A 69,639-nucleotide genomic window follows, 5' to 3' on the forward strand; every position below is an offset into this window, starting at 1 on the left:
GATGGCATAGAACAGTGGGCATGAGTTCCGTGGATCTGTTCCGTGGAGGCTGGTTTTCCCATGGATTGGGGAGGCGGGTAGTTTCATACACTTCCTGGGTCCTACGTGTACACAGATGAAGCTTTGCTGAGTTGCGTAGCCCAGTTCCTGGTGGGCCATGGCCAACTGCCGGTCCACAACCTGTGAGTTGGGGACTCCTGGTGTAGAGGATTATAGAAACAGCCTTGCAGAAAAATTGTGGCAACTGTTAAGAAAACACGGATTAACCCCAGGAAAACAGGTAAGGGTGAGAAAGAATCTCAAGGCTGCCCTGCCTTGATGCTCTTTGGTGCCAAAGGGAGTGAAGGGATGATGCTTTCGAGATTCTGCTACTATAACCCATATCAGTAAAGTCAAACTCTAATATTTCTTGTGTTATTGGCTTCCCGGCCTGGTCAACCTTGAAAGACTGACAGATGGAGAAGCCCCAAAGAGTCTGTGTTTCCAAAGGGACAGTTGTCCTGGTGGTAGAGAATTAGTCTGTGAGGCCGGTTGATTTGGGGGGGTGGATCTTCCAAGGCCCTTGAAGGAAGTCCTGTCATCAGAGAGGAGAAAATGGGTTCCTGAGAGAAGGAATTGGCTGAGGAGGACTCAGCTATCTATCTCTGACTTGGGTTCTTCTGAGGTCACATGGCGAGGGCTGGATTAGAACACCAAACAGAAGAGCTGAGGCCTATGGCAGAGCTGGGAGCAGTCTCTTAATTAGTCATTTTGGTCTCTTATGCAAAGGGAAACAATCGGAAGTGGTGACTTTGGTTGGCTTTCATCATGTCTTCTGTGTAACAAGGAGCATTTCTGTTCCTTTCCACCAGATCATCAATCATGGCCATCAGTTTGGCCACCTGAGCCTCTCGTTCTTCCTCTTCGGCCTCGTTGTTGAAAGCCAATATCCGGTTCCCACATTCAGCAATGTATCCCTTCAGGTCTTCACCTAGGGAAGGTATAAATTTTTCTAGAGATTGACCTTTTTTGCAGGTGAACAAGAGGATTGTGTAATTCTTGGCTTTAAGGCCAAAAACCTCTTTGATGAGCTGAGTCACCTCCATCTCCTTCCAGATGAAATAACTCAGAGGCATTACCTGTAGAATGACATGGGGACCTGGGGAGCTAAGCTTCACGCACTTGCTCACTTCTGCATCAGTGACCTTCTGTGGACGTGTGGTATGGAAAAATCCAGGCGTATCAACAACCACAACCTTCCTGCCATTCAGCTGTGCTTCCTCCTTTTGGCATACTTCTGTTGCTGATGAAGATGATGTACCAAACTTAAAGACTTTGCTCCCCAGAATTGTGTTTCCTGTTGCACTTATCCCACTTCCGCTTCTGCCCACCAGGACGATCCTCCGTTCAGGCCCTGCAACCCAAAGGGGAGAGGAGAGAAGAAAGGGACACGGTCAGCAGCGTAAACCCGTAGTTGCCTGTCCTTCCACCCAGGACAGTAACCTCCACCCCCCCAAACCCCCAGGGCCCAAGACTTTACCTGGGATGCTTCCATGTATTTCCAGACCAGTCGCACCGCACAAAACCCGGGATTTCTGCATGAAAAGAGAAACAGAATCAGCCAAAGGAGAGGCTGCCTTGCAGGGAGGATGCCAAAAACTCCCTTTCCCCGGAAGACACAGGGAGGTATTTGGGGGGAGGGATAAAAAAAGGGCTGCCACCCCCTCCTCACTGCCCTCAAGGCTGACCCATCTGATCCTTCCCCGTGTGCCACCCCCCTTTTTATGCAGCCCTTCAATTCTTGGGAGTATCAGGAATGGTGGGGGTTGATGTCCAAAGTTGCTGGCAGCTCCCCACAGCCATCTCCATGCTCAAAGGGCCCCTGTTGTCTGCCCCTTTAGCTGCTCCTAATACAGCTCCAGATTGTCTTCCTCTAGGTACCCCACTTTCCCCCCTTCTCCGACCACCCTCTCCTTGGCCTCCCAACAAGTCCTCCAAGGTGGTCTACTCTGAATTCAATCCGTTATGGGGGTTGGGAGGCTCCTTTGGGGGGGCTCTTTCTTGAATCCCCTTCAATCCTGGGAGAGCAGTCTCTGCTGAGGATGATGATTTGCATCTGTGCCCTCCCCCACCCCCACCCAATTCTGTCCCTTGGGAACCTCCCCTGCCCCATGGCTCTCCTCCCTGAGTGCAGAGTGGGGGACTTTGGGGGTCTTCTCACCCAACCCCCTGCTCAAGCAGGAGACCCTATATCATTTCAGACAAGTGGCTGTCCAGTCTTTCCTTAAAAATCTCCAGAGATGGAGACCCCACAACTGGTATCAGGCTATTCTATGCTCTCCTCCTCCTCCCCCCAGCTCAAGTTACCTCAGCAGGCCTCCCTGTGGGACAGATGCAAGTGATCGCCTTGCTCCATTGACCGAGCCCTTCTGGAGTCACAGCTGCACATCGGAATTGGTACTGAAGATTTAGGTTGACATCTTCCAGGGTGAATTGATCCTTAGGGCCTTCGGTATTGAGACTTTTCCAAATACCTCCTGCAATCCGATATTCCACCAGGTACCTGGAGACCGAAGGCTTCCTGATGGCTACCGGATCAATACTAATCTGGAAACTATTTGGGTGCACTTGCTCAACCTTAGGAGGGGGAGGACTTCTAAGAGCAGCTTTCAGCACCTGACGTTCCTTGAGGACCTCCATGGTCATGGTTAAACTTTTAGTGTCCAGCATCTCTAATGAGTCAAAGAAATTCTTCATGCTCTCAGTGTTCATTTTCCAGAACATTTCAGAAGCAGCATTACGGATTCCTCCATGTTCACGGGGAGCAAAGAGGGCTGAATGGTTGAATCTGAAGTGCAGAGGGGTTCCCGACTCATCTTGAGCACACGGGAGGTCAGCCTCCTTGAGGGCCTCCAGGACAGGTGGAATCCCCCCATCTGAAAAGGTGAACAGGAGTTGCACATTATCCTTCACGTCTTTTCCCAACATGGAGAGCATGGAATCAAAGATGCATTTCTGGGCATGAGTTGAATGGGCAAGGAAAGCCTGGGCCACGAAGCAGATGGCATCCACGTGGTCAATTCCCCCTTGGGTGGAAAAAAACTCCAGGAGCTTCTTCTCAACCAGTTTGTCTTGCTCTGTGTCTCTTGGGCCTCCAAATCCTGGAGTGTCAATGATTGTGAGAGAATAGGGAATTCGGAAGCCCTTCTGATGGTTCACCACATAGGCTGTGACTTCAGACGTCCTGCTTCCAGCTTCGCTTCTCTGGGTGGTTTCATGAATGAGTTTGAATCTGAAATTATTTTCCCACTGGACACCCAGAATATAATTGATCATCCCGTTGATCAAAAGGGTTTTCCCACTCCCTGTTGCTCCCATCACCAGGATCACCTTATTGGGCACTTCCAGGTTCTCCTTTCCAAGCTGGTACAACAGAGAGGAAGTGGAGACATCTGAGGAGACTTTCTCCAAAGGAAGGGTGAACAGTAATGGTTGTCTGTCCTCCACCAGGGAGCTTTCCTGAAGGAACTGGTGAGCTACATTTTCTGCATCTTCTTCCTCCAGTGATGTGGAGACCTCCACCTCCTCACTGGGGACACCCAGAGCTCCATTATCACACAGAGCTGACACCCGTATTCTATACACCGTCTGTGGCTTCAGACCTTTGATGGAATAAAATTCTGTTTTTCTCCCACTACTTTTTTCAGTCCATTGGTCCTTCCCAGCTGCAGCCTCCACCATTCTGTACTCCACCTTGTACTCCTTGACCACAACTCCTGGGGCAACAATGCTGGGACCCATCCAGGCCACAGAGATGACAGAAGATGCCACAGTGACCATTCTTAATTTCTCAGGAGGGCTGGTGGGAAGGGTCTTTATGGGTGGGCTCAGGACACTGGAATTGCTACGGCCTACCTTGCAACAAGCAGCATACCGGAATAGGCACTCTGTGTTTGGAGGCAGATCTTTCAGCAGGAACATCTCCCTGGCATCCTCTCTCCTCACAGTCTTCCATTTTTCTTCCCCTGCAACCTTGTACTCTACCAGATAGCTGGAGATTGTACCCTTTCCATATTCTGCTGGCTGAAACTTCAGTTGAATGCTGTTATGACTCAGTTCACTGACCAGGAAAGGGAGAGGTTTTGAGGGCAACTCAAAGTTCTTGCTGACCAGCTCTCCATCTTCATAAAGGTATATTGAGGCTCCTGGGGTGTCCACATCTGGAAGTGAGGCCACAATAAAGCTAACCTTCTCATTTGGTTGATTGATACTGAAAAAGTCTCTGATGGATTTGGCAACTTGGCGAGCATTGCGAATCCTCTCCTTGTCCTCAAACCAGGCCAGGCCTTTCTTGACCTCGGGAGTGGACTTTGTGGACTTAGTCGATTCTTGTGAGAATTGCTCCTGAAGCCAATCCTGTAAACTCAAGAGAAATGGCTCCTCTTCATGTAAAGAAGTAAATACAAAGGAGACCACATATTCATTCTGGGGGTCAAGAACTATTTTTTCCAGCTTCTTCTGAGATGAGATCACTTCCATATTATTTAGAATAGTCAGACAAGAGTTGACATGGTTAATTTCTCTTTCCTTGGTGTCCAGAAATTCACAGAGTCTTTGGCTGTTGAAGGGTGACCGTTTGACAGACGTCAAGAGGTCCACTAGGGTCCCTTCCTCCTGCCCTCCTCCCCGGATGGAAGGAAACATTCTGGCCAGCTGTTTCTGGAAAGTCCGCCTGTGTTGCTTGCACAGATCGTTGAACTGCTGGATCTTCCTCTTGATCTCAGGGAAGGTCTCAGCAATGGGATTCTTGGCTAGATCGTTGCTTTGCATCTGGATTTCATTGAGTTCCTCCAAAATCTTTTCAGCATCAAAGATCAACTTTATGCTGATCTCACGGACCATCTTAGCTGCTCTGGAGTCCAGCTTGCTCAGTGGGTAGAGCCAGACCCGCACTGGCACAGCCTTCTCTCCATCTTTCCCTAACATTTTTGGTAGAGTTGTGTAAACCTGCATGGCATCTTGGAAAGTCACTGGATTTTTGTCCAAATAAAAGTCTCCATGGAACTTGCAATTGAACTTGAGAACATTCTCTTTCTCCTCCTCATTTAGCTTCATATCTGCTTTTCCCGTGATGGATATCAGCTTCTTGATTGTAACCTGGAGACTTCCTTGAATATCTTTCACAGTCTCCGTTGAAGAAACTTCTCGGTCAAAGACAAAAAAGGCCTGGGCTCCATAGAGGATGGCAGTGACCACATGGGTGGCTGTGCCTTGCTCAAAGACGGCTGGGTAAGTGACATTCTGGATTCCCAGGTGGCTCATAGTCAGCTGTTCATACTTGGTGGTGGCTTTGTAGTGAACAGTGACTCTGGCCTGTTGCTTGGACTTCTTGGTGTCCTGAAGATACTCTGCTGACCCGCTCACATCAATCAGCCCCCCGAGGAAACTGGCCTTAATGGGTTCTGGGATGTCCAGGGCAGAGGCCTTATCATCTATGCTGTCAGATGCAATGATTACAGTGGCTGTCTTGGGCTGAGCCTTGATGGTCAGGTCCTTCTGAAGAGAGCTGTAGTCCCAAAGGGTGACTCCTGCAAGGAACAGAAGAAAATAGGAGGATGAATTGAAACCAGACCTTGAAAATACCAGTTATTGGATGGAGAAGCTCCAGAGAGGTGGGGCAATAGAGACATCTTCCCCCTGGAGGCTTCCCCCGTTTATGTCCAATCATCACCAGAGAAACATGGCAACATTTCAAAGGCTTTTGACTGAGTAGAGAGGGATGGGAATTGTTATGCATCTATTGATTTCAAGAAAGATCCAGAACTCCCTGGGGAAACTATGTTTTCATGAAGCATTCAGAGTCACCTGCTCCACAACTTCAGAAGTTTATCCCTGAGTTCACCATTCTATGGGGGACCCTAGACTTCTTTTATTAGCTCTTTCCCAAACTATTTCTGTGCTTCGGGGGGGGGGGGAACCATTCTATGTTGGGTAATCAATGCCAGTCCGGCTGCATCCTTGGTGAAGGGTTGGATATTCATTCCCAGCTAGGAGGTCCTATTTAGCTAGCTGCTACTAGCAGGCTATGCACCCAGGAGCTCAACTCTGTCCCTGGGTTGAGGCTGCACATTGATGGCAGTGCCTGTTTCTCTCCCTCCCTCCGTCCTTCCAGAGACCCATCAGCCTCTCCTCCAGCTCCTACCTGGGATGAGCGCATCCTTGCGGCAGTCGTACAACGTCCCCAGCTGGAAAGGGCGGCCCAGAGCGGCTATCTCTATGGTGTCCTCTTCCAGGGCCATGCTCATCTCCTTCAATTGCCGATGCTTCTGCTGCCCTACAAGAGAGGAGAAACATCTGGAGGAGGCAAAAACTGACAGTTGACTCTGTGATGCAGGATGTGGGCACAAGCCACATTCCCCCCACTGATCGTGGTCAACTCTCTGGGTAGGCTGAGAGAGGAACACTCCACAGAGACCCTTGGGGTAGGAGCAGCAGTCCCAGAGCACAACTGGTGGCAGTGCAGAAGTCTTTGAGTGGCCAAAATCCCCAACTCCTCAGGTAAAGATCATTTTAATTACATCCTTTTAATAGTATCCTTGTGAACATTGGGCGCCATCTAACAAAATGGTACAGTACAGATGCTACCTTGCTCAATAGTAGCAACTGTGAAAGGGATCTTGGAGTCGTAGTGGACAACCATTTAAATATGAGCCATATATATGTCTAGTTTAATGAAAAGAAGGACTAGGGGAGACATGATAGCAGTGTTCCAATATTTCAGGGGTTGACACAAAGAAGAGGGAGTCAAACTATTCTCCAAGGCACCTGGAGGGTAGAACAAGAAGCAATGGGTGGAAACTAATCAAGGAGAGAAGCGACTTATAACTGAGGAGAAATTTCCTGACATTTAGAACGATGAATCAGTGGAACAACTTGACTCCAGAAATTGTGAATGCCCCAACACTGGAAGTTTTTACAAAGAGATTGGATAACTATTTGTTAAAACTGGTGTAGGGTTTCCTGCCTTAGCAGGGGGTTGGACTTGAAGACCTCCAAGGTCCTTTACAGTTATTTTCTATTCTGTTCTGTTCTGCTCGTCTCTGTTCTCTTCTACTCTACTCTATTCTACTCTACACTCTACTCTAAACTCTACTCTATAAACTCTGTTCTGTTCTGTTCTACTCTAAACTCTACTCTATATGCTATACTAAACTTCTGTTCTGTTCTATTTGATTCTACTACAACATATCCTACCCTACCCTACTCCAGAAAGTCCTATTGGGGATTCGACCGGACGTTCTCCAGCTGGACAGATGTGGGGGGTGTGAGTTCTCAAGACCCTCACGTGAACCCTGTCTGACAAACCAATTCAGATCTTTTTTAGATCAGAACCACCCTGGAGTGGGGGGAAGAAGGGGCAGTGTCTCATCAGACCCAGGGGGCGGAAACAGGTCCCTCGCAGGTCGGAGATTTGCCCTCTGAATCGGAGTGGGGTGGCAGCATGGCAAGATGGCTGCAGAAGAAGCTGGCTCCCAGCCAAAGCAACTGAACAGGAGGGTGTGGAAGAGTTGAAAGACCAGTAAGAAAATTCATCTAATCCACAGTCATAAATCAAAACTTGGAAAAGGCAAAGAATCTTGAGATGGTCAGATTGGGATTTTTGCAAAAAGAAAGAAAGAAAAGGAAAATGGAGGGTTGAAACACTACCCCCCCCCCACAAAAGCCGTTTGTTTGAAACAATTTGGATAGAAAGGGAGAAAGCAGCGAAGTGACAAACCCACCCAAACACTCTCCAAATTTGGTTTTCAACTTGAAAAGATTGTGTTTTCAAAGGAGTCTAGAAGCGTGAAGATTTGCTTCATCCGAGTGTCTTTTAACTAACGTATCTTAAGCAACCCCAATTAATGAATGGTGGAATGCAACAAGGGAGAAACATCAAGAAAAAAGCACTATCTCCTCACTGACAACTGATAACCTAGTCTTGCCTGTGTGGGAAATTCTAATTAACCAACTGCCATAAATCAGAACTTGGAAAAGCAGGAGGTGAAGAGGAAACATACCCTAGTTTGGCTGTATGCAAGCTTGTTCCAATTAAAATATTTTGAGCAGCTATAACTAACGAGAGGTGAAAAGTAGCAAAGGAAAAAAATAATAACAAAATCAAGAACTGGGTAATACGAAGTCTCCCCCCCCCCTTTTTTTCTGCAAAAGATTAAGATGGCTCCAGCTTCTCGCATAAATCATTAAAATCAAGCCTAAATAGAATTCTGAACCCAGAGAAGCAGAAATTTAAAGAAGAAGGCAAAGAAGAATGGGGGAAAGATAATGAATGATCATGGATAGATTGAATTAACCAGTAGAACAGCTTGCCACCAGAAGTTGTGGATACGTCATCACTGGAGGTTTTAGTCTCTTCCTTAAAACATCCAGTGATGGAACACACACAGCTTCCAGTGGCAAGCTGTTCCACTGGTTAATTGTCCTCACTATTAGGAATTGTCCTCACTGTTTCTCTCCTTGATAATTTTCCATCCATTGTTTCTTCTCCTGCCTTCTGGTGCTTTGGATCCATCCATCCATCCATCCATCCATCCATCCATCCATCCATCCATCCATCCATCTATCTATCTATCTATCTATCTATCTATCTATTTATCTATCTATCTATCATCTAAATGGGATTCTAATAGATTTTGCTGAAGTGGCTGGATTAAAAATAAACCAAGAAAAGGCCAAAATGCTGGTAAAGAATCTTACAAATAAACAGAAAAATAAATTGACTGAGAAGAAGATAATTATTTTAAATTAATATAACAAATAAAGTCAGACCTGGAGAAATGGAAAAATCTACAGTTTTCAATGGTTGGAAGAATAGCTACAATAAAAATGAATATTTTGCCAAAGTTATTATTTTTGTTCCAAACAATTCCGACAAAACTAGAAAAAAAGTTCTTTGAGGATCTAAAGAAATTGATTCTAAAGTTTCTTTGGCAAGGGGGAAAAAAGCATGAATAAAATTGAAAATGCTACAGGAAACTAAAAATGAGCAGGGATGTGATTTACCTGATTGGGAGCAGTATTCCCACGCCTCAGTGCGTATATAGGTGAAAGAATGGGTTAACTTGAGGAAGAAAAGAATATTGACTTTAGAAGGACATGGTTTACAATTGGGGTGGCATTTATGTGGTATGGGAAAAATAAAATACACAGGTATTTCCAAAGACACTATATCAGAAATACTCTGCTTTTAGCATGGGAAAGAATTAAGGAGAAAGATTGCATGAAAATAACTGTCTGGTTATCCACGATGGAAGCACTAATCCAAATGTTCTTGAATTGGAAAAAAATGGCAAGATATAAAGATATCCTAAATGAAGAAGGGAATTAAAATCGAAACAAGAACTGAAAAATCAAGGAATTGATTTGCCTTGGTGGCCACTTATGCAAATACAATCAAGATACAAGAAAGACCCCAAAACCTCATTTAAAAGAATAAAAAACCCTTCAGCCTCCTGGTGAAAACAAGCAATCAAATGAGCCGCTTGATGGGCTCCATCGCACTCTGTGTTCCCCAGTCCTGTGGGCAGAATGGGGTCTTCAGGGCCTTGCGGAAGAGGGTCAAAGTGGGGGCCAGTCTAATCTCCATGGGGTTGTTGTTCCACAAGGAGGGAGCCACCACAGAGAAGGCCCTTCTTCTGGGCCCCACCAGATGGACCTCTTTAGGGGACAGGACCCACAACATCAGGTGGCAAGCCATTCCACTGGTTAATTGATCTCACTGTTCGGAAGTTTCTCCTTAATGATCCCAAATTCTTTCTCCCCTTGATGAATTTCCACCCACTGTTGGAAACCAACCAAGGAGAAAAGCAAACTAGAACCAGGGAGAAAATCCCCCCCCCCTTATCTCACGCGAAGAGGGCAAAGCGGGGTCTCTCCAGGGAGACAAAAATTTGGAATTGTGGGAGGGGGGAGATGGAATTGGAGAAGATAATTGGGGTGAGGGTGTCAGAAAAAGATGTTCCTTCCCTGCTCTCGATTCCTGGTCTCACCTTATTTGGCTGCCAGAAGAGAATTCAGCAGCCTTCAGAAAAGGAGCAACTCCCCCTCCCCAAATTACCTACAAAACACCCCCCCGCAAGAACAAGTGCTTCTGTGCCACACTTGTTGCTAAGCCATCTGTTCCCCCCTCCCAATCTGAAGTTGACTTTCCTAACAAGGAAGACGGGATCCTAAACATCTCAGGATCCCCTTCCCAATGTTAGGATCTCAGCTACTAATTTCCCCCCATTGGCCTCCCTCCCCTCCCCCACTGACTTCCCTATCATTAGGATCTCCTCCGCTGTCCCATCCCTCCGTTGGCTTTTCCCAGAGACCACCAGCCTCTTGCTCTCTGCTGCTCCCTGACCCACTTCCCACCACAGGCCCAGGAGGAGCTCTGCCCTCGCCCCACTCCACCCTGAGGCCCTGTGAAATGCCCACTTGGGGGCCCTGGTGGTCCTTGGGGGTCCCCCCTGGTTGGAGGGATCTGGAATACCGGACGGCAGGTGGATCTGCCAGTCTCATCATCTCTTCTGGGTTAACTATCCTAAAAAAAGTTCCTTGAAATGGGGACAACTTTTCCTCCCCATCCTTTGAGGTCTTCTTCAGGGTCTGCTCCAGCCTGCGAGGCTGTGGGAAAGGATGGAGGAAGCAGAGGGTCTTCCTTAAAGCAGGAGACCCTGGGAAACCCCTTACCTGCCCCACCCTCTGAGCCTGACAAGTGGGATCAGCTGCAGCCCACTTCCTCCAAAGGCTGGACCTCCGCTCTGCCCGTCCAGTCCCGGGTTCAAGGCTCAGCCTGGGAATTGTAAGGAGACCCTCATCTTCTGCTTTGTCTTCAGGCATCCAGAAAATGAAAGAGAGAAAATAAAAAATAGAGAATAGATTAAAATAATGATTAACACCTGGGCATATCACAATCCTATAAAAGTGATATGGAAAGGACAGAAGAAATAAAGAGATGGATAATGAACCAAAATATATTGAAAGATAAAGAATACATAACAATGGTAGAAAAAGAAATGAAACTCTTCTATGAAATAAATAAAAGAAGAAGAAACAACATTACAGAATTTGTGGGATACAACAAAGACATACATTCGAGGACTGACAATAAGCTTATTTGGTAAGAAAAAACAAGAAACAAAAACAAGAACTATTAGAGGAAGAACTTAAAAAATTAGAAGCAGATCTGCAAAAAGATCCACAAAAAAAAATCAAAATAAAGGAAAAGAAGGATTTGATAAAACATAAACTTAATTTGATGACACATGAAGAAATGGTTCAGAAAATTAAAAAAGCTAAACAATTTTTGGTTGAAAATGCAAAGAAGCCGGGGAGATGGTTAGCCCACAAACTAAAAAAAAGAAAAAGAGAAGAGAATAATACATCCATTACAAGATGAAAAGGGAAACATACAACACCAGAGGAAAGAAAAAATATATAATACAACGTTTCTTTGAAAAATTATACAGTCACAAAAACAATACCTAAATAAGATGAATTTTTTAAAAATGGGGAGATGAAGAGAAATGTTCAATGGAAAAATGACAATGATGGAATTATCAGAGGCAGTGAAGAGACACAAAAATAACAAGACTCCGGGCCCAGATGGAAAATACCTGTTGAACTCCACAGGAACATACAGGAACCCATAGAAACAGTCATGCTGGATTTGTACAATGAAGCCCTTACAGAGGCTAAATTACCGAAAACATGGATGGAAGCATACATAACTCTTATACCCAAAGAAGATCCAGACTATCAACAAATAAAAAATTACAGACCGATTTCATTATTGAATACAGACTACAAAATATTTTACATCCATAATTGTGGAATGGTTAAAAAAAAACGAAATGAAACTATTCACACAGGCCAAAATGGATTTCTACCAAAACAACAATTGAAAAATAATATGAGAATAATTATAAACACACTAGAATATTATTAAGCACATCCCAGGAAGCAAGTTGCACTGATTTTTTGGGATGCCCAAAAGGCCTTTGACAACATGAAATGGGAATTCATTACTACACAATTAAAAAACATGCAATTCGGAGGGAAATTTGTGAAGATGGTAGAAACAATATGTTCGATTCCAATGGCAAAAGTACTAATAAATGGAGATTGTAGGAAATCTAAAAATTTTCCTATTGGTCCTGTGGGCATGTCTTGGTGGAGGTCATGTGACTGGGTGGGTGTGGCTATATAGTCATGTGACTGGAGGTGTCAAAAGAGAGAAACTCACTTTAACAATGTCCTGCTGGATCAGGGGGTTGGACTAGATGACCTCCAGGTCCCTTCCAGCCATGGATTGCTGTGCTTTTGCAAGCTGCTTCTACTGCCATGTTTGTGGTTCTTTCTCCCTCCCTTTGTCCCTCCCTCCCTCCCTCCTTCCTTCCTTCCTTCCTTCCTTCCTTTCTTTCTTTCACAGCAACCCCCCCCCCATTTTTGGCTTAGCAGGCCTCAGTGAAGCCCAATTGCTTAAAAAATGTGCCCCAATTGCTTAAAAAACGTTTTTTTAAAAGTTCCTACTATCGCGCAGCACAGCTGATCATCAGAACTTTTTTTTTTACTTTGTTAAGCCTTTTTTTTACTACCAGTTTGGGCAAAGCGGCCTGATCCGGTAGCATTTCACCTTAGACTAAGGTGACCAGATTTTAAAATTGATAAAGCAGGACACCATTAACCGGGGGTGTGGCAGTGTTCTTGATTAAAATTTTTGCTGCCCAGCGCTGTGGCTGAGGTGAAGCCGCCAAAGTCCCCGATGGCACCCCCGCTGGCACCCCCGCTGGTGCCCCCACCTGTGGCAGTGGCGGTGCCAGCTTCCCCTCCGCTCTGGGCACCTGAGCTGGGCACCGCATTACCCCTGCTACCGCCTCCTCCTCCGCTGTGCTTTTGAGAAGCCATGGGGCCCTTTTTTTCCTCCTCCCGCCCCCTTCCTACTGACTCCCGCGGCCTCATGGCTCCTCAAAAGCACGGCAGAGGAGGAGGGGGCAGGGGTAATGTGGTGCCCAGCTCAGGTGCTCAGAGCGGAGGGGGAAGTGCCATTACCAGGGGGGGGGCCCGGTGGGAGCTTGGCGGCTTCACCTCAGCCGCAGCATCAGCAGCAAATGTGGTGGTTCTGTTGGAGGAGGAGGAGGAGGCGGCAGCAGTTAGTCTAGTGGCGGCGGGGGCTTTGGGCGTTCACTTCAGCTGCAACCCCAGGCGGAAGCGGCTAGGACTGGCCTCCCACAAAGGACCTCCCCGGACTTGCTTTGCTGAACACGGAGCGACTGGCAATAGTTTGAGCGGGTGCGGCTGGCGCAAACTACCGTCAGTCGCCCCGCGCTCATCAAAACAAGTCCGGGGAGATTCTTTGCGGGCGGCCAGTTCTAGCCGCCTGAAAGGACCTCCCCAGCTTCCAGAGACTCTGACAGTAGAAATCACTGCGCAGCAGTTGCAAACTGCTGTGGGGTGTTTTCTTGCCACGTGCACAGCCGGGTGAAAAATCGGGACTTTTTTGAAATGCCGCGAGACACGGGACAAATTATTAATAATCGGGACTGTCCTGCCAAAAGCGGGACGTCTGGTCACTTTACTTTAGGCTCTGCCACCCACCCAGACAGCATGGACCCCTCACCCAGGTTTCAAAGGAAGCAGCTCCTTGACCTGCTTTGCACCGGAGAAGCCCACCCTTCGCCCACTTCCAATCCGCTGCCAACTGGGGGTCTTGGCGCTTCTGGGGGCCTCACCTGGTTGGAGGGATGAGGAACCTCCTAGTGGACCATGGATCTACTGCTCTCCTTTGCTTCCTCTCTCCTGCTGGATCTCCTCGTCCTCGGAACCCCTGGTGGACTTTATGATGGGAATCCAGAGTTTGAAAAAACCCTTTGAAGCAGTCAGAGTTTCCTGCCACAAGATTGCATCTCATCTGTTCCCCCCATTTTCCCCATCCTTTGAGGCCTTCTTCTTGCTGATGCTTCTGCTGCCCTACAAGAGAGGAGAAACATCTGGAGGAGGCAAAAACTGACGGTTGACCCTGTGAGGGGATGCAGGATGTGGGCACAAGCCACATTCCCCCCACTGATGGTGGTCCACGTTCTGGGTTGTCTGAGCAAGGCACACTCCACAGAGACCCTTGGGGTAGGAGCAGCAGTCCCAGAGCACAGCTGGTGGCAGTGCAGAAGTCTTTGAGGGGGCAAAATTTGCAACTCCTTGGGCAGCTCCATTAATTACGTCCCTTTAATAGTGTCCTTCCTTTAGGTTGCAATGATCACAGTTCCCCTCCTCATCAGGAGAGGGTGGTGCAGGGTTGAGACTCTGTTTTCCCCATAAGGGAAAAAGGCTGATTATTGGTTTGGGGGTTGGGGGCTCTTGGGGATGTATGGAGGGGTGTATCCAGAGATCTGATTTCTTTCCTCTGAAAATAAGGGTCCCTGGTGAGTAGCATCTCCAAGATTACTTTTGGGGAGGGGGAGAAAAGCCCATTTGAAATCCCCAAAACAGAAAGGTCCCCACATTACCAAAAAGATGTTGAATTTTGGGAAAAAGTGCAAAGAAGAGCAACTAGGAAGACTAAAAGCCTGGAGACAGAAAAATGAAAAACAGCTGAAAAAGCTAACGGAATCCTTTTAACATCCATAAGCGTCTTGGATGAGAAGCAAATCTTCTTCCAAGGAAAACCAGAAAGTCCAGTTGCCTCTTGAAAAAAGCACCTTTGGGATGAAGAGCAACTAAGCTCGGTAAAGACCTGGAGAACAAAACATCTGGAGAACGGTTGCAGGATTTGGGCTTGGCTAGTCGAGATAAAAGGAGGACCAGGGAGGACATGACAGCTGGATTCCAGTATCGGAGGGAGGGCCTTCCCCATGGAAGGGGTGGGGGGATGTTTTCCACCTATTCTCCAAAGCACCAGAAGGCAGGACAAGAAACAATGGGTTGAAATTTATCAAGGAGAGAAACAGTAAGAACAATTAACCAGTGGAACACCTTGCCACCAGAAGTTGTGGGTGCCCCATTCTTAAAACGGGAGGTTTTTAAAGAAGAGATTCTGAAGCTAATTGTCTGGGATGGAAATGGGGTCCTCTGCTTGAGCAGGGGGTTCGATTAGAAGTCCCTTCCAGCTCTATTCTGATTGATTGATTGAGTGATTGATTGAGTGATTGAGAAGAAGGACACAACATGGACATGACTTCCCACTTCCTCCCCCCTCCTCCTCCTGGAAGGAGCTCCTTGACTTTGGGGCTTCAGCCAAGCTCCCCCTGCACTCTGCCCACAAGAGGATTTCAGCGAAAGAGGAAGGAAAACAAAGTGGTTTCTCTCCAGCTCCTCCCATTCTCCCCCTCCCCCACAGCACAAAGAGCAAAATCTGATCCTCCGGCAGGATCCAAGTTGGAATCTTACTTGAAAAAATCAGAGTTTGGAGGGGGGATCGAGAGTCATAATGTTGTGGGTGCTTTGGAAGAAGGTGTCGCTTCCCCCCCCCCCCATATTCCCTTACCTTATTTGGCTGCATGCGCAGAATTCAGCAGTCTTCCAAAAACTAGCAAGCCCTTTCCCCAAATTTCCTGGAATGTCCCCCCACTTCCATGTCAGATCTGTAGCTAAATTCCTTGCTTTTCTGTCCTGTGGAAACCACCCAACATTGAGGGACTCTGGTGTCCTATCCACCCCTGAGCATATCTGAGAGTGGAGGGACCACTTGCTCTTGTGTAAAAACACCGAGTAGCTCAGTCCAAGGCACACCTGCTTTCCACCAGATACCCAGGAACAGCCCTGCCCTCACCCCACTCCACTCCGCTGGCCCAGCAAGTGCCAACTCCGGGGTCACGATGCTTCTGGAGGTCCTACCTGGTTGGAATCAGGAATCCATGGTGGCAGGTGGCTCTCCTGCTCTCTGTGGCTGCTCCCCTGTTCAATCTGTCCGTCCTTTGAACTGCTGACAGGGTTTATGATGGGAGCAGAGGGCAGAGATTGTAAAACCCTTGCAAGCCATCAATAAATGTGACTGCATCTCACAGCAGCCAAAAAAGCTAACATAATCCTCAGTTGTGTAAACAGAGACATTGGCTCAAAATCACATAAAGCCTTAATACAGCTTTGTAAACCCTTAGTAAGGTTGAACCTGGAATACAGCACCCAGTTTTGGTCACCACATTACAGAAAAGAGGTTGAGACTTTGGGAAAAGTGCAGAGAAGAGCAACTAAGGTGATTAAAGGCCTGGAGGACTGAAATGTATAAAGAATGGTTGCAGAATTTGGTTAAGGTTAGTCTAGGGAAAAGGAGGACTAGGGGTGACATGACAGCCATCTTACAGTGCTTGAGGGGCTGCCCCAAAGAAGAGGGGGTCCACTTATTTTGAAAGCACCAGAAGACAGGACAAGAAACAACAGATGTAAACTAACTAAGGAGAGAAGCAACCTGGAATGAAGGGGAAACTTCCTATCAGTGAGAAATTTGTAATTTAATAAACTTACATGCCACCCAATCCCGTAGGACTCCAGGCGGCTTACAAATACGAGAATAAAACAAAAAAATAAAAAAATAGGGAAAAGACAAGGACAGGTTTAAAAGGAACACAACATACACTCAACTTAGATGGGGGCTGCATCTTATACATGGGTCAACAGCCCCAGGCCTGCCGGAACAGCCAGGTTTTGGTGGCTTTTTGGAACGCCGAAAGAGTAGGAAGGGTCCGGATCTCTGCGGGTAGATCGTTCCACAGGGCCGGAGCAGCTACAGAGAAGGCCCTCCCCTGAGGTGCCGCCAGCCGGCATTGTCTGGTCGACCCCACCCGGAGGAGGCCCAGCCTGTGAGTCCTTATGGGCCGTTGGGAGGTATATGGCAGGAGGCGGTCTCGCAGATATCCAGGTCCTAGGCCATGTAGGGCTTTAAAGGTAATAACCAGCACCTTGAAGCGCGTCCGGAGACCAATAGGGAGCCAGTGCAGCTTGCGGAGGATAGGTGTAACATGGGTGTATCTAGGTACACCCAATATCGCTCGCGCGGCTGCATTCTGGACCAACTGTAGTCTCCGAACACTCTTCAGGGGCAGCCTCATGTAGAGCACGTTACAGTAGTCGAGCCTTGAGGTGACGAGGGCATGAGTGACCATTCGAAGTGCCTCCCAGTCCAGGGAGGGCCGCAACTGGTGCACCAGGCAAACCTGGGCAAAAGCCCCCCTGGTCACAGCCAACAAATGGTGTTCTAATGTCAGCTGCGAATCCAGGAGGAGACCCAAGTTACGGACCCTCTCTGAGGGGTGTAGACTTTCACCCCCCAGGCTGATGGATGGCAAATCTGGACCATCCTTATGGGGCAACATCAGTAGCCACTCGGTCTTGTCTGGATTGAGTGCCAGCTTGTTTACTCCCATCCAGACTCTAACAGTCTCCAGGCACTGGCACATCACTTCCACCGCATCGCTGAGTTGGCACAGGGCAGACAGATACAACTGGGTATCGTCCGAATATTGATGGTATTTAATCCCGTGCCGGCGAATGATCTTCCCCAGCAGCTTCATGTAGATGTTAAATAGGAGGGGGAACAGGGCTGAGCCCGGCGGCACCCCGTATTTAAGAGGCCTAGGGGTCGACCTCTGTCCTCCAACCAACACCGGCTGCAACCTGTCTGAGAGGTAAGAGGAGAACCACCGTAAAACGGTGCCTCCCACTCACCTCCCCCAGTTGTCGCAGAAGGATACCATGGTCGATGGTATCGAAGGCCGCTGAGAGGTCAAGAAGCACCAGGATAGAGGAATGTTCTCTATCCCTGGCCCGCCAGAGATCATCGGTCAGCGCGACCAAAGTAGTTTTGGTGGAGCAACCAGGCCTGAAACACGACTGAAAGGAATCTAGATAATCTGCTTCATCCAAGGTCCGTCGGAGTTGAAAGGCCACCACCTTCTCAACAACTTTCCCGACAAAGGGGAGGTTGGAGACTGGATGGTAGTTTTTAAGAATAGCTGGATCCAGAGAAGGTTTCTTAAGGAGGGGTCTTACCACCGCATCCTTTAAAGGCTGCGGGAAAGATCCCTCCTGTAGAGAGGTGTTAACAATCCTCTGGAGCCAGCCTCATGTAACCTCCCAACTGGCCGAAACCAGTCAGGAGGGACACGGGTCCAGTAAGCAGGTGGAGACATTACCGCTCCCATGGCCTTGTCCACTTTCTCAGGAGTGACAAGCTGGAACTCGTTCCAAGAAATCCGATCAAGGCCCACCCTCGGCATCTCGTCTGGTACTGTCCAAGTGAAGTCCAGGTCCATCCAAATCTGAGCGATTTTGTCTGACAGAAACTGAACAAATTCCTCAGCTCTTCCCTGCAGGGGTTCCCCCGCCTCCTCACTTTTCAGGAGGGAGCGAGTTATCCTAAACAGGGCGGCCGGGCAAGATTCTGTGGACGCAATAAGAGCAAAAAAATGAGCACATTTTGCCACCCGTATCGCCACTAAGTAACTCCTAATAAAGGCTCTTAGCTGTGTTCAGTCAGATTCGGAGTTACTGGCCCTCCAACGTCGCTCTAGGCATCTCTTCTGGTGCTTCATCTCCCGGAGTTCCTCGGTAAACCAAGGGGCCCTCCTGGATCCACTGCCACGGATAGGCCGCAAAGGCGCAATCCGGTCAAGTGCCCCAGCCGCCGCTATATTCCAAGCAGCGGCCAAGGACTCTGTCGGATTGTGGGCAAGGGAGTTGGGTATCTCTCCAAGCTCCGTCTGAAATCCCAATGGGTCCATCAGGCACCTGGGGCGGAACCATTTAATCGGCTCCACCTTCCTGCAGTGGAGGAGTAGTTCCTGAAAATCCACCCTCAGTAGGAAGTGATCTGACCATGTCAGGGGTGAGATCTCAATGCCCTTCAATTCCAGATCACGTCTCCACTGCCCCGAGAGAAACACAAGGTCAAGTGTGTGTCCCGCTGTATGAGTCGGACCCTGAATTACTTGTGTCAAGTCCATGGTTGTCATGGAAGCCATGAACTCCTGTGCCCCATCAGACCATTCGCCAAGAGATGGCAGGTTGAAATCCCCCAATACTATCAGTTTGGGGAATTCAACCGCCAGTCCAACTACTTACTCTAGGATCGCAGGCAGGGCTGTTGTAACACAGCTGGGAGGTAGGTACGTTAGAAACAAGCCCACTTGACCCCCTAGGTCCAGCTTCACCAGAAGGGACTCGCACCCGACAATCTCCGAGGCAGGAATCCCACGAGGAACTAATGATTTTCGGATGATAGCAGCCACTCCCCCACCCCTTTTTTGGTGTCGTGGTTGGTGGAGCACCTGAAACCCTTCTGGGCACATTTCTGAGAGGGGGACTCCTCCCTCATGGCCCAGCCAGGTTTCAGTAATACATGCCAGGTCTGCCCCCTCGTCTAATATTAAGTCCCGGACGAGGGGAGCTTTATGAATCACAGACCTGGCATTTAGCAACAGCACCCTGAGACCAGGGCCCTGACATCTCTTGCCACTTGGTCCTTGAGATGAGCTATCAGGGCTGGAACGAGGGATCGCTGTGACGTAGCAAACCCTCCTTCCCTGGTAATGGCCAGCCCTGAAACTCCCGTTGTACCTGCCCCTCCCAAATGTAACCGGGATGCTCCAGCCTGTCCCAACCCACGTAGACCCCTCCTACCCTCCCATGGCCCCCGCTCTCCTCTCAGGCCATTCACCCCATGCACTCTGGGACGAGAGGCTGCTCCGGGCCCCCATCCACCTCTGCTTCTGCACTAAGTGGAGTGGGCTCCAGGCCGCACTCCCGATCCCCTCATATATACCAAGCAGTTATTCTCAACATGTACACACCACAATAACCTTAAAAACATATAGGTACAATAAAAACAGGGTATAAAAGTTAAAATTAATAAAAAGTGGGATCATTCACTAGCATACATACACAAACACTCCACATACAAAGACAATAAGCGCAGATCTTAGTAGATTGTGCAGATAATTCTTAAAAGTCCAGAATGGTTGAGAACCAGCAGTGGGCTATAAGTGGTATGCAGGAGAATGTCTGTCTTTCCCCTCTCCTGTACGCCTGAAAGAGGTCCAAAAGTCCGGGGGTGGCTGAAGCAGGTCGGAGAAAAGGTGGGAGGATGCATCAGTTGATAAAACGTTAAGGCCCCATCCGTGTTTCTGCCATCCTCTGTCACTCCTTCCGCAGAACACATGCACCACAAATAAATACACCACGGGGCAAACTGTGGGTATTCCCAACATGTCAAAAGGCCTCCTCGCACACTGTGAGTGCCCCCATTTGACCACAGTCCCTGGCGCCATCACAAGATGAATTAGATGGGTTAGATGGGTGCTATTCGAGTTGGTAGTCCAGGGGCCGTGGTGGGTGGCAATGATGAAAACAAATGGGGCTAAGGTGGGGAGTCCAAGAGCCCCGAGATTGCAGTTGGAGGAGGTCAGGTATTCAAAGACCAAGATAGCAGGAGACCAGATGCTAAGCAGGGGAAACAAGAGGAGACTCCGCAGCAGTGAGGGCAGGCGGAGGGAAAGGCTCGCCAAAAAAAACACCAATCACGTAGAAAGCGGCGGAGAGAGGAGGCAGCATTGGTGAGGAGGCCGAGCCAGCTGGAGAGGGGAAAGGGGGCATCCAGGGAGGGCAATTAACCAGTGGAACAGCTTGCCACCAGAGGCTGTGGGCACTCCATCACTGGAGATTTTGAAGAACAGCTGGACAATCATTTGTCTGAAATGGAATAGGGTCTTCTACTTGAGCAGGGGTTGGACTAGATTTCCTCCAAGGTACCTTCTAACTCTATGATTCTGTAATTCTGTAAGGGTCTCCTACTCAAGCAGGGGGTTGGATTAGATGACCTTCAAGGTCCCTTGCAGCTCTATTCAGATTTATTGATTGTAGAAGAAATGGCATAGGGTTTCCTGCTTTGGTGGGAGGTTGGACTAGATGACCTACAAGGTCCCTTCCAATTCTGTTAATCTGTTAAGTTCCCTCAGTTCTGAAGAAAAAGCCCAACCATGGAAGAACTTAGAACTGAAGAAGTGGACTCGGCTTAGACCAAAGAGGAAATTGGCACAGATGGTGGAATCCTGGAGGTATCCGGATTCTGGCGGCTATTAATAAGGGGGCTGTTTCTACTCCCGTCCCGAAAATTTTAGGCAGCTGCCTTTCAACTCTGGCTGTTGGACATGGAAGGGCGGGAGCCCTGCAAATTGTCTTGCAAAGATCAGAGGAAGTGAGGCGCTTATTGTGGCTGGGCAGAGGGTCCTTTCCTCAATCACGTGGTTTCCAGGCAGCGCAGGCGCCCTGAGCACTTTCACTTTAGTAATAGCACTTAGACTTATCTACTGCTTCACAGTGCTTCATAGCCCCCTCCAAGCAGTTTTACAGAGTTGGCCTATTGCCCCCAACAATCTGGGTCCTCGTTTTACAGACTTCAGAAGGATGGAAGGCTGAGTCAACCTTGAGCCTGGTGAGATTCGAACTGCCGAACTGCTGGCAGTCGTCAGTCCGCAGAAGTAGCCTAAGCTGCAGTATTGCATTCTAACCACCATGCCGTGGCGGCTCTTTGCCGCTGCTTAGCAGCAGGATATTTAATTTCGTAGCTGGAACGGCAAAATGTCCAATAGGACGCACAGTTGCAGTTGATTGGAGAGTGCTGACTCGGGCATGAGGCGACCTACACTGTGATTGGTTGCTGCCTTTTTTCCCGCCTTTTTCTTCTGTGTCTTCATTTTACCTCAGGATGTTCCTGGGTTCCTGACTCTCTCATGTTCTTTCTTTCGGGGTGACGACAAGCTAAGCTTGAATGTTAAATGAGTGTGTGTGTGTGTGTGTGTGTGCGCGTGCGTGCGTGCGTGAGCGCGAGCGCCCACACATGCGTGTGCGTGTGTGTTTATGTGTACAGATCAGTGATGGCTAACCTTTTTCTACTCGTGTGCTGAAATCAGTCTTCGCTTACTGTCAGCACTCCTTCATTGGATAATCAGGAAAGAAAACCACAAGACTCCATTGATAGAAATCAAGTGTACTTTTATTAATTATATTAATTATAAATGAACAGAAGCGTAGCAAAGCGAAGACTGATTATTTAGGCGCGAAAGCAAATGATATATAGAATAACCCATTCCCCACCCCTTGGCATCCCAGTTACAGTCCAATCATAATTCTCCCAAGTGTTAGGTGCGAGATAACTTCGAAAGGCATCACCCAGATGGAATGTTGGTGCCGTTGGCCTTGGCGGGAAACCTCCTCCGCATGCGCAGTAAGACGAGCAGCAGAAACTCCAGAATCTTCCTCCAGCACAGGTAGTAGTCCCCTCCCAAATACCATGCCCCCCCTCTCCGTTTCAATGGCAGCCGAAGCAGCAGCAAACAGAGGCCGCCACTTTCCATATTCAGCTGGCTGAAACTTCAGCTGAATGCTCTCGTGTCTCAGATCACTGACCAGGAAAGGGAGAGATTTTGAGGTCATCTCAGAGTTCTTGCTGACCAGCTCTCCATCTTCATAAAGGTATACTGAGGCTCCTGGGTTCTCCGCATCTGGCAGTGAGGTCACAACAAAGCAGGCCTTCTCCTTGGATTGGTTGACGCTGAAAAAGTCTCGGATGGATTTGGCAGCTTGGCAAGCATTGTGGGTCCTCTCCTTATCCTCAAACCAAGCCAGGCCTTTTTTAACCCCAGGAGGGGATCTTGTTGACTTGGTGATCCTGGCAAGAATAGCTCCTGAAGCCAACTCTGAAAGCTCAACTGAAATGGCTCCTCTTCATGTAAAGAAGTGAATATGAAAGAGACCATGTATGCTTTCTGGCCATCAAGTACGATTTCCTCCAACTTGTTTTGAGATGAGATAACTTGTCGAAATAAGATTTACAAAATTAATTTCTCTTTTCTTGGTGTCTAGAAATTCATGGAGTCTTTAGCTGTTGAAGGGTGACTGTTTGACAGACAATAACAGATCCATCAGAGTCCCTTCCTCTTGCCCTCCTCTCCAGATGGAAGGCAACACTCTGGCCAGCTGTTTCTGGAAAGTCCGCCTGTGTTGCTTGCACAGATCTTTGAACTGCATGATCTTCCTTTGGATCTCAGGGAAGGTCTCAGCGATGAGATCATTGGCTAGATCATTGCTTTGCATCTGGATTTCATTGAGTTCCTCCAAGATCTTTTCAGCATCAAAGATCAACTTTAGGCTGATCTCACGGACCATCTTAGCTGCTCTGGAGTCCAGCTTGCTCAGTGGGTAGAGCCAGACCCTCACTGGCACAGCCTTCTCTCCATCTTTCCCTAACATTTTTGGTAGAGTTGTGTAAACCTGGATTTTTGTCCAAAGAAAAGTCTCCATGGAACTTGCACTTGAACTTGAGAACATTCTCTTTCTCCTCCTCATTTAGCTTCATAACTGCTTGTCCTGTGATTGATATTTCCTTCTTGATTGTAACCTGGAGACTTTCTTGTATATTTTTCACCGTCTCTATTGAAGAAACTTCTCGGTCAAAGACAAAAAAGGCCTGGGCTCCATAGAGGATGGCGGTGACCACATGGGTGGCTGTGCCCTTCTCAAAGACGGCTGGGTAAGAGACATTCTGGATTCCTAGCTGGCTCATTGTCAGCTGTTCATACTTGGTGGTGGTTTTGTACTGAAGGGTGACTCTGGCCTGTTGCTTGGACTTCTTGGTGTCATGAAGATACTTGGCTGACCCTCCCACTTCAACCAGCCCTCCCAGGAAACCTCCCTTGAGGGAGGCTGAGATGTCCAGGGCAGAGGCCTTGTCATCTATGCTGTCAGATGCAATGATTTCAGATTCAGTCTTGGGCTGAGGCTTGATGGTCAGGTCCTTCTGAAGAGAACTGTAGTCCCAAAGGTGACTCCTGCATGGGGCACAATAAAATAGGAGGATGAATTGAAACTAGACCTCCAAAAGATCAGTTATTGGATTGAGAAGGTCGAGAGATACTATATAAATTCTATAAAGTATGGAATAAAATGTATAAGTGGCTAGAAATCAGAAGCCAAAACAGAAAATAGTGAATATAAATATATAGGTATTTCATTTCATTTCATTTCATTTATTAAAATTTATAGGCCGCCCTTTTCCCTGAGGGGACTCAGGGCAGCTTACAATCACAAGGGAAGGGGGTGCAGTATCAAAAGACAAAACAAAATGTGAACAAAGAAAAAATAATAAAACACAACTTTCATTCAGCAATCAACACTCGGGCGGGTAACTTGGAAACCTATCCCCAGGCCTGCTGGGAGAGCCAGATCTTGAGGGCTGCGCAGAAGGTCTGGAGGGTGGTGAGGGTACGAATCTCAACGGGGAGATCGTTCCACAGGGTCGGAACTGCAACAGAAAAGGCTCTCCTCCGTGTAGTCGCCAGTCGACATTGACTGGCAGATGGAATTCGGAGGAGGCCCAGTCTGTGCGATCTAATTGGTCGAAGGGAGGTAATCGGCAGGAGGCGGTCTCTCAAGGTATAGATATAGGTATAGATATAGTTGAGAATTTATAATTGTTTGGTCAGAGGTCTTCTACTCCAACCTCCTGTTGAACAGAAGATCTTCAAGGGACTTTGATGATGCTGTCAGAAATTGCACTAACTTTCATGACAGAAGTTGAGATGGTGCCACCATGGAGCAATTGAACCTCTCTCCCTCTTGTAGGCATCTCAGTTACTTCATTGTCTTTGGCCCAGCCTCTCCTTCCAGCATTAAACATGGATTTCACACCAGAACACTGAGAAGGTCTCAGACTTCCATTTTCTTTGGACATTCTGTGGTTTGAGAAGCTCCACACAATCTCCACACAATCAATACATTTTTAATGTAACTTTATTAGTAAATGGTGGGAATGCAGTGAACATAATATATCACTTAAAGCCTGGACATCTTTGTTGTAATGTGGTGACCAAAACTGGATGCAGGAATCCAGGTGTGTTCCTACATTTTGTTTCTTTCTGATTTTAGGAACAAGAATCAGAGGGCTGGAAGGGACCTCAAGAAGTCTAGTCCAACCTTATGCTTCTACATTATTTGGTTCTATCTTTTCATCTGAATAGAGATGAAGGAATGGTGAAGATCTAATTGTCTTCTCTGTTGGCCTTGCTGGGATGGCTGAGTCTTCAGAGGATGTCTTGACTCTTGATTGGCATTGAACAGCTGTTTTTTTCTTCTTCACTTCCTCTTTCCGCAGTGAACGGCAAATTAAAAATATTAAAAAAGCAATCAACTGTGTCTTTTGATACATCGTCTCTCTCGCTTTCTTCCTGCTTCATTTGATAGGTGGTCCCTTCTTCCCTCAGCCCAGGTGTTTCCTCCATTTTCAAACCATGAGGAGGGGTCCCAATGAGAATTGCTTGCTTGTTCCCTCCTTGAGCCCCCTCCCATCAATTTCCTTCCTGGATGGTACCCATCCTGCCCCAATGGCATTGCCCAGATTGCTCCTCTCTTTACAAGACAAATGTAGATAGATTACTTTATCACATTTTTGATAGTGTAACTTTATTAGGTGGGTATGCAGAGAACATAATATATCACATTTTTTTGATGGGGAACTTTATTAGTAAATGCTGGGTATGCAGTGAACATAATATATAAGAGCCAAGGTGGCGCAGTGGTTAAATGCAGCACTGCAGGCTACTGCTAGATCAGCAGTTCAGCGGTTCAAATCTCACCGGCTCAGGGTTGACTCAGCCTTCCATCCTTCCGAGGTGGGTAAAATGAGGACCCAGATTGTTGGGGGCAATATGCTGACTCTCTGTAAACCGCTTAGAGAGGGCTGAAAGGCCTATGAAGCGGTATATAAGTCTACTGCTATTGCTATTGCTATATTATATTTTTTTATATAGAAACTTTATTGATGGTGGATATGCAATAATCACTTAAGGCCTCAACATGTTTTTTTTAATGTGGCGACCAAAACTGGATGCAGGATTCCAGGTGTATTCTTAATTTGGTTTCTTTCTGATTTCAGGAAGATAGAATCATAGGGCTGAAAGGGACCTCAAGAGGTAATCTAGTCCAACCCTGTGCTTCTACATTCTTGGTTCTATCTTCTATTCTGAACAGGGAGGAAGGGAAGGTTAAGTTTTAATTGTCTTCTCTGCTGGCCTTGCTCAGATGGCTGAGTCTTCAGAGGATGTCTTGACTCTTGATTGGCATCAAAGAGCTGGGCCTCCTTCTTCACTTCCTCTTTCCACAGTGAACGACAAATTAAAAATATAAAAAAAGCAATTGACTCTGTGGGTTTTGATGCATTCTTCCTCTGTTTTTCTTTCTGCTTCGTGTGACTTGTGGGCCCTTCTCCCCTCAGCTCAGGAGTTTCCTCTCTATTTTCAGACCACGGGGAGGGTTCCCAACGAGAATGGTTCGCTTGCTCCATCCTCCTCATGCCCCCTCATCAATTGTCTTCTCGGAGTGCCCGCCTTGCCCCAGTGACATCACCCCGGTGGCTCCTCAACCATTGGCCGCAACTCAGCCATGGAGAGGCATCTCAAACACCTCTTTGCCCTGCAAGGTGACCACAATCCTGCAGAGGCCAAGAGAATTGCACAACGTTCAACTCGACATCATCGCCAAATCGTAAGTTGGGAGCCTGGGAGGGTTCGGCTGAAATGCACCAAATTTATCAATTTCGACTCTGATTTTTAAAATCTATGCTTTTATTCGGGAGGTTTCTATGGTTTTATTCCATTGTTGCGAACGACCCAGGGCCATGTAGGTGAGATGGAGGGTGGAGAAATGTAACAAATAAGTCATGAATCAAATGGGGGAAGTCTCAGCCTCCTGTTGGTTCAAGATGGGGGTGAAAACTCAGAAGTGGGAAGGAAGCGGAGAGAGCCTCGGTATCGACCTTGGGGTTCATCAAGACTTGTGTGAAGGCTGCTCTTGCCTGAAAGACAAAGTGCGAGGGATGGAAGCTTAACAAAGAGTGATCCAAGATAGAAATAAGGAGAAATTTCCTAACAGGGAGGGCAACGAACCAGTGTGCCACCAGAAGTTGTGGGTTCTTCACCACTGGTGAAGATTTGAAGAAGAGATTGGATAGCCATTTCTTTTAGGCTTTCCTGTCTGAGCAGGGGGTTAGACTAGAAGATCTCCGAGATCCCTTCTGCCTTTGTTATTCTATAATCCCAGATCAATGAATCAGTGGAAGGACTTGCTTCCAGAAGTTGCAGGTGCTTCCATCACTGGAGGTTTTCAAGAAGAGATTGGACAACCTTTTGTCCAGAATGGTATAGGGTCTCCTGCTTGAGCAGGGGGCTGGATTAGAAGACCTCCAAGGTCCCTTCCAACGCGGTTGTTTTTTAATTCTGTAATTCTTCCCCTGTGCACGGGGATCCTTCAGAGGAAACTGAGCCACGGAGGAGAAGACGTGTCTCCTCTGCTAAACACCAGCCTCTCTTCGTTTGTAAGACAGCAATGCTTTGAATTTTCAGACGGATCTCCTGAAATGGTCCAGGAAAGCCATTTATCTGAAATGGCTTCAGCAGGGGGTTAGACTAGAAGACCTCCAGGGTTCCTTCCAACTCTGTTATATCTTTATTCCCATTGGGTTTTATTTTCATGCTACGTAACCATCAAGTTCTTATCTTGTTCACCATCACTAGAATTGGGTGTGTCAGTCACTTTTTTCTCTTTTGGGTTTTCCTGGAAACTTCTAAAGAAGCCGCAGCGATTAGAAGCAGGAAACGCTTATAGAATTTCAGAATGACAGAGTTGGAAGGGACCTTGGAGGTCTTCTAGTCCAACCCTCTTCTCAAGGAGGAGACCTTATACCATTTCAGACAAGTGGCTGTCGAGGCTTTTCTTTAAAAACCTCCAGTGATGAAGCACCTACAACCCCACCATATTATTCATCCTCACCCTCCTCTCCACAACCTCCCATCCCTTCTAGCACTGCTGATATTACCTAGTTGGATCATGAAATGTCTGCAAGAAAACCACCAAGCTCAGAGAACACCAAGAACCTCCTTCTCCTCCTTTTCCTCCTCCTCCTCCTCTCCACAACCCCCCATCCCTTCTAGCACTGATGACGTTCCCTAGTTGGGTCATGAAACATCTGCAAGAAAACCACTCAGCTCAGAGAGCACCAAGGACCCATAATCCCTCCTCCTCCTCCTCCTCTTCTTCCTCCTCTTCCTTGTAGCAGATGATATTACCTAGTTGGGTCATGAAACACATGCAAGAAAACCACCAAGCTCAGAGACCACCAAGGACCCCACAGTCCTCCCCCTCCTTCTCCTCCTTCTCCTCCTTCTCCTCCTCCCCCTCCTCTTCCTCCCTTCTAGCACTGATGACGTTCCCTAGTTGGGTCATGAAACCTCTGCAAGAAAATCACCCAGCTCAGAGAGCACCAAAGACCCCACAGTCCTCCCCCTCCTTCTCCTCCTTCTCCTCCTTCTCCTTCTCCTCCTCCTCTTCCTCCCTTCTAGCACTGTGGACGTTCCCTAGTTGGGTCATGAAACGCCTGCAAGAAAACCACCCAGCTCAGGGAGCCTGCAAAAACCCTTCATTTCAACCCTGAGCTCCATGGATTCTCCCTTATAGGTCGGACTTAAATTGTCCAATGTTTTCTGGGTGGGTTTCGCATGCCACGCTGGCTCCTTCTTGGTCTTCTTTTCCCAGGAGAAGCCATGAAGGCCCTCTGGATGGTCCAGGGCTTCTGTCTGATCGGACTCTTCACGGGACCTTTGCAGGTAGGAAGGGAGCAGAAATGGGACTTTCCACCTCTTTAAATGGGGAGGGGTTGACGGAACAGGCGGGCTCCACACCTCCCTCCCCCGCTCTCTTCTTGACACAAAACCCACTTCCTGTTGTTAAGATTGTGGCTGGGTCTAAAAAACGTAGAGATGTAGAAGGAGAAAATCTCCTTAAAAGCTGCCACAAAGAATGGTGTGTGTGTGTGTGTGTCACCCTATTCCCCAGAGCCCCAGAAGGCAGGACAAGAAACAACAGATGGAAACTAATCAAGGGGAGAAGCGACCTAGAATTAAGGAGAAACTTCCTAATAGGGAGGACAGTTAACCAGTGGAACAGATTGCCACCAGAAATTGTAGGTGCTCCATCACTGGAAGTTCTTAAGAAGAGATTGGACAGCCAATCTCTTGAGGAGGGGAAGGAGGGGGAGGAGGAGGAGAGGGAGGAGGAGGAGGGGGAGAAGGAAGGAGGAGGGTCAGGGGAAGAGGAGGAGGGTCAGGGGAAGAGGGGGAGGGGCAGGGTTAGGTGGAGGAGGAGGGGAGAAGGGAGGAGGAGAGGCAGTGGGAAGAGAAGGAGGGGAGGGGAGGAGGAAGGAGAAGGAGGTGGGGGAGGGGGAAGGGGAAGGGGAGCAGGAAGACGGGAGAAGGGAGGAAGAGGAGGGGAAAGAGGAGGAGGAAGGGGAGAAGGAAGGAGAAGGTGGGGAGGGGGAGGAAGATAAGAGGAGGAGGAGGAGGGGAAAAGGAGGAGGAGGAGGAGGAGGGGAAAGAGGAGGAGGGGAAAGAGGAGAAGGAGGAGGAACATCTTGCCTTCATACTACCATTTCCTCCCTCCCATCTTTGACAGGCCTCTTTCTCCACTCAGTTCATTCACTACATAACAGGTTCATTTTTATTTTTTTCTTTCCATCTTAAATTTTAAAGACGTTCACTTAATCCTATTGGCTTCACAGAGCCTTGTAGCACCCTCTAAGTAGTTTACCAACATCAGCATATTTCCCACCATAATCTGGGTTCTCATTAAGAGCCGAGGTGGCACAGTGGTTAGGGTGCAGTACTGCAGGCCACTTCAGCTGACTGTGATCTGCAGTTCAGCGGTTCAAATCTCACCAGCTCAAGGTCGACTCAGCCTTCCATCCTTCCGAGGTGGGTGAAATGAGGACCCAGACTGTGGGGGCAAGTTGCTGACTCAATTTGCTAAAAAATTTGTAAACCGCTTAGAGAGGGCTGAAAGCCCTATGAAGCGGTATATAAGTCTAATAAATAAATAAATAAATAAATAAATGAATGAATGAATGAATGAATGAATAAATAAATAAATAAATAAATAAATAAATAAATAAATAAATAAATAAATAAATTTTACTGTCCTCAAAAGGACGGGAGTCTGAGTCAGTCTCGAGCTGGTCAGGATCGAACTCCTGACAGCAGGCAGAATTTGCCTGCAATGTTGCGTTCTAACCACTGCACCACCGGGATGTCCTAATAATGATTTTCTTCCTTCCTTCATGTGTGATGATGGCTCAGCGGTTGAGACACTGGGCTTGTCGGCTGGAACGCCAGCAGCCCAGGTTCGAGACCCGAGCGCCACAAAATGGGATGAGCTCCCATCCCGACCTCAGCTCCTACCAACTTAACAGTTCAAAAGCATGAAAATGTGAGTAGATAAATAGGTGCCACCTAGATGGAAAGGTAACAGTGCTCCATGAGCTAAGCTGACTTCTGAAGGGGCACCACTTAGATGGGAAGGTAACGGCGTTCCCTGATGTCATGCTGTCCACATGACCACAGAAACATCTTGGGACAGTGCTGGTTCAATGGTCTCAAAATAGAGATGAGCACCGTCGGACATAACTAGTGGAGTAAAATCCACAGGGACGCTGTTACTGTACCTTCCCTCGTGCGCTATTTTGACGGCTCAAACAGAGAACTAGATTCTGGTTGGTTTTCCCAACTGTCACACGCCTTCCTTACTGTCCTTGCTCACCTTCTCTTTTGTCGGACAGGTGTTGTGTCTCGTAGAGATCCCCCTCAACATGTTCAGCAACTCCGTGGATGACCAGTATATCGGCTGCAGCCCCACCAGAGAATTCAAGCTGCAGGAGTCAGGAAATATTCCTCTGGAGGAAAAGTATCAGAAGACCTGGGAAACGGCCAAGAGCCACTGGGACAGCCTTGGCCAAACAGTCGGAAGCTTCAGTGCAATTTACGGCACTGCGATTGTGGCCTACACAGTCGGAGATAGCCTGTACCGTGATTTCAATACCGCTGCAAGAGAAGCTGGGAAATCCCAGGATTCCTACGAGCAATATGCCTTCAAGGACTTCCACCTCCTCCTCACCAAAGCTCTTCAGGCCAAGAAGAAGACGTCCAATTGCTATGAGGTCTTCCGCGGGATAAACGGCATCCATTTCACCACCTCCAACAAGGCGGTAGTCCGCTTCGGACAGTTTGCTTCCTCCTCATTGGACAAAAAGGTGGCCCAAGGATTTGGTGAGGACACCTTCTTCTCTATCAAGACTTGTTACGGAGTGCCCATTCATGACTTCTCATTCCACGAAAAGCAAAAGGAAATTCTCATCCCACCCTATGAGACCTTCACCGTGACCAACTACACAAAGACCCAAAAGGGGATCTTCATCCGGCTGGAGTCCCTGAAGGTTTACAGCCACTTCAACTGTGAAGTCCTGAAAGGTAAGAGGCTGGCAGAAGGGAGAACGTGGGATTCAGGGGTCCCCAGGGAGCATCGCGGCAATATCTGTGGTGGCTGCAAAAGCGAGTCGGTTCCAGATGGACCAAATGTCTATGGAGATGATTGATCATCCAGTTCAGAGGTGTCAAACTCACAGCCCACGGGCCAGATGTGTCACGTGTCCACCACAGCCACCTCCGGTTTAGTTGAGGGGGGGAGTCGCGATATGTCACGTGACGACAACATGACGACGCGAGTTTGACACCCGTGATCCAGGCCACCATTGTCTGAAAGCTGTTTTTTTCTTTGAAAGTGTTTCACTTCTCATCCAAGAAGCTTCTTCTATTCTCTCTGCTGAGAAGCAAAACATTTTCCCCAAGAAAGTCCAGTTGCCTTTTGGCGGGGGGGGGGGGGGGGAAATACAACTTTTGAGTCTTCCAGATAGACCAGGGGTCCCCAACTCATGGGGCATGGTCCACTATTGAGCTGCAGGAAAAATGGGCAAGGGCAGTGGTGAAATCTAATCTTTTTGCCACTGGTTCTATGGGCATCACGTGGGGGGGGGGCAATTTTTTTTCACTTTTTAAAGTATTCTTCTCCTGCTGGTTCACAGCTGAGCTGCGCAATCCTCAGACGCTGGGTTTTTTTTTTACTACTGGTTCACAGAACCAACGAAAATTGTTCCTACCGGTTCGGCCGAACTGGGAGAATTTCACCCCTGAGCAAATGCATGGATGTGAAGCTCCTGTTGTATGAACGGAAGGCACTTGCGCTCACTCATATCAGTGGAGTTTCTTGTGTAAGTGGAGTGTCACACACGAGCACAAGTACTCCACGTTCAAGCATGAAGCTCCTTTTGCATGAGTGAGCAGCACTCACACAAATGGAGCTGCACGCACGTGTGCCTACCTGCCACTCAGGGGTGGGTTCCGTCAGCCGCTACTGCCAGTTTGCTCAGGGGTGCACCCCCTGCACATGCGCAGTACAACTACAATTGCTCTGCACATGTGCAGAAGCAAAACACAAGGTGGCGGCACCTACAGCGCCGCCGGGAGGACCGGTTTGGGGGCATAGCAGACCTGGGTTGGTGCCAGTTCCAGTCACCCAGGCTGTCAAGCTACTACCGCTTTGGCTGAACCGGTCTGAACTGGTAGGAACCAACCACTGCTGCCACTCACTCACACACCCTCGCACCAGTTAAGGTGGAAAAGTTGAGGACCGCTGAGATAAACCATGTGTCTCTGTGGCATGCCAAGCCCGCACCCCAATACCCTACCTGAAAGGTTGAACCCAGGGCCGGCGAGGGTCAGGAGCCGGATAGTTCTACGGGGTCCACAGCCTGAGAGTCGATGGGAGCATTTTGCCCTAGAGGAGTAAACAAGGAGAAGCACATTGAGCACTGAGGCCTCTCCGACAAAATGCAATTTGGTGGTGAGGAAAGTAAGATCTTAGATTTAGGTAGGAAAAACCTAGCTTTGCTTCATGACCACTCCTGATCTTCATCAACCTTAGAATAACTTCATTGTCACTTTGAATGTACGCTAATCATCATACATTAAAATGAAATCTCATTGTATACAGCTCTCAAAGGGTCTCCACCTCTAATACACACTGCATAAACATGGCAAGATAGATAGATAGATAGATAGATAGATAGATAGATAGATAGATAGATAATAGATAGATAAATAGATAAATAGATAAATAGATAAATAGATAAATAGATAAATAGATAAATAGATAAATAGATAAATAGATAAATAGATAAATAGATAAATAGATAAATAGATAAATAGATAAATAGATAAATAGATAAATAGATAAATAGATAAATAGATAAATAGATAAATAGATAAATAGATAAATAGATAAATAGATAAATAGATAAATACAAAATTATGCATATACCTACATATATTACATGACACAGAGAAACAACACAGTCTAGTTCACATGTATTCATGCACATGGCGAGAGAAACGAAACTTGTAAGTTTCCCACATGGATGGCCAAGCGAAAAAAGCTGTTACAGAATCGGGAAGTCCTGCTAGAAATACTTTGAAACCTCCTCCCAGAGGGGAGCGACAGAAACAGACCATGCAGTGGGTGTTTGGGGTCACTAACAATGCTTTGAGCTCTAAGCACGTAGCACTTACAAGCAGCATCCTGAATGGCACTTCCTATCATCTTCTCCACTGCAGTCACCACTCTCTGTAGGGACTTTCTATCTGAGGCACTGCATCCACCAAAACAAACAGTGATGCAGTGTGTTAAAACACTCTCCATTGTGCCTCTCTAAAAAGTGCCCAGGACAGAAGAAGAAAAGTGGTTAAACCCTGGGTTTAACCTTTCAACTGCAGTGATTCATTTAACAAATATGACAAGGAAAATAGTAAAACGGGGCAAAACTCACTTAACCCATTTCTCCCGTAGAAACTGAAATTCTGGCTTCAATTGTGGTCATAAGTCAAGGATTTCCTGTATTTGCTGACAAAAGCATTCTGGTCACAAACGAAGCATCTCAGCAAAGGAGAGAAGATAATGTGGTTCCCCCCCCCTAAATTATCTAGTTTAGAAAATATATTTTTTTGGCGATAGGAAGGGCATCTGGCCACTAAAAACTCAGCTCCATTCAATTGCGGCGACTCCACCTCGCAAGGGATTACAGGGTTATTAAACAACAACATCTGACCTAAAAATGATTTTATTTAGTTTTAAGCGTAATGCAGTGTGTGGGAGCAACGGCTTTACATACAATTTAAAACATTTTAAACATGATTGTAAACCCCCCCCCCTCTTGAGTTTTGTAACAAAGCTGTCACAGTCTTGAAAATCTTACATGATTCAGATGTCTCAGTTACTAACTATCACAATTTTAATTCTAGTTTAACTTCCGGGGATCTCATCCCTTACTTAAAATTTTTCCAAGGAGGGGGGCATGCGTAAGCACACCAACGTGCCTATCATCAATTTTTTTTCCTCATTTTGCTTGTTCGAATGTGTAATTTTCGCTGGATGGATTAATAAATCAATCAAATAAAAATGAATCAATATTGTACTCACTGCCACATTAATCTGTCCATCTCTGACCCTGTTTTTGTCTCCACAGATGCAGGTCTCACAACTGCTAAGGGGATGCCCTTCCTTCTGTGGGGTCTCCTTCTGACCTGGACCACCCTCGGGTCTCTAGGAAGCCTCTGACACCTGGGCCATCAAGGGAGAGAGCCTCCCCTGGGAAGGAGGCCAGGTGCAACATGCAAAATACCTTTGCAAGAAAGTAGCTTCTTTGCCCCACTGAAAAGACGAAGCATGAGGATTTCAGGCAACAAAAAAAGGTGTTTATTCAGGGAGGATGCAGAGACCAAGGAGGTGTCTATTGGATAGTGGATGATTGTATCAGAAATCGACAACTCGAGCAATAAAGGTCTTTGACATACAACGAAAGCTTTGTTTTATTAGACTGCAGAAAACACAGACCTTCCCCCATTCCCCACCCTGACCCACTGTAGGTTGAAACTGCTCCTCCCCCCCCCCCAGCTTCGCTTCTTTATGGACGCTTTGCTGCTTTAATTGGGGAGTTTGAAAGGCAGCCCTATTGTTTGGTTGATCAAAAGGCTAGTTTTGGCCCACTGAAGTAAATGACTCTGACTTCAATTCTGCTCTGCTCTATGAATTCCAATTCTAATTCTGCTATTCTATTTAATTCTAACCTAGTCTAGTCTAATTCTACTATTGTACTATATTCTGTTCTGTTTGTTTCTGTTCTGTTCTGTTCTATTCTAATTTTCTACGATGCTCTACTCATTCCAATTCTAATTCTGCTATGCAATTTAATCCTAGCCTAGCCTATTCTATTCTAATTCTACTATTGTGTTGTGTTCGCCTATTTCTTGCTCTGTATTTTCCTTTTGATTTTCTATATTTTTATGATTCACACACACTTTTCAGCATCCCAAATAATTCCTCATACATCCACATCTCCATTTTACAAGTTGAATAATTTTTACACATTTTTAAATGTTGAGGTTATGCCACATTTACCATATTTTTCAGAGTATAAGACGCACTGGAGTATAAGATGCACTAAGGTTTTGAAGAGGCAATTTTTTAAAAAAAGTAGGTAGATAGATAGAGGGAATGAGAGGGAGAGAAAGAGAGATAAATACAGTAGGTAGTTAGGGAGAGAGAGAGTAGTTAGTTAGATGGCTAGGTCTGGTTTTGCCTTCATCAGTGCTGAAATGATTTACTCAATAAAGTTTTGCATTCGGAGATTGGATCGTCTCAGTCGTGATTGCTTTGGTTTGGGTTCATCAGTCAGAAGGCTGACAGCGAGATTTTGCCCACTGAAGTAAATGATTCTGACCCAAAGGGGAAAAATATATAGTGTAAAGAGAACCCCCTCCCCAGAATAACATATTTCCCTAAGGATGGTCTCCCAAAAGAGAAGAAAAGATCAACCCCTTAAGAATAGATGAGAAACCTCACTTATCTTTTCTCCCCCAAGAATTTGAAGAATTCAAAAGATACAATGCCACCCATTCAAAAAACTCCCATTCAGAAAACACTGCACAACAAAGCAATCTCTGAAAAGGCAGATTGAGTAGATAAAGGACTGAAATTGATTACACAGGTTAGGGCCAATTTAGAAGAACAAAAACATTCATACTTAGATTCCTCTTAGCCTCAAGGATCAGCCACAAGATCATACACAACAAAAAAAACTATAACTAACTATAACTATAACTATAACTATAACTATAACTATAACTATAACTATAACTATAACTATAACTATAACTATAACTATAACTATAACTATAACTATAACTATAACTATAACTATAACTAAACTATAACTATAACTATAACTATAACTATAACTATAACTATAACTATAACTATAACTATAACTATAACTATAACTATAACTATAACTATAACTATAACTATAACTATAACTATAACTATAACTATAACTATAACTATAACTATAACCATAACTACTATAACTACTATAACTACTATAACTACTATAACTACTATAACTACTATAACTACTATAACTACTATAACTACTATAACTACTATAACTATAGCAAATTAGAGTATTGTCTCCAGCCCAAAGAACACGGAAAGAACACATATTCACACATCGATAACAAAGAACTCAGAAACATATAAAAACTCACTCACCAACAAACCCAATGTCAGGCCTGCCATTATATTCCTTTTAGAATTTTGGCCTGCCACACTTTCTCTTATTTCATTATGCTGTTTCTTTAGTATAGTTGATGGGAGGGGGGAATAGACAGGAGTGAGATTGTGGAATGTATTGTTTTCATTCTTTACTAGAAGCCAAGGTCATCCTTTGTCTCCGCACCAGAACACCTGACCGGAAGAAGCTGGGTGTGGATGCCAGCATGGAAGAAGAAGATTGGACCATGTGATGGATTGTGGGTGTGGGGACAAGATCATGAACTTTTAACTGGGTGGGATTCTGATGTCATTTCCAGTATTGGGATTAACACAGATGTGCCTAAGATGTCTGCTTTATTAAATTGGAACCGAAAGGATAGTTTTGCCTTGGACTCTGATTTAATTCTACATGATACTTGGAACGCTGACACCCAACTTCTGGAGGCAACTTCTGTTCCACTGATCAATTGTTCTCCCTGTCAGGAAATTTCTCCTTAGTTCTAAGTTGCTTCTCTCCTTCATTAGTTTCCACCCATTGTTTCTTGTCCTCCCTTCAGGTGCTTTGGAGAATAGCTGGACTCCCTTTTCTTTGGGGCAGCCCCTGAGAGCTCGGAACACTGCTATGTTGTCACTCCTCATCCTTACTCCATTAATAAGGGTGGATGATGCCCCTCCTGCCTCAATTGGCATCGCCCAGATTGCCCTTCAACCATGGGCAGTCACTCAGACAGGGAGGGGCCAGCAAAACGCCACTGAGCAAGCTGCTTTCTGCGAGGTAGCCATAAACCTGCACAAGTGGAACGGAGTCACACAAGGTTCAACTCAACCACACCACCACATTGTAAGTTGGAGACCTGGGTGGGATGGGGTGGGAGACTCAGACCTCAAATGTCTGTTTGAACTCTGCTTTTTAATCTATGTTTTGATTCGGATATTTCTATTGTTTTATTACTCTATTGCAAACTGCCCAAGCCGCGTGGGTAAGATGGGTGCTGTAGTTACAACATCATCAATAAAATCGGGGACTTTGCCCCCTTCCCTTTGTTCGAGACGGAGATGAAAGCTCAGAATGAAATGGAAGCAGAATTCCAAATAAGTTGAAATTAGGGGTTTACTTAGACTTATAGGAATTCCTTTCCTGAGGACAGAACAAGAAACAATGGGTGGACATTAATCAAGGAGAGAAGCAAGCTAGAATTAAGGAGAAATTTCTTGACTGGGAGAACAATTAACCAGTGGAATAATATTTCTCCAGAAGTTGTGGCTGCTCCACTGCTAGAGGTTTCTAAGAAGAGATTGGACGACCATTTCACTGAATTGGTATAGGGTTTTCCTGCTCGAGCAGAGGGGTTGGACTAGAAGACCTCCAAGGTACCTTCCAACTTGGATATTCTGTTATTCATTAGAATTAGAATTAGAATAATTAGAATAATTAGAATAATTAGAATAATTAGAATAATTAGAATAATTAGAATAATTAGAATAATTAGAATAATTAGAATAATTAGAATAATTAGAATAATTAGAATAATTAGAATAAGAATTAGAATAATTAGAATAATTAGAATAATTAGAATAATTAGAATAATTAGAATAATTAGAATAATTAGAATAATTAGAATAATTAGAATAATTAGAATTAGAATTACAGAGTTGAAAGGGACCTTGAAGGTCTTCTAGTCCAACTCCCTGCTCAGGCAAAAAACCCTACATCACTTCAGACAAAAGGATCTCCAATCTCTTCTTAAAAAGTTCCAGCGTTGGAGCATTTACAACTTCTGGAGGCAAGTTGTTCCACGGGTTAATTGTTCTCCCTCTCAGGAAATTTCTCCTTACTTCCAGGGTTCCTTCAGAGGAAAGTAAGGCAGGGAAATGCCATCTTCTCTTCTTTTCTGAGTCAATAACTGTTTCAATGGATTTTCAGACTAATCTCCCATTTTATTTTATGTACGTGTTTCTCACAGACAAGTAGTAGAAACAGGTGTATCCTTCTCTCTTCCTGTTTACTTCCTGGGGACTTGTATTTAGCAAATAATTAACAAAGCACAGGGAAATGGCAGAGAGATAGAAGTGCACGGAAGTGCACAAGAAGCCACAAAATGAGCACAAAATATTCACATCAATCAACACGAGACCACAAATACACACAAATACAAGCCACAAATAGAAGCTTAAAGGGTTCACATTCCCTCCACTTGCCTGTTGTCTGTTCCCACCATCCCACGGACCACTTTCATGTTTTTCAGGAGCCTTTCAGCTGGCTCTGCCCACTTCAACCTTGCTTCCCTGTTGAATGCCTCTTCTGACTTAAAGTAATTCAGTATGGATGCCCACAAAATTCATTTCTACAGACATGCCTTAGGAGATAACCTTTGGAGGTCAGGATTGAACTGGGGGGGGGGGTCCCTCGTGCTCTTGGAGCTGGGTGGTTTTCTTGCAAACGTTTCATGAACCAACTAAGGAACATCATCAGTGCTAGGAGGGAGTGGGGTTTGTGGGGAGGAGTAGAGGAGCAGAAAATAGAGGAGGAAGAGGAGGAGGACGAAGAGGAAGAGGAAGAGGAAGAGGAGGAGGACTGTGGGGTCCTTGGTGCTCTCTGAGCTGGGTGGTTTCCTTGCAGGCATTTCATGACCCATCTTGGGAACAGCATCAGTGCTAGGAGGGAGTGAAGTTTGTGGAGAGGAGCAGGGAATAGAGGAGGAGGAGGAGGAGGAGGAGGAGGAGGAGGAGGAGGAGGAGGAGGAGGAGGAGGAAGGAAGGACTGTGGGGTCCTTGCTGCTCTCTGAGCTGGGTGGTTTCCTTGCAGATGTTTCATGTCCCAAGTAGGGAATATTATCCATGCCAGATGTGTGTGCGTTTGTGGAGTAGCAGATTTGCAAACGGGAGGAGGAGGAGGAGGACACCCCCTCCAATCTCTCTTCTAGCACTGAGGAACTTCTGTGCTTGGCTCATGAAATATCTGCAAGGAAGCCCCCAGCCCACAGAGCCCCAGAGACCCCCTCATTTCAATACTGAGCTACAAAGATTGCCCTTTATTGGTAGGACTTAAACTGATCAACGTTTGGTTAAGATCGTGGGTGAGGTTTTACACGCAACTGTGGTTCTTTCTTGCTTTTCTTTCTCAGGAGTCACCATGAAGACGCCATCCATCCAGATGGTTCAGGTGTTGTGCCTGATCGGACTCTTCACTGGACCTTTCCAGGTACAAACAGAGCAGCTTCAGGAGAGGGAGTGTCCACCTCTGTAAATTTATGCTCTTTGCAATCATCTGGTTGTTAGCATTCTCTCTGAGGGTCATTGAAGCCAACTGGAGGTTTATCTGTGCCCTCCGGGTCACCCGGGTAGTACAAATGGGTGTGGGATCTTCTTGGAACTGTGGAAAGGACCATCTTGTTGATTGGGGATAGATGGTGTCACATCCCTCCCCCTCTCTTGAGAGGGGGCTGTTCAGTCTTAATGGAGACAGCCTCTTTGACCCTTCTTTCAAACCAGGGTTAGGGTTAGGGTTAGGGTTAGGGTTAGGGTTAGGGTTAGGGTTAGGGTTAGGGTTAGGGTTAGGGTTAGGGTGAGGGTGAGGGTTAGGGTTAGGGTGAGGGTGAGGGTGAGGGTGAGGGTGAGGGTGAGGGTGAGGGTTAGGGTTAGGGTTAGGGTTAGGGTGAGGGTTAGGGTTAGGGTTAGGGTTAGGGTGAGGGTGAGGGTGAGGGTGAGGGTGAGGGTGAGGGTTAGGGTGAGGGTGAGGGTGAGGGTGAGGGTTAGGGTGAGGGTGAGGGTGAGGGTGAGGGTGAGGGTTAGGGTTAGGGTTAAGGTGAGGGTTAGGGTTAGGGTTAGGGTTAGGGTTAGGGTGAGGGTGAGGGTGAGGGTGAGGGTGAGGGTGAGGGTGAGGGTGAGGGTGAGGGTGAGGGTGAGGGTGAGGGTGAGGGTTAGGGTGAGGGTGAGGGTTAGGGTTAGTCTTCTCTCTTCAGAATGGGGACTTTGCTCTCTTCAAAAGAGGGTCTTTCAAATGCAGATGAACTGCTCAATCTTCTCCTGCTGGGTTTGTTCTCCTATGCTGTGCTCCTATGGCCCCGAAACAGGGATGAGTACCGACCCCAAGAGCTGGGCCTGGGTTGTGGAGTAAAATCCACAGGGACCCCTTTACTTTACTTTCCTCCATGTGTTTTTTGGGAGGCTCAATAAGACAACCGGGGCCAACTGTTGGCTTCATCAACCGATGGATTCTTTCCTTTTCTTTGTGTCCTTCCTCAACTTCTCTTTTCTCTGACAGGTTTTGTGTCTCCGAGAGATTCCCCTCACCATGTTCTACAACTCTGTGGATGACCAGTATGTTAACTGCAGCCTCGAGACAGAGCTCGAGCTGAGGAAATCAGGAAAGATTCCCCTGCCAGAACAATATAATGCAACCTGGGAAAAGGCCACACAGCACTGGGACAGCCTTGGCCAAACAGTCGGAAGCTTCAGTACAATTTACGGCACTGCAATTGTGGCCTACACAGTCGGAGATAGCCTGTACCGTGATTTCAATACCGCTGCAAGAGAAGCTGGGAAATCCCAGGATTCCTACGAGCAATATGCCTTCAAGGACTTCCACCTCCTCCTCACCAAAGCTCTTCAGGCCAAGAAGAAGACATCCAATTGCTATGAGGTCTTCCGCGGGATAAACGGCATCCACTTCGCCACCTCCAACAAGGCGGTAGTCCGCTTCGGACAGTTTGCTTCCTCCTCGTTGGACAAAAAGCAGGCCCAAGTATTTGGTGAGGACACCTTCTTCTCTGTCAATACTTGTTACGGAGTGTCCATTTATGACTTCTCATTCCTCAAAACGCAAGAGGAAGTTCTCATCCCACCCTATGAGACCTTCACCGTGACCAACTACACAAAGACCCAAAAGGGGATCTTCATCCGGCTGGAGTCCCTGAGTGTTTTCAGCCGCTTCAACTGTGAAGAACTGAAAGGTAAGAGGCTGGCAGAAGGGAGAACGTGGGGTTCAGGGGTCTGAGGGAATTTCTCAGTCACATCTACTGGAGAACCGAGTCAGTTCCAGTGGACCAAATGTCTCAATCATCCAGATCCTGGTGGTCCCGTAGGTGTTCTTTTTCTAAAAGGCAACTGGATTTTCTTGGTGTTTTCCCTGCTTCTCATCCAAGAAGCTTCCTCAGTTTCATTGGATGAGAAGCAAAACATTTTCAAAGAAAACTCCAAGACCTCCCTGAGGTTGTTCACTGATCATGTTCCCTAGTTGGGTCATGAAATGTCTGCAAGAAAACCACCCAGCTCAGAGAGCAGCAAGGATCCCACAGCCCTTCCTCCTCCTTCTCCTCTTTGCTAACCCACACTGTCTTCTAGCCCTGATAACGTTCCCTAGTTGGATTGTGAAATGTCACGAAGGAAACCACTAAGCTCAGAGAGCACCAAGGACCCCAGAATCCACCCTCCCCCTCCCCATCCTTTCAAACCCCTCCCTTCTAGCATTGATAATGTTCTCTAGCTGGGTCATGAAACACCTCCCCAAAAACCCACCAAGCTCAGAGAGCCCCAAAGACCCCACATGTCAACCCTAAGCTACAAAGATTCCCCTTTATTGGGTAGTACCTAAGCTGACCGATGTTTTATAAGATCGTTGCGTGCGGCTTCTCCTTTTTTTTCTTTTCCCAGGAGTCAACACGAAGAAGGCCATCATCACGGGGGCCGCGGTCTTGGGTGTGATCGTATCGGTCGGATTGATCACAGGACTTGTCGTGGTACAAACCAGGAAGCTTCGGCAGCGGCAGAGTGCGCCTATTTAAATCGGTGGCCAGACAGGCAGGTATGTTCCCACCCACCCACTCCCACTTGACAAAAAAGCCACTTCCTGCCATGACAACCTTGGTCGTGTCTAAAAAAGGAGAGATGGTGAAGAACCACATGTCCCACTGACTAGGCCTGTCAGCCTCTGCTTCGCTCTTTGCTTTCGGCTGTCATTGAAACGGGGAGGGGGAGGCATGGTATGTGGGAGGGGACGTCTTAAGTACAGGAGTGATTGTAAAAAGGAAGTTTTGTTCTCACCATCTACTGCGCATGGTGAAGATAGTGGATTTGCCCACCAAGACCAACTGTCCGGCATACCAACCTGATGATGCTTTTCAAAGATGGAACCCACATTACGCCTGTTGTGCGGATTGGACTATGGGATGGGGTTACCAAGAGGAGGGGGATCGGCCACATATTGATATCTGTGACTATGCGCGTGTTTGCCTCAGACCTTGTTTTGCTTAGCTGCTAGCTACTCATAACCAGCAAAAGTACTCTTAATTCTGCAAAATGGAGTTAAGTGATTTCTTTCTTGGTTGCTGAGGGAGGCTGGCTTGGCAAGGCCGAGGACAGGGAGAGGGTCCCTCCAGGCCACGGAAGCCACAGGATCATCTGCCTTGGGGTCCTTTCCCCCTCCTTCTCCTCCCCACCAGCCCATCTCTCCTCCACGACTGTGATAGCCCTTGCCGTCAAATTATTTCCAAAGGGAGAGGAGGCTGCATGAACCGAGGGATAGAATCAAGGCTTAGGGTTAGTAACAGCAACTCCACTTAGGCCCAGGGTGTCAAACTGGATTTCATTCAGAGCTGCATCAGGGTTGTGCTTGACCCAGGAGGGCTGGGCATGTGGGGGTGGGGGTGGCTGTGGTGGGCGCAGCCATGGTGGGCATTTGACACATTTGTGGCTGGCAGATTGCTGCTGGAGGTTGGGGAGGCCCAAAACGGGCCATGCGGGGACTCCTGAGAGCCTCCGCGCAATCCGCTTTTGGACAACAGAGTGCTGCTAGAGGCAGGGGGGATTCCCCCCAACAATCTGGATCCTCATTTGACCCACCTCAGAAGGATGGAAGGCTGAGTCAACCTGGAGCCTAGTGAGATTCAAAATTGCAGTCAGCAATTTTTTATGTATATTGAAATGGAATTATAAATACCATCAACACAAAAGGGAGTTTGCTCAGAAGCTGAAATACACCAAGTGAATTGGAGGAAGAGTGGGAAGCAGAGGAGAGAAGAAAGATAGGAAGAGAGGGACAGGAGAGAGGGTGAGGGGGGAAAGATGAGGTGTATAAGGAGGAGTGGTAAGGGGAGAGAGGAGAAGGAGAAAGGAAGGGGAAGTAGAGTAGAAAATGATGGAGGGAAGACAGGATGTAGAAGAGTGGGAAACAGAGGAGAGAAGAAAGATAGGAAGAGAGGGATAGGAGAGAGGGTGAGGGGGGAAGATGAGGTGTATAAGGAGGAGTGGTAAGAGGAGAGAGTAGAAGGAGAAAGGAAGGGGAAGTAGAGTAGAAAATGATGGAGGGAAGAAAGGATGTAGGAAGGGGGAGGAAAGAGGGGGAAGAAAGTGTCGGATAAGGTATAAATATGGTGTATGGAGAGCAGAAGAGCCAATAACTGTTTTTTTCCCCTTTGGTAGTTGATGATAAGATGAATTGATGTAATTACTTAATAATACAACATGATATTGACTATGTAATAGTATACATGTGATTATATGCTATGAAAATGGAAAATTTAAAAAAATCTATGCAAAAAAAAAATTGCAGTCAGCCAGCAATCAGCAGGCATAGCCTCCAGCACTGCATTCTAACCACTGCGACCAGTGGTGGGATTCAAATAATGTAACCGGTTCTCTGCCATAATAACTGCTGGCTGAGCGCGGTTGGGTGGTCTTGTGACTGGGTGGGCGCGGCCAACTCGATGTCACTTACATCAAGGGGCGTCTGGCCTATGGCGTACGTGCCAGAGGTGGCACACCGCATTCTCTCTGTTGGCACATGAGCCGTCGCCCCAGTTCAGCTCTGCTGCACATGTGTGCACATCTCCCATCGGACACCTGGTCTTCAGGTCTCTGCCAGGCATGTGCGGAGGGACATGCCACGTGTGGGGAACACATATGCGGGGTGCATGCATTTGGGGGTTTCACACGTGTTTGCACACATTCACACGTGTGCATGCACGCTTTGGGCACTCGGTCCGGAAAAGGTGAGCCATCACTGACCTATCCTGCACCTGTGCATTTGAGTTTTTCCTTGCCTAAGTGTAAAATCTTACTTTACTCTCCATTCAATTTCATTTTTGGTGAGAAATGATGTTCCACAGTGGCGTTCATAATGATTTTTGCAAAATGGACTAAAGCTTGAAGAACACACCTCTGCTTACACTGATAGATTTCGTTGTGTTTATTTTGTACAATCAAGACTATATGCTATACCATAGATTCTTCTTTTTGAACATTAAAGGATACAGTCAAGCAAACGTTCCCAATCCATTGTAAATGAAAACACATTTGAAAGGCATTTTCAAAGCAGTCGGCTAGGGGATGTCTTACCATCCTTTCTCTTCCGTTTTAATTCAGTCCTTCTGCTTTATTATTCCTTTTCTTGGGACTTCTTTCAATATTCCCAAACTTCCGCAGATCCTTCTTCCCAAAGAACCACTTCTAATCTAACTGGAATGCATTGTTTCCATTCTCAGTTTTTCTGGTTATGGAACTTCCCTTCTCCTTCACTCATCATTTCTCCCTTTAACGATGCTTGTAGAGACTTGCAAGAAAAGGAAGCATTTAATTTTGGAGCGAGAGCAGCCTGCAGCATCCATGCCCGGCTTCATCCAGAGCAGTTATTCCAGCACCAGTCCGGTGGCCACCACCGCCTCATGAACCAACCAGCCTGCCTGGCTCATGCCCGCCAGATGCTCCTGGCCAGTCTCCCAGGGACCAGGTGCAAAGGGACGATTGCGCCTGGCACCACATTGCCCTAAAAGGCAGGCAGTCAAGGCTCTGGGTCCACCAAAGGGGCCGAGGGTGGGACTTCCTCCCCTCTCTCTTTTGTGGAGATTTTAAAATAAAGGGCTGGGAACATCAAGCAAGGCACATGCTGCAACCTCCCCCACCACCACCGGCAGCTGTGGGCTAGGCAGCTATGGCCTTTGGCTGCCACTGTGAGAACGGTGCGAGCCCCATGGGCTGGAAGATAAGGCTGACAACATGGATGGAAGATCCGCTCTGGGCTTCCTGCATTCAGCCAAAGGGTCGCCTCAGTTGAAGGGAGGGAACATGACGAAGCTTGACCACATTTTAGGCCCTGCTCTGGGCTGCTGCCTGCTCCAACTCCCTCCACGTTGGGTCCTGCATCTAGCCTGCGACAAGGGGACATTCTGCTTCTGGACCAGCCTGGCCAGCAGATGGGCAAGCAGGTAGTCCTCAGGAAAAGAATTTTCTCTCAGGCCTCTCACCCGCAGGCCCTGTGGAAGCCAAAGCTGAGCCCAGAAGGCGGCTGTGTCCCCCCCCCCCCAAGGTGGCCCTTTGGCTGATCATAGCAAGCCTAGAGCAGATCTTCCTTCCACACCATCAGCCTTACCTTCCAGCCCATGTTGAGGAGGAGGAGGAACAGCTGGGTCCAAAGCCTGTGTCAGGTTTCTGAAAGATGCCCTAATTAACTTATGAACCTCAAGCCAAGTTTAAAAAGAAATCCAGTCATTTATTAGGAGCAACATCTCGGCAATACCTGCATGGAGTCAGATCTAATTTCAGTTTAATTATGGCTGAACCTTACCCCTTTTTCTCCCCTCCCCTCAATCTGTGTCATAAATCACATTCACCAGCTAAGTGCAGCAGCAGGTTGTAAAATTTCAGCCTCACAAGCCTGCGGTAGTAATCTGAGATCCAACTCTAGCTGAAGGCATGGGTGGAATTCTCACACACACACACACCCCTTTCCTCCAATGTCAACTTGATAACAGACATGGAAATGATTTACAAGTTGACATCCTGATGCGGAGATGCACAGAAGGCAGAGGAGAGGAGAGCATTGGAACTCTATGGGCCGATCTTGGGGAAGAAAGAGCCATGGCTGCTAGCGAAGCCCCACTCTATCACTGGGGATAAAAGGCAGGGAGTGGAAATGAATAGATGTGGCAGGCAATTATTCATCTCCCAGCTGGTCAGCCACTGATAGCCTGCACTTCTGAATCCTGAATCCGAGTGTCTGTGTGTGTGTGTGTGTGTGTGTGTGTGTGTGTGTGTGCGTGTGTGTGTGAGTGTGTGTGTCTGCTGGAAGAAAGCAAGCACACCTTCCACACACTTCCTTTACAAGTACGGAGAGAGAGGGGGGGGAGAGAGAGATGAGGAAGAGACTCCTAGTGTGTTGGGCCAGTTCAGGGGGAAAGGGAGCAAGCATCTCTTTCCACAGGACTTAGAGACTTCCTAGCCTGCTGTGAGAGAGTGGCTGTTGGTGCTCCTAATGGCTTGTTGTGTTTGGGAGCTGAGTCAGAACAGGCCCCGGTTGGGGTTATAAGTTGAGAACTACCTGTAACTTTGAGAGGGAACTAGTGTCAGAGTGAAACACCACTTCAGTATGAGTCAGCAGTGGGCTGCAGCTGTCAACAAAACCAATGTAATCCTAGCCAGTACCCACCCCCCCTTTCCTCCAATGTCAACTTGATAACAGACATGGAAATGATTTACAAGTTGACATCCTGATGCGGAGATGCACAGAAGGCAGAGGAGAGCACTGGAACTCTATGGGCCGATCTTGGGGAAGAAAGAGCCATGGCTGCTAGCGAAGCCCCACTCTATCACTGGGGATAAAAGGCAGGGAGTGGAAATGAATAGATGTGGTAGGCGACTATTCATCTACCAGCTGTTCAGCCACTGATAGCCTGCACTTCTGAATCCAAGTGTGTGTGTGTGCGTGCATGTGTGTCTGCTGGAAGAAAGCAAGCACACCTTCTACACACTTCCTTTGCAAGTATGGAGAGAGAGAGGGGGGGGGGAGAGGGAGAGAGATGGGGAAGAGACTCCTAGTGTGTTGGGCCAGTTCAGGGGGAAAGGGACTTAGAGACTTCATAGCCTGCTGTGAGAGAGCAGCTGTTGGTGCTCATAATAAGGGAAAGTTTCGTTAACTACAAAGGGCTTGTTGTGTTTGGGAGCTGAGTCAGAACAGGCCCCGGTTGGGGTTATAAGTTGAGATAGACGATGTCCTATCCCTTGCCCTCCTCTGTCGAGAGAGGACTTTTCAATTTAGATGTAGATGACTTCTTTGACCCATCTTTCAAACCAGAAGTCTTCAAACAACTTCAGAAATAAAACCAGAAAGTCTAATTGATTAATGAGTCTCAAGCCAAGTTTCAAAAGAAAACCAGTCATTTATTAGGAGCACCATTTTGGCAGTACCCTATTGCAGCCAGATCTAAGCCTCATTTGAATTATGGCAGAACTTTACCCCCGTTCCTTCCCTCCCTTCAGTCTGTGTCATAAATCACATTCTCCAATGGGGTGCACCCCTCACAAGCCTCCTGTAGTAATGTGAGAACCATCCCAGGCTGAAGGTATGCGTGGAATGTGCTCCCCCACTTTCCTCCCCATGGAAATTTTATGAGTTGACAAAGAGCAACAAAGGTGATCGGGGTCTGGAGGCTAAATTGTAAAGAACAGCTCAAGGAACTAGGTATGTTTAGCCTAATAAAGACCTTGTAGACATGATAAGAGCTTTCAAAAGATTGGATAGCCCTCTGTCTGAAATAGAAAGGAAATTAAAGAGATTATTTAATTCGCTGCCACATTAACCTCTCTGCTCCTCACCCTGTTTTTGTCTCCACAGCTGCCGATTCTTAACTTCTATGGGGATGCCCTTCCTTCTGTGGGATCTCCGTCTGACCCGGGTCTCTAGGAAGCTTCTGACAACTTGTTCATCTAAGGACAGAGACTCTCCCAGGGGGAGGAGACTGGGTGTGATGTGAAAAATACCTTTGCAAAGTGGCTTTTCCCCTCCACCTGACAAAACCAAGCACAAGAATTTCAGACAATTCAAAAAAAGGTGTTTATTCAGAGAAAGTGAAGTCTTTCTATAATGTGCCGAGATCAGGGATTGTGTATATGTAGGATGGTTATAGCAGTTATCAAGAAATCAAGCAAAATCTTTGATTTGAACTGAAAGATTTTTTTTTAATCAGGGAGTTTGGAAGGCAGCCCTATTATTTGGTTGATGAAAAGGCTAGTTTTGTCCCACTGACATTAAGAAGACATTGAGAGCCAAGGATGCATTCTCAGGTGTTTGCCAAAAGTAACAACTTTTTCTCATAACAATACAATAGCATTCAATGGGACAAAGTGACCGGCAGTAATAGGGGGAGGGAGAATTCTATACTTTAATTATGGGGGTTTCCGTGGGAATTGGCTAGATCTGGTTTTGCCTTCATCAGTGCTGAAATAATCTACTCAATATAGTTTTGCATTCAGAGATTGGATCGTCTCATTCATGCTTGCTCTGGTTTGGGTTCGTCAGTTGGGATGTTGACAGCTGGTTTTTGCCCACTGAAGTAAATGATTCTGACCCAAAGGGGAAAAAATATAGTATAAAGAGAACCCCTTCTCCAGAATAACATATTTCCCTAAGGATGGTCCCCCAAAAGAGAAGAAAAGATCAACCCATTAAGAATAGACGAGAAACCTCATTTGTTTTTCCTCCATCAAGCGACCCCATAGGCATAGTTTAGAGGAACTATCTTTCATTAAAAACATACAATGTCACCCATTCAAAAAAGTCCCATTCAGAAAATACTGCACCACAAAGCAATCTCTGAAAAGATGGACCAACTTGGTAAAGGACTGAAATTGATTAGGCAGGTTAGAGCCATATTAGATAAACAAAAACGATTATATTTACCTTAGCCCCAAGGATCAACCGTAGCACCAGACACACAAAAAGAAAAACTATAACAGCAGTTAGAGTATTGTCTCCAGCCCAAAGAACACGGAAAGAATACATATTCATACCAGATCTGAATCAGATCTGAATGGGGGAGGGGGATTGCTGTAGTTGATTGGAACTTTCTTTTTGAAACAAAAGTCTTTCCACTGTCAGGAAATTTCTCCTTAGTTTCAGGTTGGTTCTCTCCTCATTTGGTTTCCATCCTTTGTTTCCTCTCCCGCCTTCAGCTGCTTTGGAGAAAAAGGTTGACCGCCTCCCCCTAGGATAGCCCCACAGTGACTGGAAGACCCCTTAGTTAGCCGTTCTCCAGGATGGTAGATGGTCTCTTACTTGAGCAGCGGTTAGACTAGAAGACCTCCAAGATTCCTTACAACTATGCCGTTATTGTCAGCCTCTGCTTTGCTGCTGCTTCGGCTGCCATTGAAACGGGGAGCGGGGGGCATGGTATTTGGGAGGGGACTGCTAATTGTGCTGGAGGAAGATTCTGGAGTTTCTGCTGCCTGTCTTACTGTGCATGTGGAGGAGGTTTCCCGCCAAGGCTAACGGCACCGACATTTCATTTTGGTGATGCCTTTCGAAGTTATCTCACACCTGACACTTGGGAGAATTATGATTGGATTGTAACTGGGATGCCAAGGGGTGGGGAATGGGTTATTCTATATATCATTTGCTTTCGCACCTAAATAATCAGTCTTCGCTTTGCTACGCTTCTGATCATTTATAATTAGTAAAAGTACACTTGATTTCTATCAATGGAGTCTTGTGGTTTTCTTTCCTGATTATCCAATGAAGGAGTGCTGACAGTTATCCTGTTACTCAGGGATGCCTTCCGGTTTCTTTTACTGCCGCTTTGCTCGTGGATGTGCTTCGGGAGTGCGTGCATGTGCAGAGTAAAAAAAAAAAGATTTGGCCGAGTAGGTAGTACCAGTTGGCTGAACCGGTCCAAACCGGTAGGACCCCACCTCTGCTGTTACTCTGTCATTCTTTTACTCTTTATTTTGTTATTCTCTTTATCCTGTTACAGCTTCTCTGTGTTCACGTAGGTTTACCTAGTTTTTCACAAATGACAACTGCAGCGAGATTATTACATGCAGAGTGTGTGTGTGTGTGTGTGTGTGTGTAAGATTTGTCTTTATCTACCATTGAATGAATTGAATGTTTGAATTAATGAATGAAGAATGAATTAGCATGATGGGCCTCATGGCGATGTCTGAGTGTCTTCAGAGCACATCTTAACTTTTGACTTGTATTGAAAAGCTGTGCTTTTATTCTTCCCTTCCTCTTTTCACAGTGCATGAGAGAATTTTAAAAAAAGTCCACTGTGGTTTTGTATACATCCACTCTATATTTTTCTTCCTCCTTGATTTGAAAGGGGGGTCCCTTCCTCCCCCAGTCCAGGGGTTTCCCACCAGGCTTGGAGAGGTCTGAACAGAATTGTTGGCTTGCTCCATCCTCCTTCTGCCCCTTATCATTTTTCTTCTTGGATGGTGCTCATCCTGCCCCAATGGCCTTCCCTAAGTTGCTCCTCAACCATTGGCAGTCACTAAGACAGGGAGGGGCCACCGAAGCACCTCTTAGCAGACACTTTGTGGTAGGTGACCACAGTCGTGCAGAGCTCAAGGGACTCGCACAAGTTCAATTCAAGATCATCCACACCTCGTAAGTCAGAGACCTGGGTGGGGTGGGGTGGAATTCACACTGAAAATGTCTGCTTGAACTCTGTTCTTTTATCTATGCTTAAATTCAGGTGTTTCTAGGGTTTTACTACGCAGTTGCAAACTGTGCAAAGCTGCTTAGGCGAGATGGGTGCTTTAGAAATTAATGTAATTTGTAAGTAACTGTAAGTAATTTGTGTGTGTGTGTGTGTGTGTGTGTGTGTGTGTGTTTGTTTCTTCACTTTTAGGGAAGGGGGTAGGAGAGGCAGGGAGGGCAGCCCACCAGCTTTCTTTCTCTGTGTCGGGGCAGCCAGCCTCTGCTGGCGGACTGGCCCTTTCTTTCTTTTGCCGCAAAAGAAAGAAAGCGGCTTTTGGCCACCCCAGTGCTATGTCCGACATAGAGGTGTCCCACGGCTGCACCTATTCCAAGCCCAGCCCTTTTCTCCGCTCCTCTGCAGAGTGGTGGCCGGTTAGCGGCTCTGCTGGCGGAGTGTCCGGCCATGCCTGGCTTTTGCTTCCCACCCGGAGGGAGGATGGCCAGCCTGATAGGCAGCCTCTTGGGCTCTCAACTCGTGGCTTGGTTCCAGCACTACTGCGGGCTCTTCCCGCGAGGTGAGAAGGACCACTCAGGTGATGGGGAATGGCAGCCAACCCCCGACTCTGCGGGGCATCCGCAACAGGCAGCACCTGGGCTTCGGTCTGCCGGCCAACTGCGCCACCTGCAACGGCAGTCCTGGGGATGGCTGGAAGGTACCGCGTTCAATGGGGGCAGGATGCGAGAGGAGCCGGAGCTCAATTTGCAGCCCTGAACCCAACAGGGGCTTGAAAGCAGCTTTTGGCCGCCCCGCTGCTATGTCCGACATAGAGGTGTCCCGCATGGCTCGCTTTTTACAAGCTGCCAACGCTTCCTGCTCGGTCACTGACCTGGTGCTTTGCCCCCTCCAGGAAATATCACCAGGTTATCAAGGCCCACCAGATGGCAAAAGGTTCCTTTTCCCATATGGCCCATCTTCTTTCCATTTCTGTTAGCTTACGGGAGGTGTAGGCGCAAGATTGTGGGTTCCCATCTGCATTTGTTTGGAGCAACACTGTCCCCACAGCAATGTCATTTGCATCTGCTTGGACCACAAACAGTGCGCCAATGTCCAGATCTTTTAAAACTGGTTCAGCTGTGAAATACACCAAGCAAATTAGAGGAAGAGTGGGAAGCAGAGGAGAGAAGAAAGATAGGAAGAGAGGGACAGGAGAGAGAGTAAGGGGGGGAAGATGAGGAGAATAAGGAGGAGTGGAAAGGGGAGAGAGGAGAAGGAGAAAGGAAGGGGAAGTAGAGTAGAAAAGGATGATGGAGGGAAGAAAGGAGGTAGGGAGGGGAAGGAGAGAGGCAGAAGAAAGTTTTGGATAAGGCATAAATATGGTGTATGGAGAGCAGAAGAGCCAATAATTGGGGGTTTTTGGGGGAGTTGATGGCAAGATGAATTGATGTAATTATTTAATAACACAACATGATATTGGCTATGAAATAGTATACATGTGATTATATGTTATGAAAATGGAAAATAAAAAGGTTTTATGATAAAAAAAATTAAATTTTTTTTAAAAATTAAAAAAAAAACCTGGTTCAGCTGCAAACAGCTGCTTCAACTTCTCGAACGCTGCTTGACAGTCCATAATCCAGCTCAAGGGCTTACTAGGTCCAGGTTTAGTTTCTCCCTTTGATTTTAGGAGATTCGTGATGGGGATTGCACTGCTCGCAAATGAGGATATAAATTGGTGGTAGAAGTTAGCAAACCCAAAAAAACTTTGTAGCTGCTGCTTGCTGGTGCGAGGAGCTGCCCATTCAGTAACAGCCCGGACATTCTCCGGGTCCATCTCGATGCCCTCATGGGAAATATAGTACCCCAAATAATCAATTATCTCCTGGTGAAATTCACACTTAGACAATTTGGCATAAAGTTCAGCGGCCCGGAGTCTCTTCAGGACTAAGTGCACCTGTCACGGGTTCCTCACATGTTTCCATGTAGACAAGGTAAACTAACACCCCCTTGTACAGGTGTTCATGCAGCACCTCGTTTATTAATTGCATGAAGACTGCTGGCACCCCCTGAAGTCCAAATGGGAGTACTCTAAATTGGAAACATCCCAAATGGCAATTAAAAGCAGTTTTCCATTCATCTCCCTCATTTATTCTGACGCTGTAGTAGGCTTCTCTTAAATCTAATTTCGTGAAAAATTTTCCCTTGCCCAAATGAGCTAACATGTCCTTCATGGGGGACAGATGATACATGTTTTCCATGCAAATGGCATTCAGGTTCTTGTAATTGACACACAAACGATAAGCGTCAGCTTTTTTCTCTCTGAACAAGACGGATGCGATCACTTGCGGCCCAACAGGTTGTATGAAGTTTAAGTTTTTATCAATGACATTGCGTAACTCCTCCATTTCACATGGGGTCATTGAGTAAATCTGTGGCTTAGGGAGTTTTTCCCCTGGGAGGATTTCTATGCTGCAGTCAGTTATGCGGTGGGGGGGTAGGGAATTTGTCGGAAGCCCTTTCGCTGAAAACCTCTTTGAGATCCCAATATTCTTGCATAATTTTTTCCTCCCCCTCAAGATTCTCCCGCGTAACGGCTGCTAGGTCTGTTGCAGTCTGTTGGAGACCTTCCCCTCCCCCTCTGGTGGTTTTCCTGCATGGATGCATAGCCATCCTTTCCTCCAATTCACCTGCGGGTTCCATTTCCACAGCCAAAGTAATCCCAGTATGAGGGGCCAATCCATCCCTGGCACGATGACAAAAATCGAGGTTTCTTGGTGATCTCCCACCCACATTTCTACTGTATTGGTTACAAAATAGACTCCCTCCCCCCAGACACTGACCCATCCAACTGGCAAAAGGCAAAGAGTACTTTCATAGTTCTCAGTCTTAAACCCAATTTTTCCACCACCTTTGGGCTAATTACACATCGGGTGCAGCCAGAATCTAAATGTCAGTTTACTCAGGGGCACAAAATTGTATGTCAGGCCCATGAAGCTAACCCACAAAAGCTTTCGCATTCCCTCCACTCAACTTTGGGTTCGTTTTTTGGGGAAGGACAGACATTTCTCCTCCTCCTCCTCTTCCTCCTCCCTTCTAGCACTGATAAACTTTGGTAGTTGAGTCATGAAGCATCTGCAAGGAAACCTCTAAGCTCAGAGAGCATCAAGGGCCCCGCAATCCTTTCCCCCCTCCTCCCCTCCACATCTCCTTTCCTTCTAGCACCTATAATGTAGCCTAGTTGGGTCATGAAACATCTGGGGGGGAAATCCCACTGAGCTCAGAGACCCCCAAGGACCCCTCGTGTCAACCCTCGGTAACCTACAAAGATTCCCCTTTATGGACGGGATCTGATTGATGTTTTATGAAGATCGTGGGTGGGGATTCACACGCAACTGTGATTTCTCCTTGTTCTTCTTTTCTCAGGAGTCGCGATGAAGAAGGCCATCATCATAGCAGTCGTCATTGCATTATGCATGATTGGATTGGTATGAACCGAGCAGCTTTGTCAACGGTGGTGTCCTCCTCTTTAAATGGGAAGGGGTTTCCAGGCAGGCAGGCAGGCAGCTGTCTGTTCCCACCCACCCCCACTTGACTCAAAAGCCACTTCCTGCCGTTAAGCCCTTGGTTGTGTCTAAAAAAGGAGAGGTGATGAAGAAGAAAAGCTCCCACATGGGTCATTGCAAGGCCATATAAACCTGGCCAAGGCCAGATGTTCTGACTCAGCTCCCCAAAGAAGACAAACCCTCTGTAGTTAAATCAATGATTCGTTTATTAGGAGTGCCAGCAGTTTCTCTTTCAATGCAGGCTAACAAGTCTGTCTGGCAGGGAGATGAATAGCTGTCTGCCACACCTATTCATCTCTGCCCCCTGCCTTTTATCCCCAGAGCTAGTGTGGGGCTTCGCTGGCAGCGGTGGCTCTTCTGTCCCAAGGACCAGCCCATAAATTTTCCACTGCTCTCCTCTCCTCTTCTGCACATCTGCACATCAGGCACTGGACCCAGCTGTTTCTCCTCTTCCTCATCAGCCACCTCCAGACCTGGGGGCTGTTGATTCTCCATCTGAGGGCTGACAGGCGGTCCAGGCTGCACATCTCTCTCTCTCTCTCTCTCTCTCTCTCTCTCTCTCTCTCTCTCTCTCTCTCTCTCTCTCTCTCTCTCTCCCTCTCTCTCTCTCTCTCTCTCTGCCAGCTCCATTCCTTCTTCCCCCTCAGAGCTCTCAGGTTGCCTTGATGCTGGCCCTGACTCCCACGCCACCTCCTCCTCCTCCTCCTCCTCTTCCTCCTCCTCCTCCTCCTCCTCCTCCTCCTCCTCCTCCTCCTCCTTCTCCTCCTCCTCCTCTGATTCGGCTGCTGGAGTGGCAAGCTTACAGGCCATTTTGAAAAGGAAATATTATAAATATATTAAAATATTCAGAAACCATGGAGACAGCAAAATATTCACCACCATGGAACTATCTGAGAATGTGGCTAGTCGCTAGTAAAGAAAATGTATATTTGATTATTCATGTTACAACAGCAGCTTGGATTGTATTTGCACAAAACTGGAAAAGTGAAGAGATCCTGACCAAAGGGAATGTGATTAGGAAAATATTAGAATGTGCAGAAATGAACAGATTGACACTGGCTATCAAAGAGAAAGAACAAACCAATTATTATACAATCTGGGAATCTTTTTACCGGTGGTTAGAGAACAGACATAATAATTAATAGGGGAAAAAAAGATATCTAAAGCATAGAAAACTTATTAATAGTCAATAGAACTAATAGAACTAATAGATAACTAATAGATTTAAATAAATTACAATGGGATTGTTATAATATTAGATACTTAAGGCATTGGAAATTAAATTATGAGATTAAATTTTGAATAAGACTGTATATTTTAATGTTGGCACATAATATTTATACCCAGACACTGGTTCATGGAAAATGGATTGTTTATATAAAAATAAAATTTTAAATGTAAAAAAAGAAAGAATGTGGCTAGTTGCCGGGAACCTCCATGCCTGGTGGTCTAAGCGGGTCTTGAGGGATTTTGACAGTAAGGGTGTCAGGGTTCCAAATAGCACCCAAAATTAAATCAGAGTCCAAAGCAAAGGATTCCTCAAAATCCCAATTTATGAAGAGAGCCATGTTGGCACATCTGGGAAAACCCAACTCTGAAAGCTTCCAGGTTTTCTCCACCTAATTGAAAGTTCAAGATCTTGCCCCCACACCCACAAGCCCATCCCATGGTCCAATTTCCCAGTGCCATGCTGGCAGTTCCACCCATCCAGTTCCTGTCAGGTGCAGAGACAAAGATGAGCATGGCTTTCTAGAAAGAATTTTGTTATGGCTGCACAGTAATTGACTCCGTACAGTCCCCCCTCCCATTTTCCCACAATAAAGAAAGGCACAGAACAATAATAGAAAGTGTGGCAAGCCAACGATCCAAAAGAAAACTGCAGGCCTGACAAAGGGCGAGCTCCCATACTGACCTCAGTTCCTGCCAACTTAGCAGTTCCAAAGCATGAAAACGTGAGTAGATAAATAGATACTGCTTAGATGGGAAGGCGACAGTGCTCCCTTACGTCATGCTGGCCACATGACTGCAGAGATGTCTTCTGGTTCAGTGGTCTCGAAAGAGAGATGAGCCTCATTCCCGAGAGTCGGACATGAGTGGTGGAGTAAAATCCACTGGGACCCCTTTAGCTTCCCCTCCTTTGGGAGTTGAAAGACAACCGGGGTCAGGTTGGCTTCATCAGCTGTTGGACTCTTTCCTTTCCTTCATGTCCTTCCTCACTTTCAATTTTCCCGGACAGGGGTTGCCTAGCAATCAGATTACTCTCGACATGTCCGAGAATTCTGCAGATGACCAGTACATTGACTGCAACCCCAAGAGAGAGGATGAGCTGAAGAACTCAGGAAAGATTCCCCTGCCAGAAAAATATGTTGAAACCTGGGAAAAGGCCAAGAGCCACTGGAACAGTCTCGGTCAAACTGTCGGCAGCTTCAATCGTATTTATGGCATTGTGATTGTGGCCTACACAGTCGGAGATAGCCTGTACCGTGATTTCAATACTGCTGCAAGAGGAGCTGGGAAATCCCAGGATTCTTACGACCAATATGCCTTCAAGGACTTCCACCTCCTCCTCACCAAAGCTCTTCAGGCCAAGAAGAAGACATCCGATTGCTATGAGGTCTTCCGCGGGATAAACGGCATCCATTTCGCCACCTCCAACAAGGCGGTAGTCCGCTTCGGACAGTTTGCTTCCTCCTCATTGGACAAAAAGGTGGCCCAAAGATATGGTGGGGACACCTTCTTCTCTATCAAGACTTGTTACGGAGTGCCCATTCATGACTTCGCATTAGATAAAATGGAAAAGGAAATTCTCATCCCACCCTATGAGACCTTCACCGTGACCAACTACACAACGACCCAAAAGGGAATCTTCCTCCGGCTGGAGTCCCTGAAGGTTTACAGCCGCTTCAACTGTGAAAAACTGAAAGGTAAGAGGCTAGAAGAAGGGAGAACGTGGGGTTCAAGGGTCTGAGGGAATTTCTCAGTCATATCTGAAGCTGCTGGAGAACCAAGTCAGTTCCAGATGGACCAAATGTCTATGGAGATTCTCAATAATGTAGCTTATGATTTTCTTGGTGTTTTCTTTGAAAATGTTTCGCTTCTCATCCAAGAAGATTCTTTAATTTCCTTGGATGAAAAGCAAAACATTTTAAGAGAACCCCTCCCCAAACAGCTCCGAGACTCCCATATGGACCATGTCTCACCACCAGATGGATTTGTATCTGGCTGACAAACTGTACTCAATGAGTAGTCCTTAACAGTACTACTTCTAATTGGAAGGAAGGAAGCACTGGAGATCCACAAGGTTCTGTCTGAGGCTCAGGATGCTTCCATATCTTCATAAACTACTTAGGTGGGAGAATAAAATGAGAACTTATCAAATATTTCAAAGTTTCAGGGGCTGCCAGAGAGAGGAGGGGGTCAAGCTATTTTTCAAGGCACTGGAAGGCTAGACAAGGAATAATGTTGGCAGAGCCCGCTTTTCCCTACCAATCTCGCTGCAATGCTTCCGGCTTCCCTTCTCAATCTTCCTGATGCCCCCCTCACACACACAATCACTTCTTTTCTTTGACGGTGCCCATCCCACCCCAATGCCACAGTGAGGAATAGGTCAAGCTATTCTCCAAAGTACCCAAAGGCCAGACAAGGAATAATGGATGGAAACTGACCAAGGAGACATTCATGGAAATAAGGAGAACTTTTCTGACAGTGAGAGCAATCAACTGATGGAACAGAAGGTGCTGTCAGAAGGTGTGGGAGCTTCATCACTGGAGGCTTTCAATGAGAGACTGGACTGCCCTCTGTCAGAAATGGTGTAGGGTCTCCTGCTTTGGTGGAGTGGAGGTTGGATTAGATGACCTACTCACTACCATGTTACCCCCTCCCTCCCCTCACCCCTTTTTTTGTCTTCAGAACTGTAGGCCTCTTAACTCGCCGCCACATTGATCTGTCCATCTCTTATCCTGTTTTTGTCTCCACAGATGCAGGTCTCTCAACTGCTATGGGGATGCCCTTCCTTCTGTGGAGTCTCCTTCTGACCTGGACCACCTCGGGTCTCTAGGAAGCCTCTGACAACCTCGCCCTCTAGGGAGAGAGCATCCCTAGGAAGAAGGCCAAGTGCAACATTCAAAATACCACTGCAAAGTGTTTTTCCCCTCCTGGCAAATATGCAGACCCTCCTTTCCATAAGAAGCTTGCTGTCAGCTTCTGCTTTGCTATCGCTTCAGCTGCCATGAAACGGGGAGGGAGGGCATGGTATTTGGGAGGGGTTACTCATTGTGCTGGTGGAAGGTTCTGGAGTTCACCAACTGATCGGCCTGCGCATGCGTGGGTGTTTCCCGCCAGGTCTAACGGCACTGACATTCCATCTTCATGATGCCTTTTGAAGTTATCTCACACCTGACATTTGGAAGACTTATGATTGGGCTGGGACTGTGATGCCAAGGGGTGGGGAATGGGCTATTCTATATATCAACTGCTTTCGCGCCTAATTAACCAGACTTCGCTATGCATTCTCTTTAACCATTTTTAATTAGTAAAAGTACATTTGATTTCTACGAATGGAGTCTCATGGTCTTTCTTTCCTAATTAAGGTTTAAGGTTTAAGGTTTATTACAATTTATAGGCCGCCCTTTTCCCTGAGGGGACTCAGGGCTGCTTACATAGGATCAGGGGAGGGAAATACAAACACAAATTAACTAATGGAGAGGAGCTGACACGTGCTTTGTGTCTTGATTTCTGCTCTCTCCTAGCTTGGAAGAAAGAATGAATCTGAACTGATTTGCTTGGCAATTTGGTTGACAATCGTAAAGGGACTCCGATGATTTTTTTTTAAAAAATGGTTGTGTATGCGCCATGTTAAAAAGCTAACAATAAAGCCTAAACTTTGACCCGTGTTTCATTTCTCACCCATCTTCAGCCCAGAAAGAGGAATGGAAGAAGTGTGTGTGTGTTTGTGTGTGTGTGTGTGTGTGTGTGCGTGTGTGTGTGTGTGTGTTAGAGACAGAGAGAGAGAATGAGAGAGAGATCACTGCCGGTTCCAGCAACCCAGGCCGGCAAATTGCAACCGGTTCGGCCAAACCAGTCCGAACTGTTGGAACCAACCTCTGCGACTCCCCCGGAATAAACCAATTCCCACAGCTCTGCCTAGGCCCTGTGTGATGTGAGCAAGGGGGAGTTTCTGCGATGGAGATGGGAGATGGGTGTGTGGAGGGGGAGCTTTGACTGAAAGATGGAACACCCTCCTAAATATGAATCAGATCTGAATGGGAGGTGGGGTTGCAGTAGTTGATTGGAACTTTCTTCTTGAAACAAAAGCATAATCCAGAAAGCTTGAGTCCCATCTACCCTCGGGGCCTTTAACAGAATAACAGAGGTGGGAGGGACAACGGAGGTCTTCTAATTTAACTGTCAGCATTCTAAATAATACACCTATTGAAAGCAGAACTCCAAGGCAGGTTCCAAATGCCCAATTAAGAATTGAGACAGGTATGCCTCAAATTCAGGTAAGAGCCTGGAAGATGATGATCCGAGGTGGCGCAGTGGTTAAATGCAGCACTGCAGGCTACTGCTAGATCAGCAGTTCAGCGGTTCAGCGGTTCAAATCTCACCGGCTCAGGGTTGACTCAGCTTTCCATCCTTCCGAGGTGGGTAAAATGAGGACCCGGATTGTTGGGGGCAATATGCTGACTCTCTGTAAACCGCTTAGAGAGGGCTGAAAGCCCTATGAAGCGGTATATAAGTCTAACTGCTATTGCTATTGCTATTTATTGGCTTAAAATGCATTTCTTTCCAGAAGGACTGTCCCCACTAGTGTTGACTGACAATTTCCCTTCCCCCTGGAAACAGGCAATTGATCACAATCTGGGCTCTTATGGGCTCTCACCATTATTGTTAATGCCCCTAGGCTTTGAGCAAGCAAAGCAAGTAGTAATCAATAAAATGAGGGACATGGAGTTCCAAGAAGAACTAAATAGGTTGCCTCTCCACAGTAGGGACAGAATCAAACAGGGTGTGTGGGAATCGGCAAGATATCTAAATGACCTGATCTCCCCAAAACAAAGAATAGCTTTCTTCAGAGCCAGATTTAACATTCTTCCTTCAGCAATCCTCCAGGGCAGGTATAAGAGAACACCTATAGCTGAATGCGTTTGTATATGTGGTAATGGAGAAGTGAAAGATGTACTTTTACACTGCGAGCTTGTAGGTCTGCATATATTCTCCCCTTATTAGAGAGATTGCCAGGGAGGGCAGACCATTTTTATCTAGGCTTTCTCCTCCAGGACACTAACCCGGTTACCACGTATGCAGTGGCAAAGTTCTGTGCTGCTGCAATGTCCATAAGAAAGAAATTTGCTACAGAAGTATAGTACCATCTTGTGCCAATTATCTGGACATACCTTTAAGAATCTTTGGACCATTATGTTATTATCCACTTTTAATGTCAATACTTTTTAATTATATTTTAATGTTAGTATTTTTTAATATAGTGTAAAAACTAATGTGTATTGCTGGTCTTTGACAATAAAGATTTTACTTACTTACTTACTCCAAGGCAGGTAGATTCCTCAAAGAACAAGTTTATTGCATACAACGTATCGGGTGAAAACTAACTCTGAGAGTTCACACATTTTTTCACCTATTGAAAAGTAAAAGTTCCCCCTTCCCGATGTCATCAGTCACATGGTCAATAGAGGTTGCTTGGTCACTCCTCCCTTCCCCTCACAGCCACCTGCTCAGAGGGCCTTGGTTCCCACAGCAGAACTTTTTGTTTCGAAGGCCAAGCAGGTCTATCTACTTTCCCCCTCCCTTCCCCATCTTGTATGAGGCAGCAAAAGATGGCTTCAGCCAGGTTTGCTTCAGAGTTGACAGTCGGGCCTTCCCCCTTAACTTGAGTGAAGTTCCTGGAAGATGCAAATGGAAGTCAATCAGTGTTCAATCAATCACCTCGCCATCCTCAACCCCGGAGATGGTTTTGGTCCTTGAGGGTATTTATCGTGAAATTGTTTAGTTAACCAATCTGTCTTTACATCCCAGCTCTTTACCCATGTAGCTTTGGATATTGGGGATCCTTTCCAACGTACTAGGTATTGTAGTCTTCCCTTATATCAGTGATGGCTAACGTGTGCTCCCCGTGTGCACCCCACACCCTGTGTGCGCTCTACCCCTGCGCATGCAATGGGTGCGCGTGACCCCACATGCCCTGGCCCCCATGCATGCATGTGTGACCCCATCTATGTGCCCCACTCCCCACGTACATGTGTGTGACCCCCACATGCACCTGCCTTGTGCGCATGACCCCTGCATGCCCCTCACGCATGCATGCACATCCCCTGCATGTGTGGCCGAGGCCCGAAAACCAGCTGGCCGGTGGGAGGTGTACACACATGTGCAATGGACTTGAGCTGGGGCAACGGCTTGCGTGCCTGCAGAGAGGGCTCTGTGTGCCACCTGTGGCACGTATGCCATAGGGTTGCCATCACGGCCTTATACGGTCTAGACTCTGGAATTCTTTTTGTTGTGTAATGCGTCTCCCCTTGCACTACAATCGGTTTTGGAGCTGCCCAGTCCACTGGCCTCAGTTGGGAGTCTACTGAGGGCTTTAACAAACTGCTGCGGATGGCTGGATGTGCTTTCCCTAACAGGCAGGGAAGCTTCAACTCCACCGTGACAGGATTAATAACTTTCATGATTGGGAAAGGCCTTATGAAGTTTGGCCCTAGCTTTTCGCAGGGGAGTTTCAGCCTCAAGTACTTAGTCGAGAGGGAAACCTTGCTCCCTATTTGGAAGGGATTTGGGGGGAACCTTATCGGCTTATCGCTTTGCATGTCTTTGCTGCTTCCTGAAGAGCTCCCTTGGTGTTCTTCAGTGACTCCATCCATTCCTTTAAGACCATGGAGGAGGGTGGCTCCCTAGGGAGTTAGGGTGTGGGGACCAACTCCATGTCATTGGTGATTTGGAAAGGGGTTAGTCCAGTGCTACTGTGCACTGCATTATACTTATAAATATTTTTATTTCCATTTTCATTTTCATAACACACACTCACATGTATACTATACATAGCCCGTATCATATAGTATTAAATAATAATTACATCAGTTCCTCTTGTCAACAATGCCCTAGAAAAATAGAAACCCATTATAGCACTTCCACTCTCCATACACCTCTTTCTTCTACCACCGTCCAACTTTCTATCTTCCCTCCATCATCCTTTCCTACTCTACTTCCCCTCCCTTTCTCCTGCTCCTCTCTCTACAATCCACTCCTCCTTATCCTCCTCATCTTCCCCTCTTACCCTCTCTCCTATCCCTCTCTTCCCATCTTTCTTCTCCCTTCTGTTTCCCACTCCTCCTCTCATTGGTGTTTTTCCGCTACATGTCAATATGCTTAACATATCCTAGTTTTTTTAAAAAAAATAGTAATAATAATAGTAATGAAAATATAAGAGAAAACAGTATACATGTTGGGTCAAATTACATTAAAATCTAACACGTCTCGTCAAACCTGATATATATCCCTCCCCCCACCCTCCCCCCCAACCCCCCACAACCTAACCCCCCCCCCCCCCCCGGACTTCCCAGAACCCATACACAGTATAGATTTTTAACAAACACAGTCTAAAATATATTGGAAAAAAGAATAAGAAATTGAACTTAGCTCCTCCTTGCTAAACTAACTTTAAACAATTGAAATCATTCCTGATCTTAAGCATAAGCACTGCATTATTGTAGGCCACTTTGGCAAAGGGCAGCAGGTCTGCCCAATTGGTTTGTTGATTACTTATGCAGCATCTTAAATATTGTTCAACTATTGCATTTGTGCATTCCATAGCTCCATTCGTACTCAGATAAAATGCAGAACTAAGCCCTCATGAGGACGCAATGGGCTTTACAAACTCCCTCCAGAACGTAGCCATTAATTGGCCCTACTAGGTCAAAGATGATCCTCCAGGGCACGCTATTTAGCCTGTAAATGTGCTTGACAAATAGTTTGACTATCCTATGGGCTGACGGGAGACTGGAACAGGCTATGAAGTGGGCTTGCTTTGACCGTGTTTTCCCCACTCTCTGGCAGCTCTATTATAAAGTCCATGGTGATTTCTTCCCATGGTCAGGACAGGTCAGCCCCTGGTGTTGTGTTGAGGAGATGGAGGGGATGCTTGGGTTATCATCAGGGTCTGCGGAAGGCTCTGAGGAGGAGGAGGAGGAGGAGGAGGAGGAGGAGGAGGAGGAGGAGGAGGAGGAGGAAGTCTCAGAGCCAGATGCAGAGCGGGGTCCATCTACTCACATTCAGGTGGTGAGACAGCTGTTTTGGGAGCCTGAGCTGAGTGAGGGGGAGGAACAGCTGGGGCCTGTCCCAGATCCATGTATGGACAGAGAAGTGTGGTGAGGAGTGCAATGTAGGATTGAGAGCCAGCTACCCAGGAAAAGAAGGAGACATTAACAAGCCCTTCCCTGGCTGGGATATAAGAGGAGGGATGTGGGAGGCATGGTTGCCATTCATGCTCCAGAAGAGTTCCCTCCAGCAGATTCCTTGCCAGGATTTCCTTGTCACTATCCAGGTTGGTCAAGGCTCTTGGGATTTAAGTGCTAATTGAGGCTCCCTGCAGGGGAACTCGGAAACTGCTTGTGAATCACCTGTGTGACCTGGAGCTTTGCCAGTGAATGCCATGTATTCCTGCCTTTCTAAATAACAAGGGGTTCCTCCTCACGAGTAGGCTGTTGAGTGGAGCTCATGACGGCTGGGACAGAACAATTGGTTGGAGCAGCCCTGGGGGTTTCTCTGGTCATTTTTTCACCAAGGCACAAGTCGCACAGCTTTTTTTTAAAAAAAAAAGTTTTTTTTTATTTTTTTAAACAAACAAAACATACAACCTTCAACTGTTTCGTATAGCGTGTTGTTTGGTTACAGATTTTTGTGTATCCTTTCCATTATTACCACTTACAATTATATATCAAATCACAAATTGTTCATTGGGTAAACATAAATACATTATTATGGTTAGATATCACTTGTTCAACTGTAATTGTTATTCTTTCATTTTAAACAAAATATTCTAGATGTTAGAATCATACATACAACCAATGTTCCCTCTAATTTTTTTTCAGTGTGAGCAGAAAAGTATAGTGTTTGAGCGGCATATTTTCATGCCTGAGCACCTGAATTTTTTTCACAGATGTCACCTAAGACAACAACGAAATCAGTGCTATTTGAAACTCAAAGTTATGTTTATTCAAGGTACTCGCTTAATTAAAAGTGTTTTTTTAAAAAAATATAATTTTTATTAAACATTATTACCTTTAAAAAACAGAAAGAAAAATACAACAACATAAGAAAGACAAATCATACATAACAATATAAAGTAAATATACAGCCTTTTGTATCGGCATTCATTAGTTATACATTTTTTTTCTTTTAAGCGTAAAACATACAGATGCAAATATCGTTTTAAACATACAACCCCCCTCCCCTCCCCCTCCCCGTGATGACAGTCATTCACAGCCCAACTTTTTCTTTCCCTCCTCATTGTTAGGTCTCTAAGCCACATCTTCTCATTGCAAAGTTCAGGGATCTATTACAGTAATTAAAAGTGTCATATAATATCAGTATCACTTACCAACGCTTAGTATGTATGGAGTACATACCAAAATCTGGCTTATAAGCCCCGCCCCCTTGTTATTGTTTATGTTTTAGCCACACCCCTTTGTGTGACGTATTTTGTTATGATTCCACCCCTTTTGTGACGTGTTTTTGTTTACAGTGTAACCCCTCCCCATTTATGACACCAATACCTAACCCTAACCCTAACCCCCAGCCCCAACCACCCCTCCCACCCCTACCCAAAATGCCAGAACTCCTTTTTAAATGAAGTACTTTAAGGTCATGGTGAGGCAAACCCCAGTGAACCCGAAAGCCCCATCCCCGGTAGCACGGTTTCAAAAGACGCACCCGCCGGTTGTGACACCCGTGGTCTTTCACACGGGGACGTAGTAACGACAAACACAACAGACCCACAATCCCTTTCGGTATGAATAATTATGACGTCATAATTACTTGTCAGAGGAACTTCACATTGGTGCGTTTTACACAGCCTGTTTAAAAGCAGTATACAAGCAAAGAGAGCCCCCGACATGAGGGATTTTTTTACAGAGATGTTAAAATAAAATAAAAACTATATTTGCGAAGAAAATTAACTTTCTTGTACATGAGTTAGCTATCTTACAAAGACAGAAGCTAAAGGAATGAGGAAGCAACTTCTGTGGCTCGTACACGCTTGCTTTCACAAGATTAGAAGTAAAAATAATTAACAGGAATGGGAGTCTGTCAACATAACAATAGTGGATTCCAAATAATGACATTTCTTTACACACAGCAGGGGTTGTATAAACAATATAGAGACATGGCCGGGCACATCATGGTTGGGAGATGTTGGTCAAAATGTTGGCTCAGAAAGTCTGGCATTTGAAGCACGCAAGTCTTAAAGCTGTCAGGTTACAAGATACTTGCACCCTTAACCCTTTAGAGGAAAAAACCCCAGGGGTCTTCAAACCTGACAGCTTTAAGACTTGTGGACTTCAACTCCAAGAATTCCTCCTCCAGTCATGTTGCAGCGATGTCATCTGCATGGATCTGCTCCATCTTTGTTTTTTTTCACGGGGCAGTGCTGCCGCTGAAGATGCCAATGAGCCCCTGCTGCCACTAGAATAACTGCTGCCTCCGCATCCACCTCCTCCAACAGCACCAACATATTTGCTGCCCAGCGCTGCAGCTGAGGAGAAGCCACCAAAGCTCCCGCTGGCGCCCCTGCCCATGGCAGCGGCGGCGCTGCCTCCCCCTCTGCTCAGAGCATCTCAGCTGGGCTCCGGGTTACCCCTGCCACTGCCTCCACCTCCGCCACCTTCCTATTAGCTCCCGCGGCCTCATGGCTCCTCAAAAGCATGGAAGAAGAGGAAGGGGGAGGGATAATGCGGGGGCCAGCTCAGGTGCTCTGCGTGGAGGGAGAGGCACCACTGCCATGGGCGGGGGTGCTAATGGGAGCTTTGGCGGCTTCACCTCAGCCGCAGCATCAGGTTCCAAATCCAGCAGTGCTGTTGGAGGAGGAGGAGGCGGCAACAGATATTCTGGTGGCGGCAGGGGCTTTGGGGGTTCACTTCAGCAGCAGAGCAGCGTGCAAGCAGCTTTCTTTGCTCAACACGGGGCGACTGATGCTAGTCTGAGCGGCTGCAGCCAGCACAAACTACCGTCAGTTGCTCCGTGCACATCAAAACAAATCTGGAGAGGTCCTTTGCGGACAACCAGTTCTAGCCACCTGCAAAGGACTTCCCGGTGTTTGCTTTGCTGAACACGGGGTGACTGACGGTAATGAGTGGTGCAGCCGATGCCCAGGAGGTCCTAGGAGACCAGCTGTACTGCATAAGCTCCTGCTGCCATCCCCGCGCCCATGCTAACCCTAGATTTTTTAAGGCCCCTGCGCGGCAGTTAGAAACTGCTGCGCGGGGTTTTCTTGCCACCCGCACACCTTAGAGGGAACAGTGGTGTATAGCAAGACTTGAAGATGTAGCCCCCGTTCACTTGTTGGCCATTGGGAGCGTTGCAAGACTTGAAGATATAGCCATAGTTCACTTGTCGGTCACTAGGCTGCATGGTAAGACTTGGAGATGCAGCCGCAATTTACTTCTCAGCCACCAGGGTGCGTTGCAAGACTTGAAGATGTAGCCGCAGTTCACCTGTCGGCCACTAGGGTGCATTGCAAGACTTGAAGATGTAGGCGCAGCGTACTTGTTGGCCACTAGTGTGCATAGCAAGACTTGAAGATGGAGGCACAGCATACTTGTTGGCCAGTAGGGTGCGTTGCAAGACTTGGAAATGTAGCCGCAGTTTACTTGTCGGCCACTAGGGTGCGTTGCAAGACTTGAAGATGTAGCCGCAATTCACTTCTCAGCCACTAGGGTGCATTGCAAGACTTTGAAGATGTAGGTGCAGTTCACTTGTTGGCCATTAGGGTGCGTTGCAAGACTTGAAGATGCAGGTGCAGTGTACTTGTTGGCCACTAGGGTGCATAGCAAGACTTTGAAGATGTAGGTGCAGTTCACTTGTTGGCCACTAGGGTGCGTTGCTTAACTTGGTGATGTAGACGCAGTACACTTGTTGGCCACAAGGCTGCGTTGCAAGACTTTGAAGAGATAGGTGCAGTTCACTTGTTGGCCACTAGGGTGTGTTGCTTAACTTGGTTATGTGGGTGCAGTACACTTGTGGGCCACTAGGGTACATTGAAAGACTAGAAGATGTAGCCACAATTCACTTCTCAGCCACTAGGGTGTGTTGCAAGACTATGAAGATGTAGGTAAAGTTCACTTGTTGGCCACTAGGATGCGTTGCTTAACTTGGCAATGTAGGCGCAGTACACTTGTTGGCCACTAGGATGCATTGCAAGACTTGAAGATGCAGGCGCAGTGTACTTGTTGACCACTATTGTGCATAGCAAGACTTAAAGATGTAGCCATAGTTCACTTGTTGGCCACTAGGGAGCGTTGCAAGACTTGAAGATGTAACCATAGTTCACTTCTCGGTCACTAGGGTGCATTGCAAGACGTAAAGATGCATGCGCAGCATACTTGTTGGCCATTAGCGTGCATTGCAAGACTTGAAGATGCAGGCGCAGTTATTTTGTCGGCCCCTAGGGTGCGTTGCAAGACTTGAAGATGCAGGCGCAGTTAACTTGTCGGCCACTAGAGTGCATTGCAGGGCTTGAAGATGTAGCCGCAGTTCACTTGTCGGCCCCTAGGGTGCGTTGCAAGACTTGAAGATGCAGGCGCAGTTAACTTGTCGGCCACTAGAGTGCATTGCAGGGCTTGAAGATGTAGCCGCAGTTCACTTCTTGGCCACTAGGGTGCCTTGCTTAACTTGGTGCTGTAGACGCAGTACACTTGTCGGGTACTAGGATGGGTTGCAAGACTTTGAAGAGATAGGTGCAGTTCACTTGTCGGCCCCTAGGGTGCGTTGCAAGACTTGAAGATGCAGGCGCAGTTCACTTGTCGGCCACTAGAGTGCATTGCAAGGCTTGAAGATGTAGCCGCAGTTCACTTCTTGGCCACTAGGGTGCGTTGCTTAACTTGGTGATGTAGATGCAGTACACTTGTTGGCCACTAGGGTGCGTTGCAAGACTTTGAAGAGATAGGGGCAGTTCACTTGTTGGCCACTAGGGTGCATTTCTTAACTTGGTGATGTAGATGCAGTACACTTGTTGGCCATTAGGCTGTGTTGCAAGACTTTGAAGAGATAGGTGCAGTTCACTTGTTGACCACTAGGGTGCGTTGCTTAACTTGGCGATGTAGGTGCAGTACACTTGTGGGCCACTAGGGTATGTTGCAAGACTTGAAGATGTAGCCGCAATTCACTTCTCAGCCACTAGGGTGCGTTGCAAGACTATGAAGATGTAGGTGCAGTTCACTTGTTGGCCACTAGGGTGCGTTGCAAGACTTTGAAGAGATAGGGGCAGTTCACTTGTTGGCCACTAGGGTGCGTTGCTTAACTTGGCGATGTAGGTGCAGTACACTTGTGGGCCACTAGGGTACGTTGCAAGACTTGAAGATGTAGCCGCAATTCACTTCTCAGCCACTGGGGTGCGTTGTAAGACTATGAAGATGTAGATGCAGTTCACTTTTTGGCCACTAGGATGCGTTGCTTAACTTGGCAATGTAGGCGCAGTACACTTGTTGGCCACTATGATGCATTGCAAGACTTGAAGATGCAGGCGCAGTGTACTTGTTGACCACTATTGTGCATAGCAAGACTTGAAGATGTAGCCGCCATTCATTTGTTGGCCACTAGGGAGCGTTGCAAGACTTGAAGATGTAGCCATAGTTCACTTGTCGGTCACTAGGGTGCATTGCAAGACTTGAAGATGCATGCGCTGCGTACTTGTTGGCCATTAGGGTGCATTGCAAGACTTGGAGATGTAGCTGCAGTTCACTTGTCGGCCACTAGGGTGCGTTGCAAGACTTGAAGATGTAGCCGCAGTTCACTTGTTGGCCACTAGGGTGCGTTGCTTAACTTGATGCTGTAGACGCAGTACACTTGTCGGCTACTAGGATGGGTTGCAAGACTTGGAAGAGATAGGTGCAGTT

General features: G+C 46.9%; 4 protein-coding genes and 2 pseudogenes across 4 annotated transcripts; 3 read left to right on the top strand and 3 right to left on the bottom strand.

Moving 5' to 3' along the window:
* Positions 1-536: 536 nt before the first annotated feature.
* Positions 537-6,394, bottom strand: LOC148045704 (uncharacterized). Its single transcript, XM_087712264.1, has 4 exons — positions 6,182-6,394; positions 2,347-5,567; positions 1,520-1,574; positions 537-1,393 (listed from the first exon to the last, which is right to left on the bottom strand). The coding sequence occupies exons 1-4, from the start codon at positions 6,282-6,284 to the stop codon at positions 759-761; spliced, it is 4,014 nt and encodes a 1,337-aa protein (XP_087568390.1). The 5' UTR covers positions 6,285-6,394; the 3' UTR covers positions 537-758.
* A 4,968-nt stretch (positions 6,395-11,362) lies between these two features.
* Positions 11,363-19,301, bottom strand: LOC148045705 (uncharacterized; annotated as a pseudogene).
* Positions 19,302-19,787: 486 nt separating this feature from the next.
* On the bottom strand, positions 19,788-24,648 carry LOC148045706 (stonustoxin subunit alpha-like; annotated as a pseudogene).
* A 3,941-nt stretch (positions 24,649-28,589) lies between these two features.
* On the top strand, positions 28,590-34,974 carry LOC106553687 (erythroblast NAD(P)(+)--arginine ADP-ribosyltransferase-like). The gene is made up of 3 exons (XM_087712285.1): positions 28,590-28,664; positions 30,668-31,355; positions 34,463-34,974. Exons 1-3 carry the CDS (start codon positions 28,602-28,604, stop codon positions 34,552-34,554), a joined length of 843 nt encoding a protein of 280 aa, XP_087568411.1. The 5' UTR covers positions 28,590-28,601; the 3' UTR covers positions 34,555-34,974.
* Positions 34,975-37,293: 2,319 nt separating this feature from the next.
* LOC148045707 (erythroblast NAD(P)(+)--arginine ADP-ribosyltransferase-like) lies at positions 37,294-49,606 on the top strand. The gene is made up of 5 exons (XM_087712282.1): positions 37,294-37,390; positions 39,675-39,751; positions 40,814-41,501; positions 42,202-42,352; positions 48,155-49,606. The coding sequence occupies exons 2-4, from the start codon at positions 39,683-39,685 to the stop codon at positions 42,330-42,332; spliced, it is 888 nt and encodes a 295-aa protein (XP_087568408.1). The 5' UTR covers positions 37,294-37,390; positions 39,675-39,682; the 3' UTR covers positions 42,333-42,352; positions 48,155-49,606.
* Positions 49,607-50,866: 1,260 nt separating this feature from the next.
* Positions 50,867-59,403, top strand: LOC148045708 (erythroblast NAD(P)(+)--arginine ADP-ribosyltransferase-like). Its single transcript, XM_087712290.1, has 4 exons — positions 50,867-50,923; positions 54,378-54,439; positions 56,754-57,441; positions 58,495-59,403. The coding sequence occupies exons 2-4, from the start codon at positions 54,386-54,388 to the stop codon at positions 58,572-58,574; spliced, it is 822 nt and encodes a 273-aa protein (XP_087568416.1). The 5' UTR covers positions 50,867-50,923; positions 54,378-54,385; the 3' UTR covers positions 58,575-59,403.
* Positions 59,404-69,639: the final 10,236 nt, after the last annotated feature.

Source organism: Thamnophis sirtalis, unplaced genomic scaffold (genome assembly GCF_051295495.1).
Source record: "Thamnophis sirtalis isolate CommonGarterSnake01/CBP01778 unplaced genomic scaffold, rThaSir2_p1.2 scaffold_4, whole genome shotgun sequence".
NCBI lineage: Eukaryota > Metazoa > Chordata > Lepidosauria > Squamata > Natricidae > Thamnophis > Thamnophis sirtalis.

Excerpts from the sequence above, each read along its gene's own strand:
- LOC148045704 (XM_087712264.1), bottom strand. The coding sequence starts at position 6,284 with ATGAGCATGGCCCTGGAAGAGGACACCATAGAGATAGCCGCTCTGGGC. Across the intron at positions 5,568-6,181 it reads CAAGGATGCGCTCATCCCAG|GAGTCACCCTTTGGGACTAC; the intron begins GTAGGAGCTGGA and ends TGTTCCTTGCAG. Across the intron at positions 1,575-2,346 it reads CCACAGGGAGGCCTGCTGAG|AAATCCCGGGTTTTGTGCGG; the intron begins GTAACTTGAGCT and ends CTTTTCATGCAG.
- LOC106553687 (XM_087712285.1), top strand. The coding sequence starts at position 28,602 with ATGAAGGCCCTCTGGATGGTCCAGGGCTTCTGTCTGATCGGACTCTTC. Across the intron at positions 28,665-30,667 it reads TCTTCACGGGACCTTTGCAG|GTGTTGTGTCTCGTAGAGAT; the intron begins GTAGGAAGGGAG and ends TTTGTCGGACAG. Across the intron at positions 31,356-34,462 it reads CAACTGTGAAGTCCTGAAAG|ATGCAGGTCTCACAACTGCT; the intron begins GTAAGAGGCTGG and ends TTGTCTCCACAG.
- LOC148045707 (XM_087712282.1), top strand. The coding sequence starts at position 39,683 with ATGAAGACGCCATCCATCCAGATGGTTCAGGTGTTGTGCCTGATCGGA. Across the intron at positions 39,752-40,813 it reads TCTTCACTGGACCTTTCCAG|GTTTTGTGTCTCCGAGAGAT; the intron begins GTACAAACAGAG and ends TTTCTCTGACAG. Across the intron at positions 41,502-42,201 it reads CAACTGTGAAGAACTGAAAG|GAGTCAACACGAAGAAGGCC; the intron begins GTAAGAGGCTGG and ends TTCTTTTCCCAG.
- LOC148045708 (XM_087712290.1), top strand. The coding sequence starts at position 54,386 with ATGAAGAAGGCCATCATCATAGCAGTCGTCATTGCATTATGCATGATT. Across the intron at positions 54,440-56,753 it reads CATTATGCATGATTGGATTG|GGGTTGCCTAGCAATCAGAT; the intron begins GTATGAACCGAG and ends TTTCCCGGACAG. Across the intron at positions 57,442-58,494 it reads CAACTGTGAAAAACTGAAAG|ATGCAGGTCTCTCAACTGCT; the intron begins GTAAGAGGCTAG and ends TTGTCTCCACAG.